Below are 72,089 nucleotides of genomic sequence, written 5' to 3'. Positions count from 1 at the left end.
ATAGTAGTGAGGTATTATAGGGAAACAATTTACCACGTATAGATCGGTATACATGTCATATATAAATACAAATTCCAAATATGAATTAATAAAGAAAATTCTTCAGTATGTTTTTTGCACCTCTCGGATTGATTTTATATAAAGGAGACTTATACTATTGAATTTTTTGTCTATATGTCAGTAAGTTAATACTGTTGCTATATTTTGAATTATGAAATTAATTTAGGTAAGTTTAATAATTTATGGTGTGCACAATTGAAAAAGAAATAAAATTTTCTCATGTAAGCTTATTTTTAAAATCTTTTCTGTTTTGTGCCTCAGATGAATACTAGCAGCCCGATCCCCAGTATTCAAAGCAGAGTTCTTTAGAAACAAGTATAATTTCTTTGGAAGCAGAGTTCAACTAACCAAAAAATATATATATTCTAGATCCGTTTTAAAATAATAAATAAAATGAAACAAAAATCATGGAGTTACCACACTCAAGATTCATCTAGTTAGTTGTCAAAAAAAAAAAAATAGTTTCACAAACTTTAACAGGTTTATCACACCATGAATTCAATAACCGATAATTGCAATAACACAATAAAACAAAAAAAAGTACAAGTTAAAATAGGTAACAAAAATAGCAAAGAAAAATTGTTGATATAATAAAAAGCAAACTTCCCCTCAGTTGTTGTTTTCGGTAAAATATTTGATTATTACTTTATTTGATGGTATTCTTTTTTTTTTTTTTTTTTTTGAAACTCTGATAGTGGCTCTTCGTAGCATTCTGTTAATATTGAAAATGTACATGCAATTTTGTAATCTAGTATTCTAGTGTGGGTATATATAGCCCCCCTTCAACATCGGACAACTAATTGTCTTGGATGCTCCGTTAGATCTTGAACTTTCTTTTATATATGTTGATTTTTTTTCTTTAAAATATATGTTTAAAAAAGTAGACAGATTGATACTAATTCTACATTTTTCTTTTCAATTTGTTGACTATTGAGATGGAAAATTGACATTTTCTATCCAGACTCATTCTGATTATGATCAGCATAACTATATTCAAATATCATTTTCTAAACACCTTGCATGAAATTTTCACACATTTTAGTAATGCATGGATATACTAAACTATTTTTAATACATATTGGTTTATTTTATACAGTGTAATTGATCATTATATATAACGTGCACTTGTCTATTTTAATTTAAATAAAACTGTTGATAAGTGTCGCCCATATTGACTAAGTCAAAATTAGTTTTGAAAGTTGTCAATATCTTGTCTTATAATTTTTATACTCAGTTTTTGAATATCTTAAAACACATATATACATAGTCGCTGAAAATGCAAATATGCTATTCTAGAATCCACAATTTTTAATAATGCAATTCATAATATTGTTTTGAACTTCCACATTAATTATCCCAGCCACATATTAAATTAAAATTTAATTACTAGTATAGTGCTCGTTCGTTGTGATGTGGACATATTATAAGAGAAAATAAAAAAAATGTCACACAAAATGAAAATATTAAATGACAAATAACATTCCTTAAATGATAAAAAAAATTAAAGATATAACCAATCAATTATCAATCAATTCAAAATTTTCTTAAATGACATTTAAAAATAAATAGTAATTAGGACCAATCAGAAAGATAATGCAATTTACATGTATTAAGTATGTGTGGCGAGTACACATCTAAATAAATTTAGACTTCTACACGTAAAAATACATATGAAAAAAGCAACATAAATCAAGTGCTATATATTAGGAATGTTTCACTCAATTATAGGCAAAAATTATAAATCTTCCTGTAATTACATATGATTATGGTCATAATAATATGTTACTATAGTTGATTCATGATCATGAGATAGTTAAATTTGTTAATAAAATAATACATATACGTACTAAGGTGAAACATAATTTTTTAACCTAACAAGTTTTGTTGTCTTGTTTCAATCCGTCAGCACACAAATCAGCTTGTCAAGTAGGCCACAGAAAACCATTTTCAATGACGCGTGCAGTAATAACTACAGTTGAATTGTTTGTTAAAATGTCGAGATCACATTGTTTGTTGATTTAAGTGGTACCTGCCCTGTGGGCCTCGGTAAAAGAGTGCGTCTGATAGGTATATCAGACTCACTTTTGAATCAGATGAGCTTTGCTGCCGTCCGATCATCTTTAAGATATGTGCACATTGTTTCAATATTTTGAGGAAATATTTCCGCACTCTGTTTTGATTTTTCAACAGATCTCCATGCTAAGCACTCAAATACCTACTTCTTTAGAATAATAAATCATGTGGTCCCTGAAACTCGTTATGATGACATCAGCGTGACAGTTTTCAGCATCTAACTATTGATCGCTGATGGTCAAAATGGGATGCTCATGCTTCTATCTGCATTATTTTTTTTTATTACTTTTGTCATTTACTTTTCTCAAAACTGTTCAATATGAAACATATATAATAGATCGATTTGATTCTAATATCAAATATAGTACAATAATTTAATATCGATATCTTATCAAATAACATATATAAAAAGTGTCATCCTATATCAAATAGCAAACATCAAACCAAACATGACAAATAACATAAATAACATCAAACATCTTTTAAACAAATCAAACAAAACAAAACGAAAGTACCAAACATCAAACATACATCAAATATAATACAAGTACCGAATAATATAGTCACTGTAATATATCAAATAACGTAAATATAAACTTAAACATAAACTTATATCTGATCATCTGAGTTGTCACTATCATCATCACCATCGACATACTCCCCTCATCCTCGACATCATGTTCCTCCGCATCCCCGACAACATCCTAGATATAAGACATCAACGGATGGTGCAAGTTCGAACCTCCGTGTGAGGAGATAACAAAATATTTTAAACCCTAAATACCCTTAAATTCAACCCAAAATCCTACTTCATTGACCATTAAAGCACATTAAACTCTAATTACCTTAAATTCAACCAACAACCCTAATTCCTTGACCAATGAAGCATTTTTTGCCTCGTCTTCTTGTTGGTATGGGTTGGCTTGAATAGCTCATCGGACCATCTGGGTTCGCGATTGTGCATATGCTTCTATTAAGAATTTGAAAAGCAATTTCAATAAAAATAAGATTATCAAGGTTAATTCGAGTCAATTGAAATGGAAATTAATTAATTTTGATAAAATGCATCTTACAAATCAAAGCGAATGCACTTTCTCTAGATGCGGCTATGTTTTTTGCTGACCGCCTGACAAATGTCTCAGACATTTGGCTTGATCCAATCAAATGTGGAAGGCGACTGGTGCTGCTTCCTCTTTTGAATAGTATTGCTATACAACTTTCTAGCCGCCTTCTTATACTTGTTCAAATTTTTCTGTAAGCCTTTGTTCGCTATCCTAGAAAATGTCTTCCAAGGCTCATCAATATTTTTGTCCTCAGGAAACTTTGTAGTACTTCTGCAAACATCATAAAAATTCGTAGTTTCTTGGAAAAAGATACAATTAATTAGACATTTTTTAAAGAAGATTTTTCTCACCAAAAACTCATTCTTGCAGAGCAACTGAGTTTCTTTGGGGAAATCACTATATTTCCTGTATGCGTCAGGATACATGTTACGGACAATCTGGTCTTGCCTACACCTGCATCGAAAGATTTGCAAACACAAATAATTACCACCACTACAATCCATAATCCTCCATACACAAGCCCCAGCAGAAAAGATGAATCTTACCGATGTCCGATCCGATGAACCACTGGTTTCTGACCCTTATCCAGCACCGGAATATATGTGTTCCTGCCGCGCACTCCAGAACTAGAAGATCCCTCTTTTTCCTTTCTCTTTCTGCTCGGCATAGCTGCAATAATCATGATAAGCTACAGTAATTATGTATTGCTAATCACAGGCATTCTAAATGCAATATAATAGATGGTATGATTTAGATTAACATAAGTTTAATTTCTGCAACAGAAATGCCAATATAGAAAATAAATGCATGTCTCAAATTTTATTATAATTATAAATTTCTGACGGCATGTGACATGAATTTAAAAGATAATTATTTGCATATGGAGGTGGGAACATAGAAACAGAGCTTTTACTTTCAATAAAGGAACTTTTTCTTTCAAAAATCATTCATTCAATTTAGATAGACGACATTCAAATCATACATAATTGATGACGCATGAAGAGATTTAAGGAATCTTGTCAAGCAAAAAACTAGACTAGCACACAAGTAGCAACACAACACAAACATATATAGCTAAAATGTAATCCAGCATATTTACAATAATTCCAATTAGTAGCGGTCAGATCCGTTTCTGATGGAGACAGGTGCGTTGTATTTATTTCTGATGCTCATCAGTTTTTCGAAGCAGAAAAGTAATGAGAATATTCATACCTGATTAGGATATACGAAACATCCGACAGGAAAGCTTTAATCCAATGATGAGGAATTGTCGATGACACTGGGATCCTCATCAATAGAATATTACTGGATCGTTACAAGACAATCTGGACTGTACATTTCATATCGGACAGTCGGGATACTCTTGAGCAGAGGGCCATTTTGAGTTCTGTTTTTTGCAGTTATCATTTAGACAATCTGAAAAAAATAATGGACCATATTAAACATTTTTTTATGATTGGAGAAGTTTTGCTTGATGAACACTTATTCTCTTTTAAAAATAATGACATCAAGCAATATTTTATTCATCTTACAAGTTGTCATGTTCTCTAAATATTTGCCGAATTTATAAAAATAATAAATTCATTAGTATGATTGTAATTACCTAGTATGCATTGTATAATAATTAAGTGTGCATTATGCACTAGTCCTTAATATTTTTTTTGTTGATGGTTTGAACAATGACCATAAAAATTTAAATAGCAACTATATAATATATATAATTGTCAATTCTACAACAATTAGGTTTGAATTTATTAAAAAAAAAATTGAAATATAAGTTTGGAAGTTCAACTTATATATTTAACTATACAAGCAAAACTATTTTCTGAATTAAAACCTTTTGAGGGCTTGAAAACCTGATTGTTGGATAGAAGAAATCAAGAATATAAAGTAATAATCAGGGATTGAAAACCTGATTGAGAAACAATCCAGTGAACAAACTTGACTACAACTATATTGTATATTAAACCCTCTAATTTCATCAAATCAGAGATTGTAATGCAAAAAATATCTACAACTAGTTCTATCAGAGAGAGAGAGAGAGAGAGAGAGAGAGAGGGAGGGAGGGATAAGACTTGCCATGACTTCGGATGTTGAGGTTTTGAGATGCTCAATGCTTAGAGCAACTGCGGCAGATGGTACAAGATTGAGTATAGAGAGAGGAGAGTAAGAAATCACTAGTCGCGGAGGAGAGGGGTGGCATGGGAGGGTTTTGGTTCTGGCGCACGAAATTGTGTTTTATTTTTTTTACCAAAATTTTTAGCGACCGGTGTTGTCGCCGTTCGCTAAACCGGTCACTAATAATATTGTTCTCCTCACTTCCCATGGTTTATTTTTTTGGGCAAAAAGACCTTCAGTGACTGGCGACTGCACTAGTCACTGCTTACCAAAATTGCCGTAGTACTCAGAGCTGCTCAGCAAATTTTCACCGGATTGACCATATCAGAGTTAAGCGCAAGAACTTCAGTTACAGCTATCAGGATATAGTATTGGAGCACAAGAAAAGCAGCACACATGTTATGGTCTAGCAAAGTAAAAAAAAGAAAATTAATACTACTAATGACTCCAAGTAAAATTCAATATTCTCAAGAATATATATTACAAATCTAAAATAATATTTTTTATATAAATTATAGGTAAATTGGAAGTATTTTTTTTTTGTGGTTAATATAACTGGGGAAAATCTGCAAATTTCATTAGAAATAAAAATAGTGCTTGGTAACCATCGAGTAAACTATTACAGAACATACATGAAGCAATGCAGCATCACTATTAGCACACAAAAGCGATGCGGCATTTGCCAAATTTTTATGGTGACCATTTATTAAGGAGATCCATGGCACTAACTATATTACCAGAAAAGTTATATTTTTAGAAGAGATATATATGTGAAGAATAACGGTAATCTCACAGAACATATTGCGATAATATTCTATAAAGTATGCATAGAATAAGTGAATACTAATAAAGCATAGAACCATTCAAATACAAAATATGAAAATAAACCATCATGGTCTAAGTATAAATTCTAACTGCCATCATAAACTAATCTTCAAGCATAAAGCTACTACGTACCAGAATTCATGAAGCAGTTTGTTATTCACTTCTAGATACTATTCACCACCTCTTGCATTGTTGGACGGAGTGATGGGTTGTTATTCAAGCATTGAAATCCAATCTGAATCATTTTGATAATTTCATTGACAACTTGCCCTTTTGGTGGTTCAATGCGTTGGTCAAGGATATCTTGGAGTATGATTTCCTCTTCATTGAAAGACGGTGTATTGATCATATCTCCTGGGTGCTTTCCCATAAACAACTCCAACACTATTACTCCAAAACTATATATATCACATTTCTCAGTCATCCTCATGGTATAGGCTAGTTCTGCATGAAGAAAAAAGAAAACTCTTTAGATTGCAATTATTTACACTTTTTTTGATAAAAGTATGGTGATGGAAACTTAAAAACAAAACAATACTAGGGTGGTGAAATATACATAACCTGGTGCTATGTAACCACAAGTTCCAACAAGCATGCTCCAATTGGAAGACTCTGGCTTGAGAAATTTGGCCGTGCCAAAATCCGAGATACATGCTGTAAACTCAGAATCGAGCAAGATGTTTCTACTAGTTAAATCCCGATGTACTACTGGAGGATAGCAATCATGATGCAAATGTGAGAGAGCACATGCAACATCTCTCAATATAGTGTTCCTTTTTGGCCAATCCAATTCTATTACTTCCTCACTATTGAGAATATTATGTAAATCCCTCTTCTCATAATACTTATAAACAAGAAATTTATTTTGAAGTGAGGAACAATATCCAAATAATTTAGCAATGTTCCTGTGTCGAATTTGGGTTATGGTGCCAATTTCTCTTTGGAATACTTCAACATCTAGTGAGGATTCACCACCTGCTAATTGGATTTTCTTCACAGCTACTGTGAAGTTATCTGGTGCTAAAACTGCTTTGTAAACTTTTGAATGGCCTCCACTTCCAATGCAGTATTTCTCATCAAAATTCTCTGTGGCCCTTATAATCTCCTCATATGCATCTCTTCCATCAAAATTCCACACTGAAAAAATTTCTCCTCTACTTCGAATATCAATGTGTTCTGGTTTTGCTTTTCTCTTTTTTGAGTAAAGTAGGTAAAGTAGCCAGAGCAGGAAAGAGGTTAGCAAAGCACCACAACAAATTAGAATCACAATCAACTTAACCATTCGTTGTCTAGTTGAGCCATTCTTATCTTTGACAAATCCATCACACGAGGGCAAGCCTTGAATAGTGCCACAAAGATTTTTATTGTGTATAAACCATTGTAATGGGGCATTATGAAAAATCTTTATATCAGGCACTAGACCCTCCAATTGATTGTATGACAAATCACAAGTTGACAAACTTAACATGTTACGCAATGAAGATGGAATTTGGCTGGTTAGATTATTGTGAGAGAGATTAAGTTGCTGCAACATGGTTAACGGCGCTAGTGTTATTGGTATTTCTCCGGTAAAAAAATTTGAGCTTAAATCTAGGAGGTCCAATAAGTGTACTAAGTTTCCAAAATGGGATGAAATTTTTCCTGTCAACCTATTATTGCTCAGGTTTAATAATTGAAGGTCAACACAATTGCCTAGTTCTTCTGGCACACTTGTTAGACTATTTGATGATATATCAAGTTTTATTAAAGCTGATAACATTCCCAACTCTTTGGGTACATTTCCTATGAAATTATTGCGACTTAAATTTAGTTCAAGCAATCTTTTTAATTTACCAAGTTCTGCTGGTATAACCCCTGATAAGAAATTTGATGATAGATGAAGATGTACTAACCCATGTAAACTACCAATCTCGGGTGGTATGACTCCAACAATTTGATTTCCTGATATGTCTAGATATGTTAAGTTCTGACATTGGGCCCACGTGGATGAAAGATTTCCTGAAAGTTGATTGGAGCTCAAATCCATGTAATATAGATTCTCGTAAACCCCAAATTGTTTAGATATGTCTCCATGAAAGAGATTTTTTTTTAGAATAACTCTTTTTAAACTACTGCAATTTTTCAAACTACTAGGAATTGATCCTTCGAATTTGTTATCGCCCAAAACAAGTGCCTCAAGAACTCGCCCTTTGCACAAATCAGCAGGTACAAGTCCACTCAAAAAGTTATTTGATAGTTCTAGATGTGTCAAATGTGTAAATCTACCAATTTCAGGAGGGATATATCCGGAGAGCTTATTTTCAAAAAGACGTAGATAAACAAGATTGGTTAAGTTTCCAAAAGTAGTAGGAATTTCTCCACTCAGAAAGTTTTCTGACAGTTCCAAATCTGTCAGATGTGTAAGTCTGCCAATTTCAGGAGGGATTGGTCTGGATAGTGTATTATTCCAAAGATAAAGAGTCGTGATATTACTTAGGTTCCCTATAGAGCTAGGAATTTCTCCACGCAGAAAGTTTTCTGATAGTTCTAAATTTGTCAAATGTGTAAGTCTGCCAATTTCAGGAGGGATTGGTCCGGAGAGTTTGTTATTATTAAGACAAAAGATGGCCATATTACTTAGATTTTCTACAGAGGTAGGAATTTCTCCACTCAAAAAGTTAGTTGACAGATCCAAAACTGTCAAATATGTAGGTCTACCAATTTCAGGAGGGATTGGTCCAGAGAGTTTATTATCATCAAAATAAAGAGTGGCCATATTACTTAGGTTTCCTATAGAGATAGGAATTTCTCCATTCAAAAAGTTAGTTGACAATTCCAGTTCCTTCAATTGTGTAAGTCTGCCAATTTCATGAGGGATTGGTCCAGAGAGATTATTATTCCAAAGATCAAGAGTGGTCATATTACTTAGGTTTCCTATAGAGATAGGAATTTCTCCACTCAGAAAGTTTGCTGATAGATCTAAATCTGTCAAATGTGTAAGTTTGCCAATTTCAGAAGGTATCGATCCAGAGAGCTTATTACCGCAAAGATACAAATTTTTTATGTTTGTCAAGGTTCCCATGCAAGACGGGATCAAATCTCTGAGAACATTATCACATAGATCAAGATAGGTGAGTTTTGAGGAGAGACATATTGACGGAGGAATTACCCCACTGAGTTTATTATCACTGAGATTAAAAGTCCTAATGGATGGAAGTTCAGAAAAATTCAGAGCATCTAATTTCCCAACTAGACCCTTTTCCGAAAGAATGATTTTAGTAATGACTTGCCTGGTTTTATTGGTGTCGCGGCAAGTGATGCCGGTCCAGTTGCATGGGTGGACATTCAGATTCCAAGATGAAAGCGGCTGTTGAGTCTGGAGAGTTGATTTCCAATGAAGAAGAGCTTGTGCTTGAGATGTGAGAGAAGATTGAACCACAGGGAGTAGAAATAGTGCAAGGAACAAGAGAATGCCCCTCATTGCTGGTGAAATGCTAAGAGCTCAAGTTTTAGCTAAAATACATTAGAGCTGGCCCTCTTATAAACTCACAGGTGAGACTTCTGTGAGCTACCTGTTAGAAACACAATTTAGACGTGCTTGGCTACCTGTTAGAAACCCAATTTACTGAGCTTGGTTAGAATTGAATGCAACATATTTTAGGAATAGGCTTGTGTTACCTACCTGTCGTCTGTGGATAAGGCTTGGTTGGGAGGGAAATAAGAAGCCGACATTTCATGGAAGACTTCATTTGGGGTGTCACTAACGACCACATATATATCAATAAAAATATTAACAACACTTTTGGAGGTGTCATCTGAGTTTAAAGTTGACCTATGACTTGTCAGGTCATCTCAGAAAAGAAGAATATCTTGATATACTATAAAATGGGTTGGGTCTGACACATTCAATAATTATTATTAATATTATTATGTTATTATTCCTATCCAAAGTTTTGTATAGTAAATGTTTGGGTTTCATACAGAATTGTGCCATGACTCTTTCGGAACTAATGGATAAATTTTCAAATTTAACATACTGAAAAATAGCAATAAATAGTATACTAAGATAAAATTTAACATATGCATACTACCATTATATATATAAAGAAAAATGTATACAGTTGTTGATCTTGTTATTTAATAAATATCAATTACTTATTTGAATAATACTATACAAAATTTTAGAAAAATCGCACTACAAATAATATATGGTTAAATGGATGATTAATAATTATCTTTATGATTTTTGTATTAATTACCATAAAAATAATACATACCAAATAACTCTTGTTCATACTCTGAGGTAGCTACCTGACAACCCTTTAATCTTGTTGTTCAAGACAATGCTCTCCATGGAGAAAATAACAATTTTTAAACTCAGATGTGATCCCTTATGGATATTAATAGTTGGATTTGATGACCCCTTATCGTTATTAAACAAAAATTTCCAATTACTAGCTTCCTACTTCATATGCATTTTCTTTTATATATTTGATGAACCAAGAAAGATGTTTAGTCGTATCCTACAGGAAAGTTTCAAGTCCATGCCCACTTTTATTGCAAGTATAATTGCACTAATTAATCCTTAGCATATCTATGTGTTTGAAATGGAACTAATTAATGTCTTTTTTTAGGACAACGTGAGGGGTTCTTTTTAATGGACTAAATAGCTGATCAATTGATTAGTTGTATTTTCAGATTTTAATTTTACCGGATGGTAAAAAAAAGTATTTTTTTTGGGATATGAAACCCTCACAAATTTGACAGGAGTAGTACAAGGATGGGGTGACCTCCTGAAAAGTCCCTGTGTTGCTAATTTCGGTTGAGTTTTTATTTCTAGCCTACCCTAAACTATTCCAACTTGTTTGAGAAAAAAGACTTGGAAGAAAAAGATTATAGTTGATTTCATGATCATGAGATATTTAACTTTGTTAATAAAATAAGACATATACTAAGGTGATACACAAGTTTTTGACTTGACAAATTTTGGTCTTATTTCAATACAACAGCACACAAATTAGCTTGTCAAGTAGGCCACAGACAATCATTCTCAACGAAGCGTGCAGTAACTACAGTTGAATTGTTTGTTGAAATGTCGATATCACATTGTTGATATTGCAGGAACATATCACATGTTGATTTAAGTATTACCTGCCCTGTGGGTCTCTTGAAAAGAGTGTGTCTAATAGGTATTGGACTCAATTTTGAATCCGATTTGCTCCACTGCTATCCGACTCCGCTTGAAGATCTGTACACGGTGCTTCAATATTTGTGAGTGCCCTCTTTAATATTTGTGATGATAAGTGCGTACGGATCTTGAAACGGATCGGACGGTAGCGGATCTTGGAGGGAAATTCAAATATATTGTATTCAACTTCCACATTAATTATCCGAACTACATATAAAGCACATATTTAATTGTTACATAGCGAGAACTCAATTATTAAAAAAAATCTATACTTAGTTGTCTCATAAATAATGAGACAACTAAGTTATGTGGAGGACTTTGAAGTGTTCAACGGAAGTCGATCCTAGAATTTAATGAGAAGATATTTTTAGAACATCGTACCACAACTATTTCCCTCAAATTGGGCAACTGGTTGGATAAGATTCCTTCAATTGTAATGCATAAATGAGCAGGACCCCATGCCAAGGAAAGTTATGTAGAGGACTTTGAAGTGTTCAACGGAAGTCGATCTTACAATTTAATGAGAAGATATTTTGAGAACATCCAACCACAACTATTTCCCTCAAATTTGGCATACATTATTTGGTTTGATATTTCGCCATTTGAAATTCCATCAAGCAGTCAAGCCTGTGGTGCAACTAAATTAAAGATCAAACTCTTTACCTTAGCGAAAACAGGGCCTCAGATATTGCTATTTTATATGCAAACCAGATGACTAATTGAGGAACTTAACAGAACAAGTGACCGGCACTGCAATTATTACAAAAACAAATGATATATAATCTTGGTACATAGGATATGTTTTCTGCACTTACAAATAAAAATGGAAAAAAAAAAAATTCTGCACTAACAAATAAGAAAGGTCAGTTAGTTGGCACCTATCACTATACCAGGTAAGTTAGTTGGCACATATTTTAATATTTATTTGTGCCTCTCAAGAAGAAACCATCAACGAACAAATTTGGAGGAGGAGATCACAGTCATCCATACAATATAATGTTGGAATTAATAGCACCACCGACTCTCAAATTTGGAGGAGCAGCTTAAATTTGAAGAATAAATATAATAACAAAATAGAGGAAGACCTAAGCCCACTCTACAAAATTCAAGAACCTTCTACGGTAGTAAAAATAGGATGTCTAGATGCTTCTGTATAATTTTATAATCTATGTAAACCGACAATAACAAAGTCGGTATGGGAAAGTTATAGAAATGAAATGTATAATCTCGAAAGTTCATATAACCAACTTTGGACTTACTATAAATAGGTTAGAGGTCAATGTGAATTGTGTGAATCAGAGTGTATGTGAGCCGTGGATGTGAGCGAGAAAAATAAGAAGTTTTGTACTCCTCTTGAGTAATAAAATAAATTATATAATAATAAACTCCTCTATTCTTCCAATACCACAATCCGAGTATAATTTCCAACATATAAATCATTTTATCAAGAGAAACCATCACTGTTATGCAGCAGCTAAAAAGAACAAATTTATAGTGTGACAACTGAACTTCGGGTAACACTTGTCAAAACATTCCTTTATTGGGGGGAAACAATGCTCCAGAATTAATTGGAAATGCCGTTTACATAAGTCACTGTACTACTGCAGCAACAGAATAGGTACAACTGTACAAGTGTGATAGGAAGTACCCATGTAGCCACTAGTGCTAATATTTAACCAAATTAAGCCACAATCTACAAATTTTGCAATTAAGGTTTCATATTGACATAAATATGATCAACTCTACCAGGTGCATGCAAATTGCCGGCTGAGAAGAATAAACTTTTCAGATCGACTCTATTCAGATGAGGAGCTTCCTCCGGAATTTAAGCTCTACCTTCCTGTTCAAGTCAGTTTTTAAACCAGTAAATTACACATGTAACCTACGAAACTTTATAAGTTCCATTAATACCCTGGCAAACCAAGAAATATTTCATCTGTTCCACTAAACATAGCAAATATCACCCCGTAGTATTTTTTCCTCACAGTTTAACCAGTATAGTAATATACCTAAGATGTACAGAAATAGTAGACCAAAACACAAACTAAAAATGTCATTCTTATTATACCCTGATACATCAAGTCCCTCTGGAGGGCCCACACAATTGCATCTAGTACTTGCAATTTATAATTAAAAAGAGAATAAAAGATCGTCAGGCAGGTACTAGTTGTGGTTTTGTTATTTAGAATATCTAATATTGTTTGAATAATCTAAGCTTTCCCCTGTCTTTTCATTACAAGGTTAAGTCTTTCTGGTAAATTATCAAATTCAAAAAAAAGAAAAAAAAGATAGGGCCTTTTTAAAACAAATAGAAAACTGTGACAATCTGTTTTCACCAATGGTGCCACCAAGCTCAATGACACAGATATCAGCGGGGCCTTCTTTACCATCTACAGGAATTGATGCCACCTTTGAAAAAGGAAATACATAAATATTACCAAATTAGCAAATGAGGTTGGTTAAGTGATAGAGAACAGTTTTATCACAACAAATCAAGACTTAAAGCTTGGAAAATGAGGTTGGTTAAGTGATAAGTGCACTAGTGGCCCCACAAGCAAATCAAGATAAGGACTGTTAAGATTTTGAATAAACTTTGAGAGTCTTTGGTGGAAAATAATCATAAAATAAATAATACATTATATAAACTTTTCAATTCGTTGAATTCGTATTATCTTGCAGATTACTGTCGAAACTTTGGAAAACAACAAAAAAAATAGAGCCGCATCCCCGAGGTCCGGCCCCTACTCTGGGCCACATCCCCTAGAGGCGGTCCCCAGAAAAAGGGGCTGCATCCCTTAGCTGCGGCTGTGGTACATTTGAAATTGTGCAAAAATTATGATTTTTTGGTTAATTTTTTTTTAAATGGTATTTTAAAAATTTTTGGAAGTCATGAGGTATTATTAACAGCGGATGAAGGCTGCAGGGGCTACAGATATGTTGTCGTAACAAATCTGATTTGTAGCATACATCGCAGTCTAACAATTGTTTCTTTGACAGTTTTCTTCCCATGATGTGTAACTCTGGAATAAATTTATTTGTCCAATGCGACTTTATAATTATTTTTATCTGGAACTTCACCTAATGACTCACTAATAAAGATTATCATGATTAGGCGTCGTGGATCTAACAATATCAGCATATACACCACGTACACCACATTGTTTTTAAATGATTGATTTTGATACTATGAGGCAATATAAATGCAATTTTCTTGACCGATATATATATATCCTTCTAAAGTTCATAATATTTATATTGATTTTACATATTTCCCCTCTAAAGTTCATAATATTATATTTATCCTTCTAAATTTCAAAGACTTGCAAATTTACCCAGCTCAATTCTTATTATTTTAAAACTCATTCCAACTTTATAAAATACACATTTTACCCGTTATTAAAAAAATTAAAATATGTAGTATGTGTAATAGAAATGTTCAGTCTTCTAATTGGTGGGTTTCGAGAGCAATTGAGTCATTTCTCTACAGTGGCATGCAGACGCTTCTCTACACAGTGGCTTTCAACAACTGGAACTCCACTTCTCTGTTCTTATAAGAAGAGTATCATGAGACGATAATTAGTACAAGTGTATATGTGTTAATCTATGGCACATTAAAGACCAATTTTTCAAATCAACAAGAGAAGTTACATCAGCTGTCTTGTTCCTTAACCAGAACTGCCTAATTTTGCTATGCTGTTATTGGGGAGTGTATCTTTGTTATTGATGCTTCAAATTAATTCAGAGCTACCATCAAAGACAAAATGATGTTGTCATACTCATGCAATGAACTTTTTGATGAGATTAGATCATGGTTTTTCAAGGTAACTTATATAAACTTGTCAAAATCTATGTTAATTCTTAGATGGCTCAAATTTTCTCATCCTGAAGAGATTTATGCAATTCTTTATACAGCTCTGAAACCTAAATTATTTAAAAATAAGGAGGAAAATTAGAGAATAATTACAGCTATGTTCTGTATTTATTTTCCAAACAAAATAGCTAAAAATATGAATTCATTATCAAATGATAATGTGCAAACACACACCCACGAACATAATTTTAAGAAAAAATATTATTAGCTTACATAAGAAAATATCATTTTTTTTTTCAATGCTGCATGGAAAACATGTATTATTTGATTTAAAAAAAAATCAGACAATTCCCACTTGATACAAGGCAATAAGCACTTTCAACATTCTCAAAAAACAAAAAAGTAATTTTTTTTTTTAGAGAAAAGTGGAATAACCTACCGATTTCATTAGAAATACATGGTACTCACAGGTGTTGATACCAAAACAGTACCAATGACCTATGAATAGGTGTTGATACCAAAACAGTACCAAGGACCTATGAATAGAGTTTACATCTACAATATTCATAAAAGTAAACCAAACGACATATAGATTACCAATCAAGCAACCCTAAAGAATTGAAAAATAAAAACAAAAGATAAAGAAAAACCAACATAATCTCTGTATTTTGCACAATCAATTTGTGTGTTGGTGTCGCTTTTGGCATTGTGTGTGTTCTGTGTGTGTGTCGGGGTCAAGTCTCCGATTCAATGATTAATTTTGTCACATGTAATTAATTGGGCTGGGCTGTTGTTTGATGGAGGAAGCGAACCAAACAATGAGAATAATACATTTTCTATTATAAAACAAAACAATATTGGGGAGAGGCTCAATCTTATTTCTATATTATATCTCAATCTCAATGTATTTTTACAACCACTTACATAACCTCTATTTATAGGTTAGAGAGAGCAAATAAAAAGCCATACAATTAACATGAGAGTTAATAGAGAAATTAAATCCAATACAAAGTGGGGGAGGTGGAGAAGGTGAAATGTCTATCATAATTATTTCATAACACTCCCTCTTAGATATTTTACCTTATATTATACACTATTAATATTGTACTGCAGGATAAATATTAATTTGGTACTTCAGGACCAATTTGAATTAACTGATACTTCCGAATCAGTTATGCTACCTCATTAAAAACCTTACTAAGAAAACCCAGTGGGATAAAACTTAGTGAAGGGAAAAAGAGTGCAGCGTGTATAATACTCCCCCTCATTTTAATGTATATCTTTTACGCGACGGATGCCGATCTTCTGTGAAAGTTGCTCAAAAACTTTTCTTGGCAATGATTTTGTGAATAGGTCTGCCAAATTATCGCTTGATCTGATTTGACAAACATCTATCAAGCCATCCTTTTGAAGATCATGAGTTGAGAAGAATTTTGGCGAGATGTGCTTGGTTCTGTCACCTTTAATATATTATTCTTTAATTTGAGCAATACATGCTGCATTATTTTCATATAGTACTGTCAGGCTATCTTTGATTGACTCGAGCCCGCATTCCTCCTGGATGTGTTGGTTCATTGATCTTAACCAAACACATTCTTGACCAGCATCGTATGGAGCAATTAATTCGGCATGATTTGATGATGTTGCCGTAAGTGTCTGTTTTGTCGATCGCCATGAAATTACAGTACCCCCATATGTAAACACATATCCGGATTGTCATCGGGCTTTATGCGGATCTGATAAATATCCTGCATCCGCATACCCAACTAATTTGGACTTTGTCTCTTTTTGATAAAATAGTCCCATATCACGCGTCCCGCAAAGGTGACGAAATATATGTTTAATTCCATTCCAATGTCGGCGTGTTGGATCAGAACTATATCTTGCTAGTACATTTACAGAAAAAGCAATATCAGGTCTTGTATTATTATCAAGATACATCAAAGCCCCAATAGCACTTAAGTATGGTACTTCTGGACCAAGAACATTTTCATTCTTTTCTCGGGGACGGTAAGGATCCTTTTTTATATCAAGTGATCGGACAACCATTGGTGTACTCAAAGCATGAGCTTTGTCCATATTAAAACGTTTCAACATCTTCTGGATATAATTTGATTGATGGACAAAAATACCATTATACAAATGCTCGATCTGCAGGCCGAGACATAATTTTGTTATACCAAGATCTTTCATTTCAAATTCTTTCTATAATAATTTTGTAGTCTTTTCGATCTCTTCAGGAGACCCAATGATATGTAAATCATCAACATATACTGCAATAATTGTAAAATCTGAGTTTGATATTTTAATAAAAACACATGGACTAATTACATCAGATTTATATCCTTCTTTTAAGAGATATTCACTGAGTCGATTATACCACATTCGACCCGACTGTTTTAGTCCATATAAAGATCTTTTTAACTTTATAGAATACATTTCTCAAGGTTTTGATTTTAATGCTTCAGGCATTTTTAATCCTTCAGGGATTTTCATATAGATATCATTATCAAGTGATCCATACAAATAAGCTGTGACTACATCCATGAGGCGCATTTGAAGGTTTTCAGTGATTGTGAGACTGATTAAAAATCTAAGAGTTATTGCATCCACTACAGGTGAATAAGTTTCTTCATAATCAACCCCTGGTATTTGTGTAAAACCTTGTGCCACAAGCCTTGCTTTATATCTCACAATTTCATTTTTCTCATTCCTTTTTATTGCAAATACCCACTTGTAACCTACAGGGTTTACATCTTTGGGGGTTAAGACTACAGGTCCAAAAACATTGCGTTTTTCAAGCAAATCTAATTCAGCCTTCAGGGCATCTTTCCATTTTGGCCAATCATTTCTATGCATACACTCTTCAGGAGTTTTTGGCACATAATCTTCCTCATTTAGCACATCAATTGCTATAGCATATGCAAAAATTTCATCAACACGTGTTTCATTTCGGTTCCATATTGTACCATTCTGTACATAGTTTATTGAGATCTCATAATCATTGGGTTCCTGAGTTTCTTCTGGAACTTCATCCACCTCTTCTGGGGTTTTATCAATCTCTTCTGGGATTTTATTAATCTCTTCTGGGATTTTATCAGTAACTTCTTCTGGAGTTACACCAACTGCTTTATTCTGCTCTTTTTTTTCGTGGATTTTTATCTTTGGAACCAGTTGGTCTTCCACATTTTCTCTGTATAGTAACCTCTGCTGGGATTACATCAATTCGAGCAGTTGCGTTTAAAGCTGGTACATGTGATTTAGTCACTCTTTTTGTATCTGTAAATGCATCTGGTAACTCATTTGCTATTCTTTGCAAATGTATAATCTTTTGAACTTCCGATTCACATTGACCACTTCGGGGATCAAGATAAGATATTGATGATGCATTCCAAGTTACTTCTTATTTTACCAGCTTTTCTTTTTCTCCTCCTAAGATTGGAAATATTGTCTCATCAAATTGACAGTCAGAAAAACGTGCTGTAAAAACATCTCCAGTTAATGGTTCTAAATATTTAATAATTGATGGAGAGTTAAAACCAACATAAATTCCCAATCTTCTTTGTGGTCTCATTTTTGTACGTTGTGGTGGAGAAATTGGAACATACACAACACAACCAAAAATTTTAAGATGGGACAAGTTTGGTTCTCTTCCAGAGACCAATTGTAATGGAGAAAATTTATGATATGCAGTTGGTCTTAATCTAATAAGTGCAGCAGCATGTAAAATGGCATGTCCCCATGCAGAAGATGGTAGATTACATTTCATAAGTAATGGTCTAGCAATCAGTTGCAATATTTTAATTAATGATTCAGCTAAACCATTTTGTGTATGTACATGAGCCACTGAATGTTCTACCTTAATCCCAATTGACATACAATAATCATTAAATGATTGGGATGTAAATTCTCCTGCATTATCAAGCCGGATTCTCTTAATTTGATAATCCGGAAAATTTGCTCTCAATTGGATTATCTGTGCTAATAGCCTAGCAAATATAACATTTCTTGTGGGTAATAGGCAAACATGTGACCATCGAGTTGATGCATCAATTAAAACCATAAAATATCTAAATGGTCCACATGGAGGAGAAATAGGCCGACAAATATCTCCTTGAATTCTTTCTAAAAATGTAGGAGATTCATTTTCAATTTTATTTTTAGATGGCCTAATTATCAGTTTTCCAAGAGAACATGCTGCACATGATAAATCTTTTGATAATATTATTTTCAGGTCTTTTAGGGGATGCCTATTTGCACTTTCAATTATTTTTCTCATCATAATGTTACCTGGATGACCTAATCTGTCATGCCACAGAGTAAACATCTTTGTGTCGAGTAACTTCCGGTTACTTACCATATTTGATTCTATTGGGTTTATGTCATTCCATTATAATCCAGAGGATAAAGCTTTCAGCTTTTCCAATATGATCTTCTGGCCATATTCAATAGATGTAATTTGGAGATACTCAATATTATTTTCAGTCATGATTTCAAGATGATAACCATTACGTCGAATATCTTTAAAACTTAGTAAATTTCTTCTGGATTTACTAGATTATAATGCATCATTTATAATTAATCTTGTTCCTTCAGGTAACAAGATACAAGCTCTTCCGGAGCCCTCAATCAAATTACTAATGCCAGAAATTGTATTAACATGTGTCTTTGAAGGAGACAATAGAGAAAAATATTTCTTACTTTTTAGTATTGTGTTTGTTGTTCCACTGTCTACGAGACATTCATCTCTAATATTTACCATAGCTCTTCTGGAGTCTCCAATCATATTCTTTTCCTTTGAACATAAAAGAAAATGTATAAGATTAAATAAAAGGAAACTAATTTTATTTCATAATAAGCATCGACTTACAACATATAAATAAAATGAAACTAATTTTATTTCATGATAAACATCGACATACAATATATAAAAACTAAACTTATTATAAAGACTAAAAATAAAAACTATTTCATAAGATTAATTTCTTCATCAACATTTTCAAAGAAGTCAGAAACATCTAGGTGTGTATCCATATGCAAATCATTTGGGTTATTTTCAATGAAATTTGTTTCTACTTCTTTTTCCTTTTTCTTGATGGATGCTTGGTAGAGTTCGACTAAATGTTTAGGAGTACGACATGTGCGTGACCAATGGTTTGCCATACCACATCTATAACAACTATTTTCAGATTTCTTATAAGATTGTGAGTTCTTTCCCTTTTCATATCTCCCCGCATTATTTTCATTTGGTTTAGGATTATGACCATCACGTCGCCAAACATTATTGCGACCATGTCCACGACCTCTTCTAGGGCCATGACCACGTCCTCTTCCACGACCTCCTTTAAATGATGTCGCATTCGCTTCAGGGAATGGACTAGAACCAGTGGGTCGTGATTGATGATTTTTCATCAGAAGCTCGTTATTTTGTTCCGTAACAAGAAGACATGATATCAATTCTGAATACTTTTTAAAGCCACGCTCTCGATATTGCTGCTGCAAGAGCAAATTCGAAGCATGAAATGTAGAGAATGTTTTCTCTAGCATGTCTTCATCAGTAATTTTTTCTTCGCATAATTTTAATTCAGAAGTTATGTGAAACATTGCGGAATTATACTCACTCATAGATTTAAAATCTTGTAACCTTAAATGAATCCAGTCATAACGAGCTTTTGGGAGGAGTACTTGTTTTTTATGGTCATATCTTTCTTTTAAATTTCTCCACAGTTCTGACAGATCTTTCACCGTTAAGTATTCAGCTTTTAAATCCTCATGGAGATGATGATGGAGAAATATCATTGCTTTGGCTTTCTCCTGCTGGGAGGTATTATTTTCAGCTTTTATTGTTTCTCCAAGATTATTTGCGGTAAGGTGGATCTCAGCATCGAGAGTCCACGGGAGATAATTCGTGCCCGATATATCAAGGGCAGTGAACTCAAGTTTTGTAAGGTTTTCCATAAGGACTACAAAATATAAAAAAAAGTGCTACTATTATTAACTAAGTTAATTAAATATGCATTTGTGTTTAATATATAAGAAAAAATAAAAATAAAAATAAAAACGATTGAATAACTTCTGGTTCTTTAGGAATGCAATGTAATGCAAATAATCCAAAGGACTATTATACAAATAATAGAAACGATTGAAGAACTATTATAAAACAGATGCAATGTAATTAATTAGCATTTAATGACTAATTAGCATACAAGAACTTCTGGTTCTTTTAGGACGTAATTTCACCTTTGAGAATCTATTAATAACGTAATTTACAGGTGCATATATTTTTTTATTTGAAGAAAAAAACGATTAAGACAAATAATCTTAATAACTTCCGGTTACTAAGAGAATTAAGTATTGGAGACATTTTATTTATTTGATAACTTCCGGTTATCATAAATATCAATTAACTTCTAGTTGTTAGGTAAAATAAAAATATTCAGCGGCATACAATAACTTCCGGTTATTATATTTTATATGAGAATTTCTGGTTCATATAAGAATTTCTGGTTCTTTTTTTTTAATATATATAAAAACTTTTGGCTAAGAACTTCAGGTTCTCTTGTATAAAAAAAAGATAAGATTAAGAACTTCAGGTTCTTTTAGAAAAAGCGTACAAAAGCTTCTAGCTATTATCATGTACTTGCTTTATCATTCTCTTCAGAGAATGAAAATATTACTCTCATTCAAATAAGAAAATTTCATCCAAGAAATAAAAATTATTACTAACAGTAAGCAATATAAAATAAGAAAATTTCATTCAAGAAATAAAAATTATTATTAACAGTAAAGTTATGAAATGTAATCTAAAGAGTACTTTCTTCTTGAGAAAATCGCGTCGCAAATTGACTAGAGCAAACTCGTGCTGATAACGTATTATAAAACAAAACAAAACTATATTGGGGAGAGGCTCAATCTTATTTCTATATTATATCTCAATCTCAATGTATTTTTACAACCACTTACATAACCTCTATTTATAGGTTAGAGAGAGCAAATAAAAAGCCATACAATTAACATGAGAGTTAATAGAGAAATTAAATCCAATACAAAGTGGGGGAGGTGGAGAAGGTGAAATGTCTATCATAATTATTTCATAACATTTTCCAATTAAAAAGTAATTCTTTTGGGCTGCACCATATATTTACAGTTCTTGTTGAGCCCATTATTACTTCTTTATTTTTTATTGTTTTATCCGTAGTAAGCATATATATTAATTATTTTTTTTGCAAATTGTTAGCTCTACAAAATATAAAATGTACTGATTTGCTTCCCTAGCTATAATCTCTCATTTGTTGTTTTCTTATTACTTTGTTTTCTCAGTTGCTTCGTTTGCTTGCTTGGTTCAAAATGAGAATCAAGACACTCTATTTATACTTACTGTATAAATTTCTAGATCTCATTAAAATATATATAATTTAGAGTTTTCTTAACCCACTCAGTAAACTCATCAATTTTCAAGAATTAGCTTGACTAATTTATAACTTTCCAATTTGTGCATGCAATTTGGGTTGAGTTGGACAGCGTTGCGCTTTTCAATAAAAATGTATATTAATATACAACCAATTTGGATATATGTGGGACATCTTGCTTATTTAATTTATATGATTATATTATCCTATTTTAATTCACGTATTTTCATAATTGTTGCACTAGTTTATAAATAATAAAAAAAAAAATAGTACTATTGTAAAGTTGTACGTTGGTGAAAGGGTATGATACTAATTTTGTATGAATTGTTAGCTAGGAAGCTCTCTAATCTCTATTAGAGATTTATAAATATAAGGATGATATATGGTTGAAAAAAAAAAGGAAAAATATTGACTCAATAATATGATATAGGTTCTCACAGAATTACAATTGATTTTGCATAAACTTCTTCATGCAGCTAATTTGAGTCAACACTTATCTGAGTATGGTGTCCATTTTACGGATAAAAAAAAAAGGTTGCCTAAATCGTCAATTTAGAAATGTCTACAGAGAAATGAAAGTATACATGGGAAGAGTTATATTCTTACTTTCATATATTATTCTTAAATATTATGTTTGACAATAAGATAAAATGATGAGGACAACTTAGAGATACAATTATTCTCTGTGAAAGGTATGGGTAATTTTTCTATAAATTATCCTTCCACGCCAAATTCAATTTTAAAGAATATTTTTTAATTGAGAGAAGTTAGGTAAAATAAAATCAGATTTTCATAAAAACTGAAAATACTAATGCTTCGACAAACTCTTTTTTATCACTTTTAATTTTGGAGTATCTTCTCCTCCCCTTTGTTTTATATTAAAAAAAAAAATTGTACATTTGTATATCCTACCAGAGTGCCGTTATCGGAGCATGTGCTCAGTTAAAACTTACAAGGGATATGCAAAAATCAAACATCATACAATAATTCAATATCGACATACAAAAAGATACCATAAAACATAAATAAAAGGTGACATCCTAAGATTCAAATATATCAAACATCAAACCAAACATGACAAATAACATAAATAAAATAAAACATCTTTAAACAAACCAAACATTACAAAAAGATAAATCACAAATATCAAACATACATCAAATATAATATATGTACCAAATATTTTTTCTCAAAAAAAAAAAAAATACATGTACCAAATATTGTCACTGTATTGAACCAAATGACATAAATATAAACTTAAACATAAACCTATATCTGATCATCCGAGTCGACGCTATTGTCATACATCCGCCACATATCTTCCCCCTCATCCCTAACATCATCCTGGATATCAGACATCGATGCATAGTGCGAGTTCGAACCTTCCTATGAGGAGATAAAAAAAATATTTTAAACCCTAAATACTCTTAAATTCAACCTAAAACCCTACTTCATTGACCATTAAAGCACTTTAAACTCTGAATACCTTAAAACCCACACCCCTAATTCCTTGACAATTTAAGCATAATTTGGCCCATCTTCTTGTTGGTATGGGTCGGCTTGAATAGCTCATCGGACCAGCTGGATTCGTGATTGTGCATATGCTTCTATTAAGATTTTGAAAGACAATTTCAATAAAAATCAGATTATATATTAAGGGTTTGTTTGAGTCAATTGAATTGGAAGTTAATTAATTTTGATGAAGTACATCTTACGAATCAAAGCAAATGCACTTTCTCCGGATGCCGTCCTATTTTCCGCATTTTTTGCTGACCGCCTAACAATGTGTCAGATATTTGGCTTGATCCAATTAAATGTGGAAGTCGTCTGGTGCATGTTCGACTCCTGAATAGTATCGCCATACAACTTCCTGGCCGCCTTCTTACACTTGTTCCAAATTGTTCTGTATGCCTTTGTTCGCTATCATAGAAAATGTCTTCCAAGCCTCATCAATATTTTTGTCCTAAGAAACTTGTAGTACTTCTGCAATGTTCATAAAAAAGACGTTTGTAGCTTGAAAAAAGATAAAAGTAATTAGACGTTTTTTATAAAAGATTTTTCTCACCAAAAACTCATTCTTGCAGATTAAGTTTCTTCGGAGAAATCACTATATTTTCCTTACATGCCTACACCTGCATCGAAATATTTTATTGACCTTCTCATTGTCGCCTACACCTGCATCGAAAGATTTGCAAACACAAATAATTACAGACACTACAATCCATAATCCTCCATACACATGCCCCAGTAGAAAAGATGAGTCTTACCTATGTCTGATCCGACGAACCACAGGTCTCTGACACACATCCAGCACCGAAATATATGTGTTCATGCTGCACACTCCAGAACTAGAAAATTGATCCCTCCTTTTTCCTTTCCCTTTCTGCTCGGCATACCTGCAATAATAATAAGCTACAGTAATTATGTATAGCTAATCATATGCATTGTAAATGCATTATAATAGATGGTATGATTTAGATTAACATAATTTTGATTTCTGCAATAGCAATGCAAATATAGAAAACAAATTCATGTCTTAAATGTTATTATGGTTATAAATTTCTTATGGCATGTGACATGAATTTAGAAAATGATTATTTGCATATGGAGGTGGGAACATAGAAACAGAACTTTTTCTTTCAATAAAGGAATAAAAGTTAACAAATAGCTAGCGGATCTACCAGATTGCAAAAATCATTGATTTTTAAGGAATTATTCATTCAATTTAGATAGAAAACATTCAAATCATACAACTGACGCATGAAGAGATTTTTAAGGAATCTTGTCAAGCAAAAACTAGACTAGCACACAAGTAGCAACACAACACAAACATATATAGCTAAAATGTAATCCAGCATATTTACAATAATTCAAATTAGTAGCGGTCAGATCCGTTTCTGATGGAGACAGATGCGTTGTATTTATTTTGGATCTGGACACATGAGGTTCAGTTTTTCGAAGCAGAAAAGTAATGAGAATATTCATACCTGATTAGGGTACACGAAACATCTGACACGAAAGATTTAATCCAATGATGAGCAATTGTCGATGACACCAGGATCCTCATCAATAGAAGATTACTGGACAAGACAATCTGGACTGTACATTTCATATCGGGCAGCCAGGATACTCTTGACCAGATGGCCATTTTGAGTTGTCTGTTTTATGCAGTTATCATTTATAAACAATCCCAGATGTTCAATCTAAAAAAAAAATAATGGACCATATTAAACATTTTTTTATGATTGGAGAAGACTTGACAATTCTGGCCGATAAAATATTTAAAGTTGGAAATAAGAAATCACCCAAAGAAGACATATAGAACAATCTAGGAAAAGTTTTGCTTGATGAACACTTGTTACTTTTAAAAATAATGACATGAAGCAATATTTTATTCACCTTATAAGTTGTCATGTTCTCTAAATATTTGCCGAATTTGTAAAATAATAAATACATTAACATGATTGTAATTACCTAGTATGCATTGTATAATAATTAAGTGTGCATTATGCACTAGTCCTTAATAATTTTCATTGATGGTTTGAACAATGACCATAAAAATTTAAATAGCAACTATGTAACATTGTAACATATATAATTGTCAGTTCTACAACATTTAGGTATGAATTTATTAAAAAAATTGAAATATAAGTTTGGAAGTTCAACTTATTTAACTATACAAGCAACACTATTTGCTGAATTAAAACATTTTCAAGGATTGAAAACCTGATTGACTACAACTAAATTGTATCTTAAGCCCTCTAATTTCATCAAATCAGAGATTGTAATGGAAAAAATATCTATAACTACTTCTACCAGAGAGAGAGAGAGAGAGAGAGAGAGAAGACTTGCCTTGACTAGGGATGACCCTTAACGCTTAGAGAGACAGGGGCAGATGGTACCAGATTGAGTAGAGAGAAAGAAGAGTAAGAAATCACCAGTCGCGGAGGAAAGGGGTGGCGTGGGAGGGTTTTGGGTCTGGCACGTGAAATTGGGTTTTATTTTTTTTTACCAAAATTTTTAGCGACCGGTTTTTTTGCCGTTTGCTAAATCGGTCGCTAATAATATTGTTCTCTTGACTTCCCATGGTTTATTTTTTTGGGGGAAAAAGACCTTCAGTGACCGGCGACAGCACTGGTCACTGCTGACCAAAATTGTTGTAGTACTCAGAGCTACTCAGCAAATGTTCTCACCGGATTGACCATATCAGAGTTAAGCGTGAGAACTTCGGTTACAGCTATCAGCATATAGTATTGGAGCACAAGAAAAGCAGCACACATGTTATGGTCTCTGGTCTAGCAAAGTAAAAAAAGAAAATTAATACTACTAATGACTCCAAGTAAAATTCATTATTCTCAAGAATATATATTACAAATCTAAAATAATCATTTTTTTATAAATTATAGGTAAATTGGAAGTTTTTTTTTTTGTGGTTAATATAACTGGGGAAAAATCTGCAAATTTCATTAGAAATCAAAATAGTGCTTGGTAACCATCGAGTACACTATTACAGAACATAGATGAAGCAATGCAGCATCACTATTAGCACACAAAAGCGATGCGGCATTTGCCAAATTTTTATGGTGACCATTTATTAAGGAGATCCATGGCACTAACTATATTGCCAGAAAAGCCGTATTTTTAGAAGAGATATATATGTCTGAATAATAACGGTAATCTCACAGAACATATATAGAATTATATTGCAATAATATTATATGCACGATGAATATTTATCACCACACGTGCATAGAATAAGTGTATACTAATAAAGCATAAAACCATTCAAATAGAAAATATGAAAGCTACTACGTACAAGAATTCATGAAGCATTTCGTTATTCACTTCTCGATACTATTCACCACCTCTTCCATTGTTGGACGGAGTGATGGGTTGTGATTCAAGCATTGAAATCCAATCTGAATCATTTTGATAATTTCATTAATAACTTGTCCTTTTGGTGGTTCAATGCGTTGGTCAAGGATATCTTGGAGTATGATCTCCTCTTTGTCGAAAGCTGGTGTATTGATCAAATCTCCTGGGTGCTTTCCCATAAACAACTCCAACACGATTACTCCAAAGCTATATACGTCACATTTCTCAGTCATTCTCATGGTATAGGCTAGTTCTGCATAAAGAAAAAAGAAAAGTCAGATTGTAATTATTTACACTTTTTTCGATACAAGTATGATGATGGAAACTAAAAAAATAAAATAATAGGGTGGTGAAATATACATAACCTGGTGCTATGTAACCATAGGTTCCAACAAGCATGCTCCAATTGGAAGACTCTGGCTTGAGAAATTTGGCAGTGCCAAAATCCGAGATACATGCTGTAAACTCATAATCGAGCAAGATGTTTCTACTAGTTAAATCCCGATGTACTATTGGAGGATAGCAACCATGATGCAAATGTGAGACACCACATGCAACATCTCTCAATATAGCGTTCCTTTTTGGCCAATCCAATTCTATTACTGCCTCACTATTGAGAATATTATGTAAATCCCTCTTCTCATAATACTTATAAACAAGAAACTTACTTTGAGATGAGGAACAATAACCAAATAATTTAGCAATGTTGCGGTGTCGAATTTCAGTTATGGCACAAATTTCTCTATGGAATAATTCAACATCTAGTGAGGATTCACCACCTACTAACTGAATTTTCTTTACAGCTACTGTGAAGTTATCTGGCGCTAAAATTGCTTTGTAAACTCTTGCATGGCCTCCACTTCCAATGCAGTATTTCTCATCAAAATTCTCTGTGGCCCTTATAATCTCCTCATATGCATCTCTTCCATCAAAATTCCACACGGAAAAAATTTCTCCTCTACCTCGATTGCCAATGTGCTCTGGTTTTGCTTTTCTCTTTTTTGAGTAAAGTAGGTAGAGTAGCCAGAGTAAGAAAGAGGTTAGTATAGCAGCACAACAAATTAGAGTTGTAATTAACTTAACCATTCGTTGTCTAGTCGAGCCATTCTCATCTTTAACAAATCCATCACATGGGGGCAAACCTTGAATAGTGCCACAAAGATTTTTATTGTGTATAAACCATTGTAATGGGGCATTATGAAAAATCTTTATATCAGGCACTGGACCCTCCAATTGATTGTATGACAAATCCAAAGTTGACAAACTTAACATGTTGCGCAATGAAGATGGAATTTGACCGGTTAGATTATTGTGAGAGAGATTAAGTTGCTGCAACATGTTTAATTGCGCTAGTGTTATTGGTATTTCTCCGGTAAAAAGATTTGAGCTTAAATCTAGGAGGTCCAATAAGTGTACTAAGTTTCCAAAATGAGATGAAATTTTTCCAGTCAATCTATTATTGCTGAGGTTTAATAATTCCAGGTCAACACAATTGCCTAGTTCTTCTGGCACACTTGTCAGACTATTTGATGATATATCAAGTTTTGTTAAAGCTGGTAACATTCCCAACTCTTTGGGTACATTTCCTATGAAATTGTTATGACTTAAATTTAGTTCAATCAATCTTTTTAATCTACCAAGTTCTGCCGGTATAACCCCTGATAGGGAATTTGAAGATAAATGAAGATGTACTAACCAATGTAAGCTCCCAATATTTGGTGGTATGACCCCACCAATTTTATTTCCTGATATGTCTAGATACGATAAGTTCTGACATTGTGCCCAAGTGGATGAAATCATTCCTGAAAGTTGATTGGAGCTCAAATCCATGTAATATAGATTCTCGTAAACCCCAAATTGTTTAGATATGTCTCCATGAAATAGATTTCTTTGTAGAGTAACTCTTTTTAAACTACTACAATTTTTCAAACTACTAGGAATTGGGCCTTCGAATTTATTATCATGCAAAACAATGTTCTCGAGAACTTGCCCTTTGCACAAATCGGTAGGTACAAGTCCACTCAAAAAGTTATTTGCTAGTTCCAGGTCTATCAAATGTGTAAATTTGCCAATTTCAGATGGAATAGATCCAGAGAGCTTATTTTCAAAAAGATATAGATAAGCAAGATTGGTTAAGTTTCCTAAAGTAGTAGGAATTTCTCCATTTAGAAAGTTTTCTGATAGTATCAAATCTGTCAAATGTGTAAGTCTGCCAATTTCATGAGGAATTGGTCCAGTCAGGCTGTTAGTTGACAGTTCCAAATCTGTCAATTGTGTAAGTCTGCCAATTTCAGAAGGGATTGGTCCAGAGAGGTTATTATTATAAAGATAAAGAGTGATCATATTACTTAGGTTTCCTATAGAGGTAGGAATTTCTCCACTCAAAAAATTAGTTGACAGTTCCAAATCTGTCAAATGTGTAAGTCTGCCAATTTCATGAGAGATTGGTCCGGAGAGTTTATTATTATAAAGATAAAGAGTGATCATATGACTTAAGTTTCCTATAGAGGTAGGAATTTCTCCACTCAAAAAATTAGTTGACAGTTCCAAATCTGTCAAATGTGTAAGTCTGCCAATTTCATGAGGAATTGGTCCAGTCAGGCTGTTAGTTGACAGTTCCAAATCTGTCAATTGTGTAAGTCTGTCAATTTCAGGAGGAATTGGTCCGGAGAGGTTATTATTATAAAGATAAAGAGTGATCATATTACTTAGGTTTCCTATAGAGGTAGGAATTTCTCCACTCAAAAAATTAGTTGACAGTACCAAATCTGTCAAATATGTAAGTTTGCCAATATCATGAGGGATTGGTCCGGAGAGGTTATTATTATAAAGATAAAGAGTGATCATATTACTTAGGTTTCCTATAGAGGTAGGAATTTCTCCACTCAAAAAATTAGTTGACAGTTCCAAATCTGTCAAATGTGTAAGTTTGCCAATATCATGAGGGATTGGTCCGGAGAGGTTATTATTATAAAGATAAAGAGTGATCATATTACTTAGGTTTCCTATAGAGGTAGGAATTTCTCCACTCAAAAAATTAGTTGACAGTTCCAAATCTGTCAAATGTGTAAGTTTGCCAATATCATGAGGGATTGGTCCGGAGAGGTTATTATTATAAAGATAAAGAGTGATCATATTACTTAGGTTTCCTATAGAGGTAGGAATTTCTCCACTCAAAAAATTAGTTGACAGTTCAAAATCTGTCAAATGTGTAAGTCTGCCAATTTCAGGAGGGATTGGTCCGGAGAGTTTATTATCGCAAAGAGACAAAATTTTTATGTTTGTCATGGTTCCCATGCAAGACGGGATCATATTTTTTAGAACATTATCACATAGATCAAGATAGGTGAGTTTTGAGAAGAGACATATTGACGGAGGAATTACCCCACTGAGTTTATTATCACTGAGATCAAAAGTTCTAATGGATGGAAGTTCAGAGAAATTCAGAGCATCTAATTTTCCAACTAGACCCTTCTTTGAAAGAATGATTTTAGTAATGACTTGCCTTCTTTTATTAGTGTCGCGGCAAGTGATTCCGGTCCAGTTGCATGGATGGACATGCAGATTCCAGGATGAAAGCAGCTGTTGAGTCTGGAGAGTTGATTTCCAATGAAGAAGAGCTTGTGCTTGAGATGTGAGAGAGGATTGAACCACAGGGAGTAGAAACAGTGTAAGGAACAAGAGAATGATCCTCATTGCTGGTGATATTCTAAGAGCTCAAGTTTTAGCTAAAATACATCAGAGCTGGTCCTCTTATAAACTCACAGGTGAGACTTATCTGGTCTTTGAATAACAGAGTCAACAGATATGGACGTGCTATAGCTAGCTATCTGTGTTACCTACCTGTAGTCTATAATTTAATCATGCTCCATGTACATTCCATGATCAATAAGGCTGGGTTCGGAGGGAAATAGGAAGCCTTCATTTCATGGAAGACTTCCTTTGGGGTGTCATTGACCGTAGGATTAAGTTAATATAATACAAGTAGGGATTAACTTGACCTATGATTCGTCGTATACTATACCTGCCACAAAAAAATATCTTCACATACTACAAAACGGGTTGGGTCTGACACATTCAATATTATTATATTATTAGTCCTATCCAAACTTTTGCCACCTCTTATTAGCATGTACGTATACTATACCTACCACACAAAAAAAGTACGTATACTATATATTAAATGTTTGGGTTTCATACAGAATTGTGCCATCACTATTTCGGAACTATACGGAAGACTCTTGACTTTCAGAAGTCAGAACTACTGCAGAATGGCGTCGCTAAGGCTACAGGCAACTAATGGATATATTATCAAATTCAACATATTGAAAAACAAGAATTAATATATAGTATACTAAGATAAAATTTAACATATGCATGCTACCATTATATAAACAAAAATGTATACTGTTACAAAAATGTTATTTAAATAATACTACAATACAAATTGTTACAAAAATCTCATTACAAATATCGAAGTTGATAATTGTCCCGCAGTAAAATGCCCCAAATGTCCCCGCATCAAACCGACATGAGGGACCACTCAAAATTCCTTGGGTTCCATAACCACCTGTTGGGGGGGGGGGGGGACGGCATAGCTCCAACACCGGAATTTTTTTTCGAAAAGTTTTAATATTGTCATTCTAAACTAGTTAACCCTATGTACGAAAATATTTATCCCTATGAGGAGAATAATTTTTACGTAAATAATGATCCTCTACAACCAAATCATCCAAACGTCCATGCATGCACCATAACTACCTGGATTGGCCATTTAAACTACATAGGAGGACTGTACATATTCTTAGAGGTAGATTTTTTTCTCTCCATATAATCTTGTCCATATTTCTAATGATCTGTGAGAGATTTTGTGAATCTAAAACCACAAACGTTTTCTACACAATTTTATCCTTCAAATTAGATCCATGATAAAGTACTTTGAGGCTCGTGGTCATGCAATACATCTAAAAAATAAAATTCATAGTTTACTTGTTAGATTTACAGACTTCAAATCAACACTTTACAATATCGTGTACTTTAATTTCAGCCATGAAAATCCTTATATTTATATAATTGGAAGTAGTAGCTAGCTCCAGATATAAAAAAAAATTAATTTGAGAATAATTTACAAGTTTATAGACTTCAAACCAATTTTTACAAAGTTGTGGTTTACATTTCTGAAAGTGGTCCCGATTAGTCACTAGCTTTAAAATGTTCCTATGGACCTTCTAGAAGTGGTCCTGGTCAAAGCGGATAGTCTAGAGATTTGACTGGGACAACATATTAAATGATAAGAAAATAGATAACTCAATAGTTTTACAGACTTGAAATTACCTTGTTACAGACCTGGTTAGCAAGGTTTTACATACTTGAGTGCAAAAGTCGCTAGTGACCTTCTAGAAGTAGTTCTGGTCGAAGCGGTTAGTTTGAGAATTTGACTAGAGATTGAGTATTGGAGCTTCCTGATTAAATATATTATATATAGTGACAAGAACTAATATAACTAAATTGGAAATTTGCAAATATTTTTTCATTAATTAAAACAAAATTGTTGGTGAGCCAAAAGTTGATGGAGAGAGAGAGAGAGAGATCAATGGTCACTGGGGACAAAAGTTGATAGAGGTCGGTGTATGCCCACTATCCTTTCAATTATGCTAGATCGAACGGTCAAAAGCATCTTTTTTTAGTGCTTAGTAAAGAAAATTAAAGATGATTTAAAACCACTAAACCTTTGACGTATATTGGACTCACCACTTTAAGCATTAGTGGAAAATCTAATAATTAAGTGATACTTTGATCTAAATCTTTGACGAATATTGGACTCACCACTTTAGGTATTAGTGGAAAAATAATAAGTGATTAGTTTGAGGCTCGGTGGGAGGCTCGGTTCAGAGCTTTTTCGGTACGAAATTCGATATTTCAGTATGTTTTAATTGTGAACCCTAAACACTAAATTATAATTATCTCAAATATTTTCTTACAACTTCACAAGGAGGTTCGGGCTCACACCAGGCCTCGCCGCCCGCTTCTCAGAATGAAGAGGATGATGACGAAGCTGATGACGGTGATGATGACGAGGGGCAGTTCTCAGATGTCGGCGGCAATTAGGTATTTGTATCTAGCTTGTTCGGATGTTTGTTTTGATATTCCTGATTTAGATATTACTTGACATTTAGATTATCTGTTACTTGATGTTATTCGACATTTCTGTTTATGTTACTTGACATTTTGTATTTTATGTTTGATGATATGGTATACAGTTTTCTGATATTTATGTTTGTATCTGTTTTGTATGTATCGATATCTTGTGTTATGTGTATGTATTGATGTTATGCTGTATTATGTATATACATGTATTGATGTCTTGTATGTGTATTATGTTGTATGTTGGTACGTGTCGTACCAATTATTAAATGATGCAAATTTAAATAATAAAAAAAATTGTAAAACACTGGTAGAAGACTTTTTGCGACCGGTTTTAAGTATCAGCGACCGTTTTTTTGGTCTCAGAAACCTATTTTTTGACGTCATGAAAAAATTATCAGCGACCGTTTTTTAAGTATCAGCGACCATTTTTGTGGTTGCAGATACCTATTTTTATGACGTCAGCAAAAAAACAGCGACTAAAAAAATTTGGTCACAGAAACATTATCATTGACCGGTGATGTCAGTAGGAGAGCATCAGCGACAACAGTTTCAGCGACCGTATTGGAGCTTCAGCGACTGGAATTCCGATCACAGAAACATGGATCTGCTGTAGTGTTTCCATAATATTTTTCTTTTTTAAATCGGATTGAAAATTCAGATTTAATGTTCAAATAAATTGTTCCAATAATTGTGTTGTAAATAGCAGTGTTTTAAATAGCGCGCTATAGCGGCGCTATAGCGCCGCTATAGCGTTTTCCGACCAAAAAAGCTATGGCGCTATGCCCAAATAGCGCCGCTATAGCGCGCTATTCCACGCTATAGCGCCGCTATTTGAGCATAGCGCGATTTTTTTAACCCGTACGCTATTTCGCGATAAACGCTATTTAAACCATTGGTAAATAGTGTGAGTGCTAGAATATATGTTTTGATATTTTATAATTTTTTTCTTTGTAGAAGTTTATTTTTCTGCTGCGTTAAATATAAATTACTATTTCTTAAATTCTTTGGGTTTTATATGTTTTTTAATTTAAAATTAACTCTATTATTTTTTGAATGTTTGTATTATATTATATTAGTGTATTATTTGAGTGTAGTTATTTGTTTAAACATATATTGTTGACAGATTACTTTTTTTTATCAATCTATTCTTAATTTTTTAGTACAAAACAATTTCTGGTAAAAAAATCCGAGTTTCTGATTTTGTTTAGCCGATTCCTATCGATTCATTAAATTCTGATTCTACAGTCAAGTGACTGATTCCGATTTCGATTCTGATTTTTCCTTCTATGCTTTTATCATGAATTTTATTTCAAGAAAATCATTGTTCATATTTAATTATTTTTAACAAATTAAGGTGTTAGAGCATTTCTTTCACAAATTTCCGAAATAATTAATATGGTAAATCCTTTAGGTAAATTCCCAATATTTTTAGGGTTCAACAATGACTCCAATAATAAATGTAAAGGTCCAATGTGTCTCAGATTTGTATATATATGCCAAACTTGCAATCTAACGGTACCAATTAAAAAGAAAAAGAATGTGGAGAGCGAAGCTTAGCCTTTTTAACATGAGAAGACAAAATCCCCCTCATCTGTTGTTTTCGGTAGCATATTTGATTTTTAATTTATTTCATAGCATTTTTTTTTTAAACTGTGATTGTGGCTTTTCATAGCATTTTGTTAATATTCAAAATGTACATGCCTTTTTCAATCGGAACTGAAAAGTATGGAATAATATGGGAAAATTCACCAAATCTTTCAAAGTTTGGGCAATTTCATATATAGTACGTCTAGTGTGGGTATACCTTTCAACTTCGGACAACTTGTCTTTTATGCTCCGTTAGTTCTCGAACTTTCTTTTATATATGTTGATTTTTTTTCTTTAAAATATATATATGTTTGATAATGCTAAAAGGGTAGACAGGTTGCATGATACTAATTCTACAGTTTTTTTTTTTTCCAATTTATTAACTATTGAGATGGAAAATTGACATTTTCTATCCAGACTCGTTCTGATTATGATCAGCATAACTATATTCAAATATCATTTTCTAAACACCTTACATGACAATTTCACACATTTTAGTAATGCATAGATATACATAACTATTTTATAATACATATTGGTTTATTTTACACAGTGTAATTGATCATTATATATAACGTGCACTTATTTTAATTTAAATAAAACTGTTGACAAGTGTCGCCCATGTTGACTAAGTCCAAATTCGTTTTGAAAGTTATCAATATATGTCTTGTATTTTAAATAATGGAATTCATAATATTATTTTTTGAACTTCCACATTAATTATCCGAACCACATATAAAATACATCTTTAATGATATATTTCATAAAAGAAATTTAGACTAAATAACAAATTACATTCCTTAATTGACATATTAATTAACTTATTAAATGACACATTTTTTTTATCGATCCTTTTGACATTTTTAATAAAAAAAATCTCAGACGAAATGATATATTAAATGACAAATAATAGTCCTTAAATGATACAAAAATAAAATAAAGATATGACCAATCAATTATCAATAAATTCAAAATTTTCCTAAATGATATTTAAAAAAAAAAGTAATTAGGACCAATCAGAAAGATTATGCAATTTACATGTGTTGAGTATGTGTGGTGGGTACACATCTAAATAAATTTAGACTTCTATCGTAAAACACATATGAAAAAAGCAACATAAATCAAGTGCTATTATGAATGTTTTACTCAATTATAGGCAAAAATTATAAAATCATTTCCTGTTATTACATATGATTATGGTCATAATAATATTTTACTATAGTTGATTGATGATCATGAGATAGTTACATTTGTTAATAAAAAAAATACATATACGTACTAAGGTGAAACATATTTTTTTAACCTAACAAATTTTGTTGTCTTGTTTCAATAGGTCAGCACACAAATCAGCTTGTCAAGTAGGCCACAGAAAATCATTCTCAATGACGCGTGCAGTAATAATTACAGTTGAATTGTTCGTTGAAAGAGTGTGTCCGATAAGTATCCGATGAACTTCGCCGCCGTCTGATCATTTTTAAAATATGTGCACGCTCCTTCAATATTTGTGCGTTCCCCCTTTAATATTCGAGCCAATCAAATATGCACGGAGCTTGAAGCGGATCGGATGGCAGTGGATCTTGAGGAGAAATTCATATATATTGTTTTAAACTTCCACATTAATTATCCGAACCACATATAAAACACATATTTAATTATTACATAATGAGAACTTAATTATTAAAAAAATGTATAGTTAGTTATCTCATAAATAATGCATAAATGACAAGGAAAGTTATGTAGAGGGCATTGCCGAACTCTCTCTCTCTCTCTCTAACGTACGTTGCATGAGAATAATCAAGAGAGCATCTAGCTATCCCCCCGTAACAATCCCCCATTTCATCCCCCAGTCATTAACTACTTCAATAACTACTAACTACTTAGGGGGACCACTTACTATTTGGGGACCACATAATATTTGAAATATTTTACAACTGGCGCGCGCAAGTATTCATCTATAATGTATCAAGTATTCATATATAACACATCAAGTATTCATACCTAATATATCAAGTATTAAAAAAAAACTGGACACGTTTTTAGAGGTGGAATTTTTTTTCTTCGTTCAATCTAATCAATATTTCTGACGATCGGTGAGGAATTTTGCAAATCTAAAACCACAAATATTTTTGACATAATTTTATCTTTAAAATGAGATCCATGATGATATACTTTCGAGTTGTCCGTTGTATAAGTATTCATCCTTATCGAGAAAGTATTCATTCTCGTCGTGCAAGTGCAAATATATAAACTGGACACATCACTCATCCATCTTTTACACATTTTTAGAGGTGATTTTTTTTTTCTCCGTTCAATATAACCAATATTTCTGACGATCTATGAGGAATTTTGCAAATCTAAAACCACGAACGTTTTCTACATAATTTTATCTTTCAAATAAGATCCATGATGACATACTTTCGAGTTGTCCGTTGCATAAGTATTCATCCCTTATTGAAAAAGTATTCATCCCCGTCGTGCAAGTGCAAATTTAAAAACTGAACACATCACTCATCCATCTTTTACACGTTTTTAGAGATGATTTTTTTTTCTCCGTTCAATCTAACCAATATTTCTGACGATCTATGAGGAATTTTGCAAATCTAAAACCACGAACGTTTTCTACACAATTTTATCTTTCAAATGAGATCCATGATGACATACTTTTGAATTGTCCGTTGCACAAATATTCATCTCTTATTGAGAAAGTATTCACCCTCGTCGTGCAAGTGCAAATGTAAAAAATATTCATCATTGTCATTAATGTTTTCTACACAATTTTATCGTTCAAATGAGATCCACGATGACATACTTTCGAGGTGTCCGTTGTACAAGTATTCATCACTAAGATATCAAGTATTCATTTATACACATTGAAGTATTCATACTAAGACATAAAGTATTTATTCGTATATCTCTATTTTTTTTTCAAAACAAAACTATTGAAGTAATGATAACAGTATTATAAAAAAAACAAATTTAATAGAAAGTATTCACACTCGTACATTGATGTGTGAGTATTTACATTGTAAAGTATTTTATTTCAACATATTGTTAGATAAATGTATTTTGTTACAAATTTCTTTTAAAAATTGATGATATTAATGTGTAATATGAAAAATATTCATACATATACGTTGAAGTATTCATTCCTAAGATATGAAGTATTCATAAATACACGTTGAAAATTTCATTTCTAAGATATGAAGTATTCATAACTAAAATATCAAGTATTCATACCTTTATTTCTTTCAAAAAAATTTCTGTCATTTCTTAATGAAACCTAATTCATCATTAATGAAGCTTTGTTCTTTGAAAATAACTCGCTACCTGAAGCTTTAGTCTTTGCTAGACGAACTGTACAACCTTCGATCAAACAAGTATATCAAGTATTCATATCAAACAAATCAAGTATTTACATTGCACAAATTAAACATGTACATCTAATAGAACAGAAAGTATATTTTGTCTTATGCCTATTATATCAGGTATTCATTCAAAACTATCAAGTATTCACACCTCAAAAATAAAATATGTACACCTTATAAAACAGAAATACACTAATTTTGAATTCTAAAAAATACATGAACAATCCATAATATAGTGAACAAACCATTGAATAGAGTTAACAACTATTCTATATCATAACATAACCTGACAAAAAAATTGACTTTCAGTTAAGAACCTTCTCTCAGACATTTTATCAAACAGGTGGTGTGCAAGGTGCTCATCTCATATTGTCCTCCATGAAGCTCAGGACCATGCGATTTAGGGACTCTGTGCAGTCTATGTCAGCCCTTGCTCCACCCCCACCTGAGTTGTCAGAGTCCCTGTCAACATCAGCCCTAGTTGGTGCTACCGTGACGGTGGTTCTCGGCACAAAGAAGCGAAGCAAAGAAGGTCGAAGTCTAACATAATCAATACTAGCCGCTGATCCTCGGCGATCCTCCGATGACGACGAACGACAAGCTCTAGGGAAGAAGGATCTGGTGGGAGAGGACGTGGAGATTTTCGAGATGGTAAGATTTCTAGTGGTCGGGTCAGTAGACAGCGTGTATGGAGGCGTAGAAGGGAAGAAGATGAAGCACGCAACAATTTGGGATGTCACCAGATCTATGGAGATGGTGGAGGTGCTCTCATGGAGGTGGAGGTAGGTTGACTAATTGAAAATGGTTGAAGACCCCTGCAGTAAAGAAAAAGATTAGTTTGTAGGGACCACAAATTAGTTGAAACTGATAATTACAGTTAGAAAATTGATCTACTTTGCCGGGGGATAGATGGGGGATGGTAAGCCGGGGGATATTATAATTACCCAATAATCAATGGTGAATCCGTTGACCACCTCGATCGGCAATCAGTTGGGATTCTTTGTTATTCCAAAGCAGGTTGCAATGTCTTAATTTTAGGTTCTTTATTATTCTAAAAGTTGCATAAATATAGGGAAAAGAAAGGTCAAGCTGGATATTTGCACAAATAGGCAGTAATAATAGCACTGACAAAGGAGCAGAGCGCAAGAAATACCTACTTCTTTAGAATAATAAATCATGTGGTCGCTGAAACTCGTTATGATGACATCAGCGTGACCACTTTCAGCATCTAACTATCGATCGCTGATGGTCAAAATGGGATGCTCATGCTTCTGTCAGCATTATTTTTTTTTTGTTACTTTTGTCATTTACTTTTCTCAAAACTGTTCAATATGAAACATACATAATAGAATAGGTCGATTCGATTCTAATATCAAATATTGTACAATAATTTAATATCGATATACAAAAAGACATCAAATAACATATATAAAAAGTGTCATCCTATATCAAATAGCAAACATCAAACCAAACATGACAAATAACATAAATAATATCAAACATCTTTTAAACATAATACAAGTACCAAATAATATAGTCACTGTAATATAGTCACTGTAATATATCAAATAACGTAAATATAAACTTAAACATAAACTTATATCTGATCATCTGAGTTGTCACTATCATCATCACCAACGACATACTCCCCTCATCCTCGACATCATGTTCCCCTTCCCCCTCATCCCTGATGTCGTTCACCATTAAAGAATATTAAACTCTGAATACCTTAAAATCAACCCACAACCCTAATTCCTTGTCCATTTAAGCAGTTTTTGCCCCGTCTTCTTGTTGGTATGGGTCGGCTTATATAGCTCCTTGGACCATCTGGGTTCACAATTGTGCATATGCACCTATTAAGAATTTGAAAGACAATATTAATAAAAATCATATTATTGAGGTTAGTTCTAGTCAATTGAAAGGGAAATTAATTAATTTTTATGAAATGCATCTTACGAATCAAAATAAATGCACTTTCTCTGGATTCGGCCCTATTTTCCGCATTTTTTGCTGACCTCTTAGCAAATGTCTCACAGCACCAATTGTTGCACATTTCTTGTCAGATATTTGGCTTGATCCATTCAAATGTGGAAGGCGCCTGGTGTTGCTTCCACTTGTGAATAGTATTGCCATACAACTTCCTGACCGCCTTCTTCTGCACTTGTTCTAATTGTTATGTATGCCTTTGTTCGCTATCCTAGAAAATGTCTTCCAAGGCTCATCAATATTTTTGTCCTCAGGAAACTTGTAGTACTTCTGCAAGCATCATAAAAATTCGTAGTTGCTTGAAAAAAGATACAAGTACTTAGACATTTTTTTAAAGAAGATTTTCTCACCAAAAACTCATTCTTGCAGAGCAACTGAGTTTCTTCGGGGTGCATCAGGATACATGTAATGGACAATCTATGAAATGATTGTAGCGACCTTCTCGGTCTCACCTACAGCTGCATCGAAAGATTTGTAAACACAAATAATTACCACCACTACAATCCATAATCCTCCATACACAAGCCCCTGTAAAAAAGATGAATAATACCAATGTCTGGTCGGACAAACCTCTGGTTTCTGACCATCATCCAGCACTGGAATATGTGTGTTCCTGGCACGCACTCCAGAACTAGAAGATCCCTCCTGTTCCTTTTTCTTTATGCTCGGCATAGCTGCAATAATCATGATAAGCTAAAATAATTATGTATTGCTAATCATAGGTATTCTAAATGCAATATAATAGATGGTATGATTTAGATTAAAATAAGTTTAATTTCTGCAACAGAAATGCAAATATAGAAAACAAATGCATGTTCAAATTTTGTTATAATTATAAATTTCTGACGGCATGTGACATGAATTTAAAAGATAATTATTTGCATATGGAGGTTGGAACAGAACTTTTTCTTTCAATAAAGGAACTTTGTCAAAAATCATTGATTTTTAAGGAATCATTCATTCAATTTAGATAGACGATATTCAAATCATACTACTGACGCATGAAGAGATTTTTTAGGAATCTTGTCAAGCAAAAACTAGACTAGCACACAAGTAGCAACACAACACAAACATATATAGCTAAAATGTAATCCAGCATATTTACAATAATTCCAATTAGTAGCGGTCAGATCCGTTTCTGATGGAGACAGATGCGTTGTATTTATTTCTGATGCTCATCAGTTTTTCAAAGCAGAAAAGTAATGAGAATATTCATACCTGATTAGGATATACAAAACATCCGACAGGAAAGCTTTAATCCAATGATGAGGAATTGTCGAAGACACTGGGATCCTCATCAATAGAATATTACTGGATCGTTACAAGACAAGCTGGACTGTACATTTCATATCGGACAGTCGGGATACTCTTGACCAGATGGCCATTTTGAGTTCTGTTTTTTGCAGTTATCATTTATAAACAATCTGAAAAAAATAATGGACCATATTAAACAATTTTTTATGATTGGAGAAGTTTTGCTTGATGAACACTTATTCTTTTTAAAAATAATGACATCAAGCAATATTTTATTCATCTTACAAGTTGTCATGTTCTCTAAATATTTGCTGAATTTATAAAAATAATAATTAAGTGTGCATTATGCACTAGTCCTTAATATTTTTTATTGATGGTTTGAACAATGACCATAAAAATTTAAATAGCAACTATGTAATATATATAATTGTCAATTCTACAACAATTAGGTTTGAATTTGTTAAAAAAAAATTGAAAAATAAGTTTGGAAGTTCAACTTATTTAACTATACAAGCAAAACTATTTTCTGCATTAAAACCTTTTCAGGGCTTGAAAACCTGATTATTGGATAGAAGAAATCAAGAATATAAAGTAATAATCAGGGATTGAAAACCTGATTGAGAAACAATCCAGTGAACAAACTTGACTACAACTTTATTGTATATTAAACCCTCTAATTTCATCAAACACTACAAGAAATGAAGCCTTTAGCGGCATTAAAAAACGCCACTAAAAGCCTGAAAAAACGCCACTATTGACTTTTTAGCGGCATTTACCCAAGTGCCGTCAATGCAGGTGTCGGGAAAGATATTTTCCGGCATTTCTGTAGGTTTTCCCGGCGTTTACAAAGTGCCGCCCGAAGTTTTACATTTCCCGGCGTTTATAAAGTGCCGCCAAAGTTGTTTGGGTTTTACCGGCGTTAATTGGGCTTTTTCCGGCTCTTATTGGGCCTTTCCCGGCGCTTAAAAAACGCCACCAAAGGGCCCTGTCGTATAAAAAAAATTGACTTTTCCCGGCGCTTCAGAAACGCCACCAAAAGTCATGAAAATATTAAAAAAAAAAATATGCTACTACAACATGGTCAATAAGCTGACAAACATAGCAAGGATTGTATACAACATTTTTTTTTCTTTTAACAAAGCATCGATGCAAATTCCAAATGAATTATGAATCAAAATTAACATACATTGACATCTTCAAATCCAATCAAAATATGATTATACTGATATGAACAGTAGCAATATCCAAGTTAAAAAAAATAAGTAAAACTGGGTCATACTCATTACAAATACAATTCAAGATCTGTCAGTTGCTTCAGCTGCTCCTCCCCGTCACCTCTTGTTTCACATTGGTCAGGACGACTGAAATAAAAGAATACAAGTCATTAGTATCAGGCACAATCTGTACCAAATAACTTTGACATGATAATTGTAACCCAACAAAAATCTTGTGACCCACCCTGTCATGATAATTAACCCACCCAACAAATCTGGTATCAAGGATACCAACAATATCACGACAAAAATAAAACTACAACTAGGTGAATATGATTTTTAATTACAAAAATAAAACTACAAGGATACCATCTACATAGAATTTTTCCGAAGATTAATTGCATTGATAATTCCATTCTTAAATTTATGCAACATGACTGCTACCGCTTGGTACCAGCATCCACTTGGGTATAAACCCGTTATAACAAATGAACATCAGCAATTTATTACATGCACAGTTTTAGAGTTTCATCAAAACTTCAAACAAAAATACCAACCTATAGAGATTTAAGCATGAATAGGTCAATTCCATGCAAACATGCAAAATTAAAAGTATCTATGCCTATATTATATAAGAAACCATTCACATTCGTCATGCATATGCAATTTCAAATTCACATTTGTGGTAAAGCAAACCCAGTAAGACTTCAATCGGAGTATTAGTAGCAACCAGATTTACGATCAAATGAATTAGCAAATTAAGACAGGAAAGATAAAGTGCCTAAAATTGGAGGAAAGGAAGCGAGAGCCTTTTCTCTATCTCTCAGTTCTAAACAAGGACGAAGTGGAGACGAAGAGGAGAGACATAATCCATATCACAAGGCACAGTTGCATTTTCTAATATCAGAATAGTAAACAAAAAAAAAAGATATAAAAGAAAAGAGAGAATATTTGAAATGCAAATGGCCATTGTAAGTTTCCCCATTCTTCAATTCAACCAACTAAAGTAAAAAATTAAACAGCAAAAGGGTTTAAGCATTTAACCTGCCAATAACATTTCGATGTGACAGGCACACAAGTATTTTCTCTTTTGTAATGATTCCTGTCGACCCTACCTTTAATATAAATTAACTATATTAGGATTTAATAATACCAGACAGGTGTGGCATTTCCAACCGAAATCTCCTAAAAACCGAGACCAAGAATTCCATTGAATTTTGCAACCAAGAATGTCACACTAGGTTCCTTAGTAGCTTCAATGAAGGCCTGAAATTCATTATCAGTATTAAAGAGACTCAGAATAACAGTGAAAGGAAACAAGCAAAATTTAATTAAGAGGAAGAAGACAAAAAAACTGATCATTTACTGCAAGATCACCGATTGTAACTTGTTCTTCACTGAAGAAATCAGAAATAGACCCAGTTCCATAGCGAATGCTAACAGTTTAACCTAATAAGGTGATATATATAGAAAGAGAAGAAAGCAACATTCAGATATTTGAAGGAACAAATAGATAGGAAAAAATGTATGCATATGCAAGAATTAGACAAACAAAAAACTAATTCAAGTAGATAGAGACTCAAATCATATGAAATTAGGGAAATGATTTTTATAATGCAACCCATCTAAAATCAAAACACAGGTAATACTCTTATATCAACCTTATTACTGTCTACTAACAAGATCCCCAAGCAGCTCCTGCAAACGATTTAGAAAAGCTGAAAATGCAATAAAGATATAAGAAAACAAATAATAATTCTGACAATGTAGAGAAGTAATTGAATAATTAAACTATCATTATATACAAGCATTTGAGAGCACTCTACAGGAAAAAAAATGTTTACCATATGTAACACATGGTAACAGGAAAGATACTTATCATATGTATATACTTGCATGAATATTTATTACTATCTAATTTAAAATTGACATAGCCTGCCCAAAATCATGCCTTAGAAGTATTAAAAAATGCACAAATAAATAAGATGTTAAAGGCTTATTTTTAATTTAAGAAATATATATGAAAAACAAGCCCAAATGTGGACAACAAGAACTAGGCATAAAGAAACATAATCGTAGTGCTAAATGTAAAAAATATCTAACAAAATAAAAGCCTGAAGATTTTTAAATATATGTGTAAAAGAAGAGATGTAAGAAATGAACCGTGGGGCAGATTTTCTCCGTGCCACCTAATCGAGGTGCAAGGCCAAAATCACATAGATGAAATTAACATAGAATTTGCAAACATTAAGATAACATGCCAATTGAAGAATGGAAAAGGCTTTAAGCATGACACTCATAAAATTACCTTCATACGCCCGTATTCATCCATCAAAATGTTTGATCGATGGCCTGAGATCATAGCAGGCGACTCCTTTCAAATGCAAGTACCTGATAAAAACTTTGTTTTGATAAACCTAAAAAATGCCTGGAAGTAATAGGAACGGCAAAGAGTAATATGCAGATACATAATTACATATTGTATGTGTTGAAAATTAATTCAAATTGATTAAAGCATGTACAAATCAGTTTTTAACAACATAAAAAAACTGCATTGGTTATTTTGGGCATTGGTTATTTTAAGCATAGTTATTTTCGGACTAGTTAGCGTAGTGGTTAGTTATTTTTTAGCATGTTGTGTAGTGGCTCCTTAATTTAGGAAAGTTGTGGATGGTTATTTTAGGAACATTGTATTGCTTTAAATACTGCATAACTTTATGTAATTGAGTAAGAGAGAAAGGAAATAAAGCGTTGTTTCTATTCAGAAAAATATTCTTCTCTCTTCAATCTTTTGCATATTGGCACAAAGCAGTGCAGTATTGCTGAGTTTATCCCAACAAAATGGTATCAGAGCCGAAGGTTCGGTGGGCAAGCAATTGAAGGCAGAGTCAAGTTGCAATTGATGGTAGAGTTGATTGTTGTGCAACCTTGAAGAATTGGGGCGTTTTCAATGGCAGAAAACAGCAACAGCTTGGTGAATGTGACGCAACCAGCAATTCCTCTCTTCAAAGGCGAGAATTATGAGTTTTGGAGTATCAAGATGTCGACCTTGTTCAAGTCACATGGTCTATGGGACTTGATAGCAAATGGAGTTCCTAATCCAGATCCTAATCCGCAAGAAAATCAGAAAAGAGATGCAAGGGCGCTATTCTTCATCCAACAAACAGTGCATGACACCATCTTCTCGAAAATTGCAGTAGCAACCAATGCAAAGGAGGCGTGGACAACCCTGAAAACAGCATTTCAAGGGAGTACTCGAGTCATGGCAATAAAGCTTCAAGGCCTATGCAGGGACTTCGAAACATTGCAGATGAACAAGGAGGAATCCGTGCAAATTTTCCTCTCACGAGTACAAGTGGTGGTCAACCAAATTCGAGCATTTGGAGACACCATGGAAGAGAAGACGGTGGTGGCGACGGTGTTAAGGAGCCTAACACCCAAGTTTGATCATGTAGTTGCAGCAATTGAAGAGTCCAAAGATCTAGCAACCTATTCCTTTGATGAACCAATGGGATCACTGCAGACCCATGAAACAAAGTTCATATCAAAGGAGAAAGACGATGAAAAGGCATTCTACAGAAAGGGGGAGTCCTCTCAAGGCAGAGGTGGACGTGGCCATTGTAGATTTGGCGGTTTTGAGTTTCAGCACGACAAAAAGATGTCTAGTGCTTCTAGCAGAATAGATCTGGATGTGTGCAAGCCGATTGTTTCAGAAAACAAAGGGAAGAACAACAAGCATGCTGTGAAGAAGAAAAGAAAGAGCAACCCATGCTTTTCATGGCGTATACAGCAGGTGGAAGGCAAAGATCCACAATCTTTGAAGAAGCAGTAGGAAATGAAACATGGCATCAAGCATTACAAGAAGAATTGGTAGCAGCAAAATGAAGATCAAGTGTGCAAGTTCTGAAGAACAGAAGGTTGACATTTTACTGAAGGTATTGACAAGAGAAAAGCTTGAAGAATTCAGAATCAAACTTGATATAATCAATTTTGAATTAAGGGGGAGTGTTGAAAATTAATTCAAATTGATTAAAGCATGTACAAATCAGTTTTTAACAACATAAAAAAACTGCATTGGTTATTTTGGGCATTGGTTATTTTAAGCATAGTTATTTTCGGACTAGTTAGCGTAGTGGTTAGTTATTTTTAGCATGTTGTGTAGTGGCTCCTTAATTTAGGAAAGTTGTGGATGGTTATTTTAGGAACATTGTATTGCTTTAAATACTGCATAACTTTATGTAATTGAGTAAGAGAGAAAGGAAATAAAGCGTTGTTTCTATTCAGAAAAATATTCTTCTCTCTTCAATCTTTTGCATATTGGCACAAAGCAGTGCAGTATTGCTGAGTTTATCCCAACAGTATGGACCATTAAACCCAACAAATTAAACAAAATTATTGTAGCTTATCTAATTACATTCAATGTACATTCAGGTTCAGATTGGATTTCAATTCACATCCTTCCTGAAATATGAACCTTGATAAGGACCCATTCAGGATTAACCTATGTAGGTAACTAGAGTTACACAACGGCATCTTTATTTGCTTTTTAGATCACATAATTAATCAGTCCCAGCAGTCAATTGCTTGATTTTTCTTTAAAAATCTTATGAAAAAAAGGATCAGATGGCCCGAATCAAAATCCAAAACGACAAATCAATCCAAGCAGTTCAGATTGTACCATACTTTAAAGCCATATTGTGATCCTACACATCCCCATAAAATAAAGTTTCAACAGTAAATGTATCTGGACAGATGTACTTACTAGAGATAAAGTGCGAGATCATGTATAGAGCTCTCAGGCATCTTCTCATCCTACAAGTATGCACCAGAGCCAAGCACCAAAGACTTCTTTTATGAGATAATGAAGATGTGAAAGAAAAGCTAAGGATTGACATTTTACTGTTTACTGACTTGTTACATGCTTCAATGATGGATTAAGGTAAGTTGAGGACAAATAATAAATGAGGCATTATTGCATAGCTAAGGTTTATCTATGCAAATTAGATCAAATTTCGCAAATTGCACAGATCACACCTAATATTAGCTTAAACCTTTCTTTATCAGGCCACGGGCCATAATTGCCGATTTAGAAGCAACAATAAATGACTGTACCGAGTAAGCTGTTCAACCATTCATCCAATTAAATTGAAACATAAATCAAACATACTGAGTGTCACTCTTAATTTCATGGGATTCGCAGCACCACAAAAAATTTAACTTACATCAACTGATTCAAACAACAATTTTTTAGCAAGTAGAGAGCAAATATTTTACCTTGTCCAGCCAGTTTGAAGGTTCAAAAGACTGAGACCAAATGTGAATTAAGTCCAGAAATTTATCATAGTATTGTACAGCAGGTTAATCCAGACCCTTAATTCACAAAATTTCAAATTCAAATGCTCAATCCTAACTCTTAATTCACAAAAATATTTCACAAATTTCCCATGAGAAAAATCAAGTAACTATCTAAGCAAAATAACATACCTAGAGACAAAGTGCAGCGAACTGGTAGATGATCAGTCCTCAGAGAGAGAGACAGCGGGGATGATTTGTGCTTGGTGCTCCGGCTTAGAGAGAGAGACAGTGGGGGAGGGTTCGTGCTCGGTGCTCGGGCTTAAAGAGAGAGAGATAGCGGGGAAGGGTTTGTGCTCGGTAGAGAGAGAGAGGGCAAACGAAATGGCGGAGGGGGTGGGCACGAGTGAAGTGAGAAACCTAGGCAGAGAAAAATGGCGGAGATGAAGCGAAGAGGGAGAGACAGAGGAATGGCGGGTCTAGGGTTTGGGCTGGGAGACTGAACTTTTAGAACTCAACTTCTTTTCTTTTTTTTTTGTTCGGCTGATACCCAACATTATTTGCGCAATTTCATTTTTTAACAAAAGCCGGCGTTTGCTTAGCGAATAAATCTCAACTACGCTATATGCTGGCGTTTTTGGTAACGCCGGCCGGTTTAACGTCGGTAATTATATGTTTTGTTGTAGTGAAATCAGAGATTGTGATGCAAAAAATATCTACAACTACTTTATCAGAGAGAGAGAGGGATAAGATTTCTCAAAAAAAAAAGAGGGATAAGACTTCACTTTCAAAAAAAAAAAGAGAGAGGGATAAGACTCGCCTTGACTTCGGATGTTGAGGTTTTGAGATGCTCAATGCTTAGAGCAACTGCGGCAGATGGTACCAGATTGAGTAGAGAGAGAGGAGAGTAAGAAATCACCAGTAGCGAAGGAGAGGGGTGGCATGGGAGGGTTTTGGGTCTGGCGCACGAAATTGGGTTCTATTTTTTTTACCAAAATTTTTAGCGACTGGTGTTGTCGCCGTTCGCTAAACCGGTCACTAATAATATTCTTCTCCTGACTTCCCATAGTTTAATTTTTTGGTGGAAAAAGACCTTCAGTGACCGGCGACTGCACTGGTCACTGCTTACCAAAATTGCCGTAGTACTCAGAGCTGCTCAGCAAATTTTCACCGGATTGACCATATCAGAGTTAAGCGTGAGAACTTTGGTTACAGCTGTCAGGATATAGTATTGGAGCACAAGAAGAGCAGCACACATGTTATGGTCTCTGGTCCAGCAAAGTAAACGAAACAAATTAATACTACTAATGACTCCAAGTAAAATCAATATTCTCAAGAATATCTATTACAAATCTAAAATAATCATTTTTTAATAAATTATAGTTAAATTGGTAGTATTTCTTTTTCTGTGGTTAATATAACTGAGGAAAATTTACAAATTTCATTAGAAATCAAAATAGTGCTTTGTAACCATCGAGTACACTATTACAGAACATAGATGAAGCAATGCAGCATCACTATTATCACACAAAAGTGATGCGGCATTTGCCAAATTTTTATGGTGACCATTTATTAAGGAGATCCATGGCACTAACTATATTACCAGAAAAGCTATATTTTAAGAAGAGATATATATGTGAATAATAACGGTATTCTCACAGAACATATATAGATTATATTGCAATGATATTCTATGCAGTATGCACGATGAATATTTATCACCACACGTGCATAGAATAAGTGAATACTAATAAAGCATAAAACCATTCAAATACAAAATATGAAAATAAACCATGATGCTCTAAGTTTAAATTCTAACTGCCAACATAAAATAATCTTCAAGCTAAAGCATAAAACCATGCAAATACAAAATATGAAACTAATCTACGTACCAGAACCCATGAAGCAGTTCGTTATTCACTTCTAGATGCTATTCAACACCTCTTGCATTGTTGGACTTACTGATGGGTTGTGATTCAAGCATTGAAATCCAATCTGAATCATTTTGATAATTTCATTAATAACTTGTCCTTTTGGTGGTTCAATGCGTTGGTCAAGGATATCTTGGAGTATGATTTCCTCTTTGTCGAAAGCCGGTGTATTGATCATATCTCCTGGGTGCTTTCCCATAAACAACTCCAACACGATTACTCCAAAGCTAAATACGTCACATTTCTCAGTCATCCTCATGGTATAGGCTAGTTCTGCATAAAGAAAAAAGAAAAGTCAGATTGCAATGATTTACATTTTTTTTTAGATACAAGTATGATGATGGAAACTAAAAAAAAAAATTAATAGGGTGGTGAAATATACATAACCTGGTGCTATGTAACCATAGGTTCCTATAAAGGAATTGAGAATAGAAGAAGATAGATTTGAATTTTTGATTTTATTTCCTTGAATTGTATATTTACAGAGGATATTACATGGCTATATATAGCCTTCTTATCTGTAACTAATCTCTTCATTAGCTAACAACTAACAGCACTAACTAGTCTAAACAGACTTAGTTGTAACTAATCTTCTAACAGAATATCCTCTAACTAATAACAGAATGTTGTAACTAAAATTCTGTTATTATTTAATTCCCTAATAGCCCCCCCTCAAGCGGAAGTGAGTGGAACCACTGTGAGCTTGTGTCGAAGTGCTGTGAAGCGTGGAGAAGGAAGTGGTTTTGTCATGAGGTCGGCAAGTTGGTCATTGGAACAAATAAATCGGACTGATAATTCCTTGGAAGCTATCCGTTCTCGTACAAAATGATAGTCGATCTCTACATATTTCGTACGAGCGTGAAACATAGGGTTTGAAGCAAGAAAAGTAGCCCCGATGTTGTCACACCATAAAGTTGGTGGAAAAGTGGTGGGTATATGTAATTCGTGAAGGAGATATCGAAGCCAAAGGAGTTCGGCACATGCAATAGCAAGACTGCGGTATTCGGCCTCAGTGCTAGAACGGGATACGGTGGCTTGTTTTTTTTTGCGCTCCATGAGATGAGATTACGGCCAAGGAATATACAAAATCCCGAGGTAGAACGCCGATCATCTATTGAACCCGCCCAGTCGGCGTCACAATATGCATGTAAATCAAGAGGAGAATGAGTAGAGAGAAATAGGCCATGAGAAAGAGTGCCGAGTAGATAACGAAGAATCCGTTTGACGGCTACCCAATGAGAGAGAGATGGTTGATGCATGAATTGAGAAACTTTATTCACGGCGAATGATATATCGGGTCTGGTCAATGTGGCATATTGTAGTGCTCCAACAACACTACGATACAAGTGGGGATCCTCAAAAACCGGTTTGTCATGAATAGAGAGAGAATAATTGGTGGCCATGGGAGAAGAAGCCGGTTTAGCATGTTGCATTTTCGTACGAGTGATGAGATCCTTGAGGTATTTGGTTTGAGAAAGATGCATACCCTTGGATGAACGGATAACTTCAATCCCTAAGAAAAAGTGCAAGTCTCCTAGATCTTTGAGAGCAAATTCATTAGAAAGTAGGGAAATGCAAGCATGTACGTATGCATCATTGTTGCCAGTAATGATGATATCATCTACGTACACGAGTATGATAGTAATGTGGCCGTGAGTGTGAGAGATAAAGAGAGAAGGATCGTGTTGAGATCCATGAAACCCGTGTTTGAGAAGCACCATTTTTAACTTTTGAAACCATGCTCGGGAGGATTGTTTGAGGCCATAGAGGGCCTTAGAAAGAAGGCAAACATGATCCGGTTTGAGAGAGTCAATAAAGCCGGGTGGTTGAGTCATGTAGACTTGTTCATTGAGATCCCCATGTAAGAATGCGTTTTGTATGTCTAATTGTCGAATCGACCAATTAGAGGTAATGGCAATTGAAAGCACAAGACGAATGGTGGTAGGCCTAACCACGGGACTAAAAGTCTCAAAATAATCAATGCCTTCGGCTTGATGGAATCCTTTTGCAACTAAGCGTGCCTTATGCCGTTCGATTGAACCATCGGCTCTGCGCTTCACTTTATAAACCCATTTGCATCCAATAACTTTTTGATCAGCAGGAGGTGGTACTAATGTCCAAGTTTGGTTCTTGTTGAGTGCATCTATTTCGGTTTGCATGGCTTTTTGCCAACATGGTTTGGTTTGAGCTTGGGTAAAAGATCGAGGTTCGGCTTCGACGGAAACGGTGAAGGCAACATGGTTAGGATAGGTGCGAGCTTTACGTGTATGATCACGGGTTCTTGTAATCATAGAATGAGTAGATATGTTTGGTGCGGTTTCTGGAATAGATGGTTGTTCTGTGAGAGGAGTGGAGCAAATAGAAGGAGAGCTGCTGTCTGTGGAGTGTGAAGTTGGTTCAAGGCCTTCAATCTCAGGTGCAACAAGCATAGCTGGTTGCGTTGAGTGGCTGTGAAGCATCTTGGGCCGAATTGGAATGGGCTTGAGTATTCGCTGGATCAAAATAAATCCCAAGAAGGGAAACTGAGTCAGGAGAATTTGCATCCAGAGAGGTAGTAGGTACGTGATTGGCAAAGGGGAATATGTTTTCAATAAATTGCACATGCCGGGATATATAAATTTTATTGGTTGGGATATGTAAACATCGAAAACCCTTTTGAGAGGAAGGATATCCAAGGAATACGCAAGGCAAGGCACGAAGTTGAAGCTTATGTTCATTATATGGTCGGGTATAAGGGAAGCATAAACAACCCAAAACCCGAAAGGAGGTGTAATCGGGATCCTTCTTAAAGAGTGTGGTGAACGGGATTTTAGAATCATGAGATGGTAGACGATTAATTAGAAAAACGATGCTAGAGAACACTTCATCCCAATAGACACTTGGAATCGAGGCATGAGACATGGAGGCAAGAGAGAGCTCAATGATGTGGCGGTGCTTGTGTTCCGCCAAGCCGTTTTGTTGAGGGGTGTATGGGCAAGATGTTTGATGCACGATTTGGGGAAAACGAGTGTGAATCGGCTTATATTCCGTCCCTCCATCGGTACGCAAGGTTTTGATGGTAGTGCCTAAGATATTCTCAACTTGTGCTTTGAAACAAGAAAAAATGTGAGAAACTTCACTTTTATTCTTCATGAAATACACCCAAGTAAAACGGGAAAAATCATCAACAAAAGTCACATAGTACCTAAATCCATGAAAAGAAGTAATAGGTGACGGTCCCCAAACATCGGAATGAACAAGTTCTAAAGGAAATTTTGTAGAAGAAAGAGAAGAAGAAAAAGGTAAATGATGAGATTTTGCCATACAACAATTATTACATGGAGATAATTTGGTTGAACTACAAGGCAAATTTTTTGAGCTAAGTAGATGCAATGTAGTTTTATTTGATGGATGGCCAAATCTAGCATGCCATTGATCGGCCGAAGCACGAATGCCAACAAAGGCTTGTGGAGGAGAAGATAATTGCTTCAAGGGTATGAAGAAAAGACCATTAGCACAAGTCACTTGGAGGGGAGAATTCCTCATGTGGCGGTCCTTGAAAACACAAGACAAAGATGTGAATTCAATAATCAAGTGAGGGTTATCAAGAAGTAATTGTGAAAGGCTAATGAGATTTTTAGAAAATTTGGGAACATGCAATATATTGTGGAGATTAATTTTGTGGTTAGAGACTTGAAAAGAAGCAAAACCGATGTTTGAGATAGGGAGACCTTCACCATTACCGATTTGGAGATTTTCGGTACCCTCATAGGCATAGAATGAAGAGAAGTTATTGAGGTCGCTTGTGACATGGTTGGTGGCTCCCGAGTCCAAAATCCAATCGGAATTCTCATCATAGCCCTCGGTTGGTTGTGTTAAGTATGCATGAAAAGTGGAGGGCTGGTGTGCCTGCTGAGAGGGCTGTGGTGCCTGCTGAGGTGCATCTCTGTCTTCAGAAAAACGGAAGTAACAAATTTTTGCTGTGTGGCCTATTTTCAAACAGATCTGGCACTGAGGCTTGGAATGCTTCGGCCCAGAGGGAGATGGTCCAGAAGAGGTATAAGGCGGGCCAGAGGCAGGATTCGGCCCAGAGAAGAAAGGACCTGTCCAGGTCTGTTGAGTTGGGCTGGGATAATGGCGCTGCTGATTGGAGTAATGCGGCCTGGTATTTGGCCTGGATTGGGAGTAACGGGTTGGAGGATTAGCGGGTGGACGAAAACCATGTCTAGGCGGACCCTGGAAAGAAGAACGGGTTGCGAAAGCTGCTGGTGAATCAATGGAAGGGAGAGAAGATCCAGTGGATTGTCCTTGTAGCAAGTGCTCGTGGGAGAGGAGCAACCTGTGTAGATCTGAAAACGAGAGCGGCGAGTGGCGGCTTGCGGTGGTGACGGCTAAGCCGTTGAGAACGGAGGAGACTAGATCGTCGTCAGATAACGGTGAGCCGATGAAGGCAAGCTCGTCAGAGATTTGTCGCATCCTTTGGAGATATTCTGAACAAGAAGAAGACCCCTTGGAGGTGGTCTGGAGCTGTCGACGGAGATCTGTCAATCGAGCTCTGGAATTGGCGGAGAAAATCTGTGTAAGGATGGACCATAGGTCGGCAGTAGTCTCACAAGAAACAACCTGTGCCTAAATTGGCTCGGTCAGAGAAGAACGAATCCAAGCAAGGAGCAGCTGATCCTGCCTTTCGGAAATTGCGCCATTGTTGCCCGATGAATCAATGTAAACTCCAAGATTGTATCCCTTAATCACCGGCAAGATCTGAGATTTCCAGGTGAGAAAGTTAGTATGAGACAATTTGGTAGTAATTGGGAGGTTTAGTGTGATAATTGGATCGATTTGGGGGTTTTGCGGAACAGGGTTGGTGTCAGCCATGGTGGCTCTGATACCATATAAAGGAATTGAGAATAGAAGAAGATAGATTTGAATTTTTGATTTTATTTCCTTGAATTGTATATTTACAGAGGATATTACATGGCTATATATAGCCTTCTTATCTGTAACTAATCTCTTCATTAACTAACAACTAACAGCACTAACTAGTCTAAACAGACTTAGTTGTAACTAATCTTCTAACAGAATATCCTCTAACTAATAACAGAATTTTGTAACTAAAATTCTGTTATTATTTAATTCCCTAATAGTTCCAATAAGCATGCTCCAATTGGAAGAATCTGGCTTGAGAAATTTGGCAGTGCCAAAACCTGAGATACAAGCTGTAAACTCATAATCGAGCAAGATGTTTCTACTAGTTAAATCCCGATGTACTATTGGAGGATAGCAATCATGATGCAAATGTGAGAGAGCACATGCAACATCTCTCAATATAGCATTCCATTTTGGCCAATCCAATTCTATTACTGCCTCACTATTGAGAATATTATGTAAATCCCTCTTCTCATAATACTTATGAACATTAAATTTATTTTGTGGTGAGAAACAATACCCAAATAATTTAGCAATGTTCCTGTGTTGAATTTGGATTATAGCGTGAATTTCTCTTTGGAATACTTCAACATCTAGTGAGGATTCACCACCTGCCAACTGGATTTTCTCTACAGCTACTGTGAAATTATCTGGTGCTAAAATCGCTTTGTAAACTTTTGCAAGGCCTCCACTTCCAATGCAGTATTTCTCATCAAAATTCTAGGGTCCCTTATAATCTCTTCATATGCATCTCTTCCATCTTCATGCACATCATCCACCGAGAGAATCAAATAACTTTTTAGATGATAGTGCCAAATCTGGACCTGTCAAATAACTTTTAAGATAGTAGAAAACTAGAAATCACTACTTTTGAATTGTCAACTAATAATTTAAACTTTCAATTTCAGGTCATTTCATCTTCATGCTCATCATCCACCGAGAGAATCAAAACTCTTGAATCTCAACTTGCAATTCTAACTGGAAAGAACAGAGAACTAAGCAGCCAAGTCAATGACCTGTCGATGAAGCTCCAAATCGGAGGCCAAGGTAACACCAAGGCCCTCTACAAAGCAGGCCCATTAGGTTCTGTCAAGGGCTTCAGAAAAAAACCCATTGTTATCTCTGACGAGCCAGTCACTAGTGGAAAATATGGAATCAGTATCGGTTATATACGCATATCAGTATCGGAATACAACCGATCCTGATGAAGGCGATACTGATACTATCAGGATCGGTTTTGTATTTTTTAAAAACCGATCCAAATAGAAACTATTAGGATCGGTTGTTCATTAAAACCGATCTTAATAGCAGTTACCTGGATCGGTTTTTCTTAATGAACCGATCCTAATAGATATATTCTGGATCGGTTCTTTAAAATAACCGATCCAGATTAATACCTATTAGGATCGGTTCTTTCGTTTAACCGATCCTAATAGTTTATTCCCTCATTTTTTTAATACTCGTTATTAAATAAATTAGTATCGGTTTTTAAAAAAAACAAATCCGATCCAGATTATTCATATCAAGATCGGTTTTAACAAAAAACCAAACCGATCCTGATAGTATTTTATAATTTTTTTTTATGAAAAATTATTTTTCTAGATCGGTTTTTTAAGAAAAACTGATCCAGATACTTACTATCAAGATCGGTTTTTATGTAAAACCGATCCTGATAGTATTTTCCAATTTTTTTTTATTAAAAATTGTTTTTCTAGATCGGTTTTTGAAGAAAAACCGATCCAGATACAATCTGGACCGGTTCTTTAATATAACCGATTTAGATTACTGCCTATCTGGATCGGTTCTACTAAACAACCGATCTAGATAGTCAACAATCTGGATCGGTTCTATTAAAAACCGATCCTATAGGAAGCTGGTCAAATAATTTTTGTTTTTACATTGTATTTATATCAGGATCGGTTATAATTTTTGACCGATCTAAATTTGAAGTATTAAGAACGGTATTTATATCAGGATCGGTTATTAATTTTTGACCGATCTAAATTTTGAAGTATTAAGAACGGCAATGTATTTTGACCGATCCTGATTCTTTGTTTTCTTTTTTACATTCAATTTATATTAGGATCGGTTATTAATTTTTGACCGATCCAGATTCTTCTTCTTCTTTTTTTCTTTTTTTTTAAGAATCAACATTTTATAAATTCAGATATATTGCATTATTGATATTTATATATTGATAGTCTATTTAAATCCATAAAATTTAATATGACATATCAGGATTGCTTCAAATTTAAATGATGGATTGCTTCGACATCCATTAAACTGAGAAATCTCACTGGGAACTTATATAGGATTATAAATTAAGAAAACATGACATGTACAATAAATTAGATGAAGCACAAACAGCACTTCATCTGGAACTCTGCCAATACAAAGCGCTAATTAAATCTCCCACAGGACTTGTTTCTTACACCTAATGGCATTGCACATATGCACCAGCCATTGTATGATGACATCACTCGCGAGATCATCCCACATGCAGCAATCCTTCCATGAAGTCGCATGTTGTTGAGCACCGCCTCGAGCATTGCACCACCGACAATCTCAACAAGCTGCCTGACTGCCCCAGCTGCTGCTGATACGAACACATATTCACCTTCCTTAGCCGATGCTATTTCATGAAATCCTACAAATGCTGTAAAACCTGGCATCCCTGTATATATCCAAGTATTTTAAAACCAACGTATAAATTAGCGAAGTATACTTTTACCGAGATATCCCTATGAATTCTTTATTTGCACATGTAACAAACAAGGGTGTAATGCTGAAAGCCAATTTTTGCTGAGACGAATGGATGGGAATAGTAAATTTATACACAATCAGAGTAGTTACTCTTACCGAGTATACCAGTGTAGTAAGAAAGAGGCAAATCGGGGTGGTTGATTTTAAATAAAACTTGGGGTTCCGTAATCAAGCTATATTCTTCACGTCCTGTAGTGCCCCAAACCAAGTCTCCTACTTCAAAATTTGCATGGGTAGAATCTATTACTTTGCTTACTCCAAAGCTAGTTAACACCTGTAATCAAATGAACAGAGAATGAGATATTTGGCTGATTCCTCTGTCATAATTTATTTTTGAAGGTCCCTGTAGCAAGCCTATACCATATGGACCTGCATACCCTTTTTTAAAGAGAGGCTCAAGACCAAACCTTCAAAAAGTTAACAATAACAATAACAATAGAGTGAGTCTATGGTAATATAGCTCACGATGCGTCAGAGGTAGCTCTACTGCCTCTTTAATCTCTTGAATTTGAGCATCCAAACCTCCTATGTTAGCATATGATTCAAGAGGGGCTTTTTCGACTTTCATCACCGACACCATGGGGTCCACTTCATCTTGTAATATACCAACAACAGATAGTACCTGGTAATAAATCAACACATAAGCATGTTATATGGTCATCTACAGAGGGTTACCTTCATGCTTGTCATAAATTAAGTTTGCAAATAATAATTAATTCAAAACGAAAATGTAAATGCAAATATACTGAACCAGTTGCTACCTTAAAGCAAACTCTTTCTAGTTATCCCACCAAGATTGAAAACCCAAGATCCAAAATTCTAGAAAAGACAAAATTTCAACCCGGCTCAAGCTGATCCTTATCAACAAACGACAAAATTCCAACATAATACTCAGGCCCCAAATAACTTGATACAATCGCATGGTTCTCATCTATAATCTCCTCCAAGCTCCCCACACTCATCGGCGATCCTCTCAGATCATCAACCTTAGATCGACCCTCTTCGCTCTTGTCTTCATGCGGCTTCAACCTCTCCTGACCAGCATGTTACGCGAGGCCCTTAGGAAGGCCCCCCCCAAAGCCAAAGCCAAAGCCATAGCCCCCTGTCTTCCCCGGACGTAGTCACATGAGTGGCGAACCAGACGCCACGAAGTCCCCGTCATCTTTGATCTGGACCGTCAATTTCTTTTCCTTTTTCGCCTTCTTCAGATCTGGCTAGAGGAATTGAGAGACGGAGAAAGATAGATTGGTCACCAACGGAGGAATTGAGAGAGAGATTGGGAGAGGCGGAGAATGAGAGGGAGAGACGGAGAGAGAGAGGGGGAATGGTTTTTGGCTAAGTTAATTGAAATTGAAAATGAGATAGATTGGATGAGGCGCCAAGCGAAAATAATTAACCTAGCGCCAAATGAGATGGTTTTAGAATCAGTTATAGGATCGGTTCTTATTGAAGAACTGATTCTATTGTTTTATTGATTTTAAAAAATAAAAAGAAAAAAAATATCTGGATCGGTTCTTATCTAAGAACTGATCCTGTTATTTTATTGATTTTAAAAAAAAAAAAAAAAGTATCTGGATCGGTTCTTATCTAAGAACTGATCATGTTGTTTTATTGATTTTAAATATTATATACGAACTATTTGTAATAATTCATAATGTTTAGTTTTATGAATGTTAGCACATTCTGAAGAAGGATCACTAAACTAAATTATACTGAATTAACGAACTTCTTAAAATTAATTGATGAACTATTCATGATTTGTTCTCTGAACAATTTTTTTTTTGTTTCTAACAACTTTAGTTATTGGTATTGAGGAAAAAAATTCACACCATCACTTTCGTCATAAAAATACACGTCGGTCACATGTTCACATAACATGAACGGACAGAGTCAGATTTTTAAACTATCAGTGTCAAACATACAAATTAGATGTCAATCATATAAAATTTTCACAGTATGAAAGTATGGATGTCAAATTTTACAAAATCCATAACATCTTACTTTAAAAGTGAGGCTATGGTGTTTTATAATATACATATCAAGATAAGCTCTGGATGAAAATTGATGTGCATGCAACAATTGTTATATGAAAGCACAACTCATAATTTGCTCATATGAGATATTGGAGAAACCCAACTACTATTATATTGTTATATTATTTAAATGCTTCAACTCACTTGTCCTGAATAATATTTTAAAAATAGTTATATTTTTATATAGAACTAGTTACACTCTATTTACTTATAATTATTATTAAATTTAAAATAGAATTTTCAAAAATAATATATGTTATCTAAATTATCCAATATTGTACACAAACACAAAGGTTTTTTTTTTTAGAAAAAAAAGCTTGACATTGTTTGTTAAGAGTGAGAAAAATAATTCAATTGAATTATAAATTTAATTTGTCTAATATTAAGACTAAATTAAAACTTTATTCAAAGATTTACTTATAATTATGTACCTATACAATTCAATTTGCTAGCATTATGCAATTCTTATATGGTATTATCTCATACAATGAACCTTAAAATGTTTTTATTACTTCTTTTGCTACCTGAGCTTAATATTAACAAATTTGACACATAATAGTACAATTGAGATTTTTATTATTAATGCTAAAATTTGACTTAATTAATTAACTGAACTCACACAATAATTAACAATTAAATCTTAATTTGAATCTTACGAGATGAATTAACTATAAAAAAGGTGATGAAATAAAGACAATTACCAGCAATTTAAAATTTTCTTATGGACCTATCTCCATGAAATAAAATATACATTTTTTTTTGAAATAGAATTAAATTTCAAAACTTTCATTACATAATGCCGCAGCAACAAAATTGAATGGAAAAGCGGTTATTTATTTAATACAATATCAAAAAAAAAAAAATTAATTCGCAAACCAACTACTTCAGAGATACTGTTTTTGTTTATCTAACAAAATTGTAATACTATTTTTTTTTCAAAGTTGGTTCTGCAAAAACAAAAAAAAAAATATTACTATCAGGATCGGTTTTTATAAAAAACCGATCCTGATACTAATTTTTTTTTTTGCAGAACCAACTTTGAAAAAAAAAATATTAGGATCGGTTGTTTATAAAAAACCGATCCTGATACTATTAGGATCGGTTGTTTATAAAAACTGATCCTAATAGTTCAACTATTAGGATCGGTTTTTTCTAAGAACTGATCCTGATAGTATCAGGATCGGTTTTTATAAACAACGGATCCTAATAGTTGAACTATTAGGATCGGTTTTTTCTAAGAACTGATCCTGATAGTATCAGGATCGGTTTTTATAAACAACTGATCCTGATAGTTCACAAATTAGGATCGGTTGACTAAAAAACCCGATATGATTAGTTTTTAGGATCGGTTTTGTTCATAAAACCGATCCAGATAGGTATTAGTATCGGTTGTTTCATATAGCCGATCCAGATAGGCCGATCCTGATTCATGTTTTTCCACTAGTGAGTTAACCCTAAATTAGTCAAAAGTCTCCAACAAGTTGCAATAAACAATGAACTCATAATTGCACTCGCAAATTCAAATGTGCAAAGCATGCTCGAACTTTGGTTCACTATACTGACTCGTTTTAAACTAGGTAGTTCTTTATACTGACTCGTTTTAAACTGGTGAACCAAAGTTCGAGCATGCTTTGCACATTTGAATTTGTGAGTTCAATTATGAGTTCATTGTTTATTGCAACTTGTTGGCGACTTTTGGCTAATCTAGGGTTAACTGGCTCGTCAGAGATATAACAACTGGGTTTTTTTCTGAAGCCCTTGACAGAACCTAATGGGCCTGCTTTGTAGAGGGCCTTGGTGTTGCCTTGGCCTGCGATTTGGAGCTTCATCGACAGGCCATTGACTTGGCTGCTTAGCTCTCTGTTTTTCCAGTTAGAATTGCAAGTTGAGATTCAAGAGTTTTGATTCTCTCGGTGGATGATGCGCATGAAGATTAAATGATCTGAAATTGAAAGTTTAAATTATTAGTTGACAATTCAAAAGTAGTGATTTCTAGTTTTCTACTATCTTAAAAGTTATTTGACAGGTCCAGATTTGTCAAATATGTTAGTTTACCAATTTCTCGAGAGATAGACCCGGAGAATTTATTATTCCAAAGAAAAAGAGTGGTCATTTTACTTAGGTTTCCAATAGTGGTAGGAATTTCTCCACTCAAAAAGTTATATGATAGTGCCAAATTTGTCAAATGTGTAAGAGTGCCAAATTTGAGAGATAGACCCGGAGAATTTATTATTCCAAAGAAAAAGAGTGGTCATTTTACCAATTTCTCGAGAGCTTGTGCTTGGGATGTGAGGAAAGATTGAAGCACAGGGAGTAGAAACAGTGTAAGGAATAAGAGAATGCTCCTCATTGCTGGTGAAATGCTAAAAGCTCAAGTTATAGATAAAATACATCAGAGCTGGCCCTTTTATAAACTCACAGGGGAGACTTATCTAGACGTGCTACCTACCTGTGTTACCTACCTGTCTTCTGTGATTTAATCATGCTGCATGTACATTCAATGATCAATAACGCAACAGTCACGGCCAGCTGGATAATTAAGGCTTGGTTCGGAGGGAAACAAGAAGCCTACATTTCATGGAAGACTTCATTCAGGGTGTCATTGACCGTAGAGAGCAACACGTTTGAAGCTATCCATCGGATATTTTGTTATCAAATATTAACGACCACATATATATATCAATAAAAATCTAGATAAAACAAGTAGGATTAAGTTGACCTATGACTCGTCAGGTCAGCTCAGATTAAAAAATATCTTGACATACACATTCAATAATTATTATTATATTATTTTATTATTAATCCTATCCAAAGTTTTGTATAGAGATGCTACTTTTACCCGATTACCCGGATCCGATTCGGAACCGAACCGGATCCGAACCGGAACCGACCCGGATCCGATTAATTTGGATAGGGTATGGTTTAAAAAATATAACCGATTAAATTATGGGTATGGGTACAAAATTAATAATTTAATATCCGATCCGGATCCGAACCGGAACCGATACTGTAATTGATAGGATATGGGTATCATTTAATTATCCGACCCATAACCAGACCCGACCCGATACCCGTATAAATACCCGATAAAATATATATTAATAACTCTGCATCAAGTTTTTGTGTTAGATAATATATTTCAGCTGAGCTATAATTTGATAAAACTTAACCAAATTTATGCTACTGTTTTACACTACCCTTTAATTACATCCTTAACTAGCCCTTTAATTTTTGTTCTATATTATACACATGTGACACATGACACATGATTGTCAAATTTATTCTTCCATATATAACCAGCTTATTTTATACATTTTTTCTTCTATTACATTCAATTCATAGATTTTTTTGAATTATAGAAAAGGAAATCATCATCTCTAATATTTTACTTTCTAAAAATTATATCTCCTCCATCCTCCTAAATTCAAAAGCTATTAACAAAAAACTGAATTCAATATTTTTTGTTACACCATGAGTACTCCAAACAACCAACAACCAACTAATAATTTAGAGTTATTATTTTTATTTTGCTATGTAGCATGATATATTTTATTATTTATAAACATGATTAATAATATAATTTTTATTTTGCAGTAGTTTTTAATTTATATTGTAATGATTTATTATATGAGATGTTTAAGAAATTATAATTATATTTAAATGTAAATAATTTCTCGAATACTTTGGAGTTGTGACCTATACCCGCTTTGGATCCGGAACCGCCCTGTATCCGAACAGGACCCGATAATCCACAAACAGGTTACGGGTATCTATCTACCCGGAACCGAAAGACTGGACCCGAAATATCTACGGGTAGATAGGTATCCGGATCTGGACCCGACCCGATTTGAAACAAATAAGTATATGGATCGAAATTTGGACCCGAACACTTTTAGGGTCCGGGTCCAAATATAATAGTACCCGGACCCGACCCGACCCGATAGCACCTCTAGTTTTGTATAGTAAATGTTTGGGTTTCATACAGAATTGTGCCATGACTATTTCGGAACTAATTAATGGATAAATTATCAAATTCAACATATATATACTAAGATAAAATTTAACATATGCATACTACCATTATATAAAGAAATATGTATACAGTTGTTGATCTTGTTATTTAATATATATCAGTTGCTTATTTAACATTACAAATAATATATGGTTAAGAGAAACAAGAGTGAAATTTCTTGTGAATGTTATGCATTAAAACGGATCTAAGTGCTTATTTAATCAGATATATCAAAATTGGTGGTTCAATCTATCCCTAAAAAAACAAATTGAAATTTTAGTTCAATGAACAATCGTTAAGTATCTGGATCGGCCTATCTGGATCGGTTATATGGGACACCCGATCCTAATTAATAAGTATCTGGATCGGTTTATTTAAAAAAACTGATCCTAAAAACTATTCAGATCGGTTTTTAGTAACAACTGATCCTAGTTTATTACTATTAGGATCGGTTTTTTGTGGGAACTGATCCTGATACTATCAGGATCGGTTTTTAAATAAAACCGATCCTAATAGTTCAATCATTTGGATCGGTTTTTACTACAAACCGATCCTAATAGTTTGAACTATTAGGATCAGTTATTGGTTAGAACCGATCCTGATACTATCAGGATCTGTTTTTAATAAAACTGATCCTGATAGTAATACATATTTTTTAAGAAACTAGAAAGATAAATTTTTTTTATTCCTTGAATAAACATATTAGTTATACAAATGGAATGTAAAATTGGCCGATATCACATACTTGATACTTCACATGCTTCTCTCTCTCTCCACACTCTGAATGGTTGCAATGAAGAAAAGATGTGGTTGCCGGTACTGCTGCAATTGAAGAATTTAAAAAGGGATCACTGGAGTGGATGGTGTTCCATAGAGAGGCTAATATAGTGAATCTTAATTCCAGTTATTTTATAAATTATTTTAATAAATTATCTTATAAATGATTTCGATGTAACATTTGGCAAATTGGAACAAGAAAGAGATACATTTCCAGCTAATAGACAACTAAATTGCAAGCAGCATATCACAGCACCTGTCCCCCCATTAAGTGTCATTGCTGATGACAAACCTCCAAAAGAAACAAAACACACACCAAGACAACCATAAATCTAAAATTCCAAAACATATAAGATTACACTTTTCTCTCAAAAAAAGGAAAATTACACTTCTTTTTTTTGGTAAAAAGCCTAGGTCCAGTTTCATTAAGAAACAGTGTTAAATTACAAAACACAGTAAAAATTTTCGGAGCTACAGTCATCCAAAATTCAAAGAACCAACATTTTTCAGTCTGACTCTTCATTTGGTTCTTCATCTGACTCCGAAGATCCTTCATCCATCTCTTCCCCTTTCTTTGATGATCCTTCAACTAACTTTTTACTCAACTCTTTTTTTATTAAAGTATGTATCTTCATATTTCTCTCGGTAAATCCTACTGGCACCAAAAGGGAAGAACCACCCACTTGTCCCCTCTTCCAGCCCTTAATGGAAATGACTGGCGAATTCATTTGCATTGTGATTGTATTATCACGACCGTACACCTTGGTTCATATGTTTATTCTGTGGAATTAAAAAAAATTATATCTTTCTAGTTTCTTAAAAAAATATCTATTATTTTTTTCATAAAGAACAATTGCTGAATTTTTATTAGGATCGGTTTTATTGTACATAACTGATCCAGATAGTATCTGGATCGGTTATTATCAAGGAAACCGATCCAGAAGGTATCTGGATCGGTTATAATGCATAAAACCGATCCAGATGTTAATGTTATAATTTTTTTAAATTATCCAGAACCTATCAGGATCAGTTCTTGGAAAAAAACCGATCTTAATAGTTGAAGTATTAGGATCAGTTGTTTAGAATAACTGATCCTGATAGTATAAGGATCAGTTCTTAGAACAAACCGATCCTAATAGTCAACTATTAGGGTCAGTTGTTTATAAGAACCGATCATGATAGAATCAGGATCGGTTTTGTTTCTAACAACCGATCCTAATAGTGCATATAAGGCTGAATTCAGTCCGATTTTTGTCAGAAACTCGTCTCTCTTCGTAGGTCTCACCTCTCTCAATTAGTGCAACAGCTATTTCGCCCTGCTAATATTCAGCTATCTCAGCTCTTTTTCTTAGGTACATTTGATCATCTCTTTTCTCAAATTTGATATTAATGGAGCATCATTTATTAGCTATGATTCGATCGGTTCAAACCCTAAACCCTAAATCCGGCCTATACAAGTGGGTTATGATCCCCGCTCAAAATCTAAACCTTATAAATTTTGATTTAGCTCTTTTATTGGTTCCACAAGCTTTTAAGTTTGAATACCTCTTCTCATTTCAAGTTTTACTTTAAATGGGGATATTTGGATCCACATGCTATATGGGTAATTTATGAGCAAATATATTAGCTATATATATATGACCTATATATTCTTTATATGTTGAGATTTTATTTACAAGTTTGAATACCTCGATCTTCTTATTTCAAGATTTGCATGCACACGCTTTTGAGTTTGCTATATATATGCTATATGAGCATTTTTTTATTTCAACTTGTAGGATATATGCTATATGTACATCTCTTAATTAGGTTCCGATTTTCCGGTTTAATTTTGTAGATTGGCTATTATCGAGAGATTTGGTGCAGCGATCTTCATCTCACTCGGTACGGCATCTAAGAAAGTTGTAAGTACAACATGAATAAAACTCATGTTTAATTAGTTTTGTGCATGAATGTGTATTTTGATAACTAGAGTACGTAGATGTATATATATTAGGTATTTAGCTAGAGTATTGTCTTATGAGCCACAACCGCATGATTAATGCCTTTAGGTCATGATACCCGTTCAAAATTAATCCATTAGGGATTAATTTTGAATAGTCTCCATTTTGGGACTGCTCTTTGAATACTTTGTCTCATTTAGGATGTGGCCACATGTTAGTCGTGTTTTAGAGCATTTCCCCTTAGTTCCCCGAGCATTCGGGGAACTAAGGGGAAATGCTGCCAAAATTTTCTTAAATGCTAAAACACGACTAACATCTGGTCACTACTGAGACAAAGTATTCAGAGAGTGGGATAGGATGGTAACCCGGCCCCATGTAAGCCCTATTGTGAACAGAATTGAGTACCCCAAACCTTATTCTTAATTAATTGTGTTTATTATAATTGCATATGGACCACAGTTGGATGTATGAAGCATCACGTCTATCTGATGAATATATGACAGGTGTCGAGGAATTTATTCGAGTTGCTATGGAAGATATGGCGAGCAAGGGGAGTGCACTGATATCTTGTCCTTGTCGTGATTGTAACAATGGTCAAAAATTTTCCAACCCGAACCAAGTGAGGAACCATTTATTCCGTCGTGGATTCAAGCAAGGATATAAGTGTTGGTTATGGCACGGTGAGAGTTTGCCAACCGACATAGGTACTGAGCATCAGGAATACTATACCGATGGAAATGACGAGAACGATCTACGGGGATTGGAAACCGACATAGACACTCGTACCGAGCACCGGGAATATCATACCGAAGAAAATGATGATATGGTGGTAGATAGATGTGATAATTTTGATCAAATGTTACGTGATTTAGAAGAGGATTTTGATAATGATAAGCAGTATTGTTTATTTGAGAATTTGTACGAAGATTCTAATAAGGAATTGTATCCTGGTTGTTCTAAATTTTCAAAATTGAAAGGTGTATTAAAATTGTATAACCTTAAAGCATCTAATGGTTGGAGTGACAGAAGTTTTACTGAGCTATTACAAACTTTGAAAGAAATGCTACCGGATGGAAACGAGATACCACCTAATGTTTATGAAGCGAAGAAAATATTGTGCCCAGTGGATTTAGAAGTTCAAAGAATACACTCGTGTCCAAATAATTGTATATTATATCGAAATAAGTATAAAGATCTTCACGAGTGTCCCAAATGTGGTGTATCACGTTACAAACCAAAGTAGATAACCAGCGGTAAAAGTGATGATTGTAAACTGAATAAAGGACCTCCGGCAAAAGCATTGTGGTACCTCCCCGTGAAACCGAGATTCAAACGTTTGTTCTCAAATGCTAAAGATGTAAAATTAGTGCGTTGGCATGCCGATAACCGGAAAAAAGACGGAAAATTAAGGCACCCTGCTGATTCTCCTCAGTGGATAAATATTGACAGAGAGTTTTTGGAATTCGGACGTGACCCTAGAAATCTAAAGCTTGGGCTGAGTGAAGATGGAATAAATCCGCACAGTAGCATGAGCAGCAAGCATAGCAGTTGGCCGGTTCTATTGTGCATTTATAATCTTCCGCCTTGGTTATGTATGAAGCGCAAATACATCATGTTGACCTTGCTCATATCAGGACCCAAACAGCCCGGGAACGACATAGTTGTGTATCTAGCACCATTAATTGAGGATTTAAAAGAATTATGGCAACCCGGAGTGCAGATATTGGATGCATACAGTAAGGAGAAATTCACTTTACGGGCCATGCTTTTCTGCACCATTAATGGAAAGATGAGAATACCAGAGAAAATTATCCGTTGACCGGTAAAGTTGTTTAATCGCGAGTAAAGGATATCAAAGTTCAATTTGGGAAATTTAAAAAAAAAGGCGGTGAGAAAGAAAGGGGCATCGAAAATTAGTTGGAGAAGAGGTCAATATTCTGAGATTTACCATACTGGCAGCACTTAGATGTTCGACACTGTCTCGATGTGATGCATGTGGTTAAAAATGTGTGTGATAGCCTGGTTGGAACATTATTGAATATTCCGGGTAAGACTAAGGACGGTATCAATGTTCGGAAAGATATGCAATTCTTGAACATACGGTCGGATCTACAACCAACAGAGAAAGAAAGAGAAAGTGGGAAAACTTGTATATATCTAAAACCCGCAATGCATACACTGTCGAAAGCAGAGAAGAAAAGCTTATTGGAATGCCTTTATAGTGTCAAAGTTCCATATGGATATTCTTCGAATTTTAAAATCCTAGTTTCACTGGAAGATTTAAAATTGACAGGAATGAAGTCTCACGACTATCATGTTTTAATGACACAGCTTCTCCCTGTTGCAATTCGGGGCATATTGCCAAAGTGTGTTAGGCAGACCATCACAAAGCTTTGCTTTTTCTTTAACGCCATATGTTGCAAAGTAAATGATCCTGATACACTAGATGCTCTGCAGAATGAGGTTGTTGTCACTATTTGTCATCTTGAAATGTATTTTTCGCCGTCCTTTTTTGATATCATGGTTCATTTAATCGTTCACCTAATTAGAGAAATTAAGATGTGTGGACCTGTCTTTTTGCGGTACATGTATCCGTTCGAGAGATACATGGGTTTGTTAAAGGCATATGTGAGGAATCGATATCGGCCTGAGGGCAGCATTGTAAGAGCTTATGCTGCCGAAAGCTATTGGCATCCCTAAATCTCGGCACGAGGGTAGACTTCACGGGGTAGGCACAATCGGTGCAAAATTATTCGAGCCCGACCGTACAACGATGTCACTAGCACATTTCCATGTTTTGCAACACCTCACTGACGTTCATCCATTTTGGGACAAGCATATGACTCTCTTGCGGCAACAGAATCCCAAGAAATCCGACAAGTGGTTAATCGGCGAACACAATAAAAAGTTTGAAGGATGGTTTACACGTAGAGTCATGCAAGCTCCAGAGGGAGAAAACATTAAAGAAACTGTCAAATTGTTGGCTCTTGGTCCAGTCCATGTCGTTAGGACCTTCCAAGGATATGACATCAACGGTTACACATTTTACACGAGAAAGCAAGATTCAAAGAGTACCGTGCAAAATAGTGGAGTGACGTTAGTAGCCGTTTCGAGTGATTTGTCAGATCCTAAAGGTGCCGGACCATCGCATGCATTGATGTCATATTACGGATTTGTTGAAGAAATTTGGGAGCTAGATTATAGAAAATTTAACATCCCGTTATTTATGTGTAAATGGGCCGATAACCGTAGGGGGTTAAAGTCGACGAAGATGGTTTTATTTTGGTGGATTTCAGTAAGGCTGGATACAAGGATGATCCATTTATACTTGCAAGACAAGCCACGCAAGTGTTCTACGTAACTGATCCCGCCGATCGTTCAAGACATGTTGTCCTCCCTGGTAAAAGACGTATAATCGGGATTGATAATGTGGAAGACGAAGAAGCGTATGATCATTTTGATGAGATACCACCGTTTTCCACTGGCATGATATTTTTACCAAGCGGTGATGGAAACGAAACAAGTCACACGCGCAACGATCATAATGAAGGAGAATGGATTGAAGGTGTTCCCACTAGCAACAATCCCTAAAAGCTTATGAGTATGTCAAAATATAAAAATATGAAAATGTGAGTTAATATTCGTTAATATTACTGACTTTATAATTTTTTTTTCAGGATGAATTGAACCACTAGTCAGTGAGAAGCATGCAAGTAATTCTTCGAAATTTGTTGTAGCTTATATCTATTCATGGCGAATGTAAATTTTTAAGCTTATTTTGTAATTTGTAAATATCATCCTAAAATAATTATTTTTGTGTCTTATATACATCTTATATATACAATTATTTTTGTACAGTTATTTATGAAGATATTTATTTAATTATTTTTTCTATCTTTCATTTATCTCAAACATATCTAATAAATTAAAATAAATCAGAAAAATAAATCTGGATCGGTTCTATTAATAAAAACCGATCCAGATAACTATCTGGATCGGTTCTTTCTGTACAAACCGATCCATATAGTTATCTGGGTCGGTTATTACAGTAAAACCGATCCAGATCCATTTTTACATCAATTATGTGTGAAAAATTTCCGATTGCAATTATTTTTGTACAGTTATTTATTAAGATATTTATTTAATTATTTTTGTTACTTTCATATATCTCAAACACATCTAATAAATTAAAATAAATCAGAAAAAAAACATCTGGATCGGTTCTGTACATAATAACCGATCCAGATGTCCTTTTTTCTTTCAATTATTATATAAAAAATTAGAAAAGTAAATTACATAGTAAAATTAATTTTGTAAAATTGTATTAGCATTTTATTCTAATATAATTCTTAAAGATTATGACATCCTAAAATTTATTTTAGTATTACATTCTTAAAGATTATAAAAATAAATTACATAAAAAATTATTTTATAAATAATTAGAATATAAAAAGTTAGTAAATAATATTGTTAAATATAACGTACAAATTTTATTGATTGAATTACATTATAAAACTTAATAAATTATTTTTACAAATTACATCTTAAAAAGTTAATAAATTTTGAATTAATTATTCTAAAAATAAATACATACAAAAATTATTTATAAATTGTTTTATAAAATATTTTATAAATTGTTTTATAAATTTTCTTATTTAATATTAATATTCTCATTCCTTAAAATTAAAAATAAGTATCTGGATCGGTTCAGATTGAATAAAACCAATCCAGATTGATTAAAACCGTGTATACATGAACTATCTGGATCGGTTTCAGTATAATAACCGATCTAGATAGTCCATGTATGCACCTCCCTCATTTTATTCGGGTACTTAAACAAAATTGAAAATTTTGAAAACACTCAAATAGTTATTTAATAAATTATTTCATAAAGTATATACTCATATTTATACATTATTTAATTACAAATTCATGTTCAATTTTAAAAATCTACTCATATTTACTTAAACAAAAATTTGTTACTGAAGATATAAGTTAATTATTTTATAGAAATTTTATTTAATTTTCAAATTCTACTTAAATAATGTTAAACAGCAGAATGGAATCTAAATATATAAGATATATATTTAAACATCAAATATGTATTTAAAATAACATTTTGAAAAATATCTACTCATATTTATACATTATTTATACATTTTTTAATTACCAATTCATGTTCAATTTTAAAAATCTACTCATATTTACTTAAACAAAATCAGATTAATTATTCCTCAAATATAAGAAAAAACTATCAGGATCGGTTTTATTTTTAAAAACTGATCCTGATAAATTGAAATTAAATTCCATGACCTATCCACCTATCTGGATCGGTTTTAGTCGAATAACCGATCCAGATACTATCTGGATCGGTTATTAAACTAAAACCGATCCATATAGGTGTCTCCTTGCCGCCTATTGCAATACTTGTGGATGCATCGGCTCCTTCTCAAAACCCTTGGCCTCTCCTCTCCTTAG

At 34.0% G+C, this 72,089-nt stretch overlaps 3 protein-coding genes and 1 long non-coding RNA gene across 7 annotated transcripts in view; 1 reads left to right on the top strand and 3 right to left on the bottom strand.

Moving 5' to 3' along the window:
- LOC144554752 (uncharacterized) overlaps positions 1-9,698 on the bottom strand; it is a 19,397-nt gene extending 9,699 nt beyond the window's left edge. Inside the window, exons 1-7 of one of the 3 annotated variants that reach the window (XM_078303078.1) lie at positions 6,702-9,698; positions 6,273-6,584; positions 5,277-5,721; positions 4,410-4,613; positions 3,743-3,866; positions 3,548-3,650; positions 3,274-3,467 (exon numbers count right to left, since the gene is read on the bottom strand). In XM_078303078.1, the coding sequence (XP_078159204.1) occupies positions 6,304-6,584; positions 6,702-9,600 (3,180 nt within the window). In that variant the 5' untranslated portion in view covers positions 9,601-9,698 and the 3' untranslated portion in view covers positions 3,274-3,467; positions 3,548-3,650; positions 3,743-3,866; ... (1 more) ...; positions 5,277-5,721; positions 6,273-6,303. Of the gene's footprint in view, positions 1-3,273; positions 3,468-3,547; positions 3,867-4,409; positions 4,614-5,276; positions 5,722-6,272; positions 6,585-6,701 lie in introns of those variants that run through there. The other 2 variants (XM_078303075.1, XM_078303077.1) reach the window with 2 other exon arrangements.
- Positions 9,699-23,614: 13,916 nt separating this feature from the next.
- On the bottom strand, positions 23,615-30,901 carry LOC144554751 (uncharacterized). The gene is made up of 3 exons (XM_078303074.1): positions 27,768-30,901; positions 27,344-27,655; positions 23,615-23,913 (listed from the first exon to the last, which is right to left on the bottom strand). Exons 1-2 carry the CDS (start codon positions 30,712-30,714, stop codon positions 27,369-27,371), a joined length of 3,234 nt encoding a protein of 1,077 aa, XP_078159200.1. The 5' UTR covers positions 30,715-30,901; the 3' UTR covers positions 23,615-23,913; positions 27,344-27,368.
- On the bottom strand, positions 24,318-50,595 carry LOC144554757 (uncharacterized). Of its 2 annotated transcripts, XM_078303084.1 has the most exons (6): positions 50,566-50,595; positions 50,140-50,451; positions 25,515-25,730; positions 24,795-24,923; positions 24,593-24,702; positions 24,318-24,510 (listed from the first exon to the last, which is right to left on the bottom strand). In XM_078303084.1, the coding sequence occupies exons 3-5, from the start codon at positions 25,673-25,675 to the stop codon at positions 24,687-24,689; spliced, it is 306 nt and encodes a 101-aa protein (XP_078159210.1). In that variant the 5' UTR covers positions 25,676-25,730; positions 50,140-50,451; positions 50,566-50,595; the 3' UTR covers positions 24,318-24,510; positions 24,593-24,686. The 2 variants fall into 2 exon arrangements, with proteins under 2 accessions (XP_078159210.1, XP_078159211.1); XM_078303085.1 differs by lacking the exons at positions 50,140-50,451; positions 50,566-50,595 and adding an exon at positions 26,380-26,521.
- Positions 33,247-33,672, top strand: LOC144553989 (uncharacterized). The gene is made up of 2 exons (XR_013511500.1): positions 33,247-33,304; positions 33,395-33,672. It is a non-coding gene; the product is annotated as an uncharacterized LOC144553989 (long non-coding RNA).
- Positions 50,596-72,089: the final 21,494 nt, after the last annotated feature.

The sequence above is a fragment of the Carex rostrata genome, chromosome 5, assembly GCF_964058835.1.
Source record: "Carex rostrata chromosome 5, lpCarRost1.2, whole genome shotgun sequence".
Taxonomy (NCBI): Eukaryota; Viridiplantae; Streptophyta; class Magnoliopsida; order Poales; family Cyperaceae; genus Carex; species Carex rostrata.
This window is presented reverse-complemented; position numbering and strand designations above follow the sequence as displayed.

Bases quoted from the DNA above. Each gene is read 5' to 3' on its own strand.
- LOC144554757 (XM_078303084.1), bottom strand. From the start codon at position 25,675: ATGGCCATCTGGTCAAGAGTATCCTGGCTGCCCGATATGAAATGTACA. The intron at 24,924-25,514 runs GTATGAATATTC...TTATTATTGCAG, and splicing joins GTTTCGTGTACCCTAATCAG to GTATGCCGAGCAGAAAGGGA.
- LOC144554751 (XM_078303074.1), bottom strand. From the start codon at position 30,714: ATGATCCCGTCTTGCATGGGAACCATGACAAACATAAAAATTTTGTCT. The intron at 27,656-27,767 runs GTTATGTATATT...TTCTTTATGCAG, and splicing joins CTATGGTTACATAGCACCAG to AACTAGCCTATACCATGAGA.